This window comes from Globicephala melas, chromosome 17 (assembly GCF_963455315.2).
Source record: "Globicephala melas chromosome 17, mGloMel1.2, whole genome shotgun sequence".
Taxonomy (NCBI): Eukaryota; Metazoa; Chordata; class Mammalia; order Artiodactyla; family Delphinidae; genus Globicephala; species Globicephala melas.
In genome coordinates this window covers 18,119,016-18,191,104 of record NC_083330.1, presented here as the reverse complement: position 1 = coordinate 18,191,104, position 72,089 = coordinate 18,119,016, and the positions used below count along the sequence as shown (strand labels likewise).

General features: G+C 37.6%; 1 protein-coding gene across 2 annotated transcripts; it reads right to left on the bottom strand.

Moving 5' to 3' along the window:
* Positions 1 to 41,628: 41,628 nt before the first annotated feature.
* GDAP1 (ganglioside induced differentiation associated protein 1) lies at positions 41,629 to 60,667 on the bottom strand. Of its 2 annotated transcripts, none has more exons than XM_030859534.2 (6): positions 60,421 to 60,667; positions 59,549 to 59,741; positions 50,389 to 50,562; positions 48,324 to 48,418; positions 45,964 to 46,078; positions 41,629 to 44,989 (listed from the first exon to the last, which is right to left on the bottom strand). In XM_030859534.2, the coding sequence occupies exons 1-6, from the start codon at positions 60,535 to 60,537 to the stop codon at positions 44,607 to 44,609; spliced, it is 1,077 nt and encodes a 358-aa protein (XP_030715394.1). In that variant the 5' UTR covers positions 60,538 to 60,667; the 3' UTR covers positions 41,629 to 44,606. The 2 variants fall into 2 exon arrangements, with proteins under 2 accessions (XP_030715394.1, XP_060143178.1); XM_060287195.1 differs by having other exon boundaries at positions 59,694 to 59,741; positions 60,421 to 60,510.
* Positions 60,668 to 72,089: the final 11,422 nt, after the last annotated feature.

The following is a 72,089-nucleotide window of genomic DNA, read 5'->3' as shown; positions in this document are numbered from 1 at the left end:
GTCTGTTTATTCTTGGGTTTTTAGGTGCAATTAGTCATAAAATTTCCCTTTGGTTGTTCTTTACATCTTGCATTACTTTGCTGTGAATTTCTGTGTTTCCGTTCCTTTCACAGATGTTTATTCTTACTTATTTGAGCATTTTTATAATATGTATGCTTATAATGCTTTAAAGTCTTTATCATAATTCCAACATCTTTGTTATCTCAACATACACATCTGTTGGTTATATTTTCCCTTGTGGATTAAGATTTTCCTGGTTCTTCCTCTGCCAAATAATTTGGTTTACATCCTAGACATTTTTAATATTACGTTAGGGGTCTCTGGGCCTTGTTTGAACCCTATGGGATAATATTGAAATTTTTATTGAGGCAGGTAATTGCCCAGTTGTGTTCAGTCCACCAGTTGGATTCAGACATCCGGTGGCTGAAGTGTCAGCTCAGTTTACAAAGCCTTTCCAAAGCAGTGTTACTCTGAACTCTCCTGCAGGTGCATTTGTCATCGACTAGTCTGAGATTTTGGTGGTGGTCTATCCCATGGTCCAGTTATGAAAGTCTGTGCCTGCTGTTTTAGATCCAGGCTTGCACAACCCAAGGGTGAGCCCAGGAATTCATAAACAACTTAAAGGGTCACTTTCTCAATGGCTTTCTTCTCTGCAATCTCCCCGGTACTTTCCTCTTCCCTCGTGCACTGCCCCCTACAACTTCCTCTGGCCAGAAAGCTGGGCTTTTATTTACCCTACTCTGCTGTGTACTTCCCATGACTGTACCTACTTTGGGGCCAAATGGTGGGAGAACAGGAAGAGAAAAAAGCAGCAAGTGTTCACTCCACCCTCTGGGAGCTACCACTTCTCCAATCTCTAATCGGGGAGGAAGAGTTCCCTCCTTGGACCTTTAGATTTTAACTGGGCTCTTGTTGCTTCTGCTGCCACAACCATTATAGGAATGCTTGGGGGGTGGGGTGCGAGAGAACAGAGAAGCAAAATGGGTGATTTCTACACTGTCTCTAAGCACTAGGAGATGTCTTTCCTACTCCTCCAGCCAGAACTAACACAAGAAACTGGGTGTTCCCTTGTCTCTCTCCCTCTGTCTGTCTCTGTGTCTGTCTGTCTGTCTCTCTCTCTCTGTCTTTCTCTTTCCCCTTCTCCCCAGTAGTGTCCATTTTGGGATTTGGGCTACGTTGAATCCAGGGTAGCACAATACAGGAGCCAGGAGAGGGATTGGTAAATCCACCACCAGTCCAGTGATACTTTGAATTCTTGCCTTCTTCCCAAATCTGCCTGCTACTACTCTTTACTTTTCAAAGTCCTCAAATAGCTGCTCTGTGCATCCTGTTCAGGTTTTATAGCTGCATTCAGTAGAAGAAACAGAGGGAAGTGGGAGTGGGCTTACTTCATCTCATCTGGGAAGGGAAGCCCTCTCTACTATTTTTAGTATACAGGCCTGAATTGAAAAACTCTATGGTTAATGTATATAAGAGCTTCAGAAATCTTGATATCTGATCACCTCCTCCCATCTTACATAATGTTTACCAGTGTTTATTCCATCTTGTTATTCCTTTGCTCTCAGTTTTTGTTAGTATGAAAATTTGTTTTACCTTCATTTTTAAATTCATGATTGACAGTAATGTTCTCTCAGCACTCGGAAGCTATTATTCTACTGTCATCTTCTTCTGTTTCTTTTTGACATATCTGCTATCAGTTTGACATATCTTCTGTTGACATATCTGCTATCAGTTTGACATATTTGACATATCAGTTTGACATATCTTCTGTTGACATATCTGCTATCAGTTAAATTTTATTTCCCTTATGAATGGCATGCCTTTCTCTCTTTTTGTTTTGAAAATCTTGTTCTCTCTTTTATTGGGACTTCCTGTGCTTCCTGAATCTGAGAATGTATCTTTAGTCATATCTGGAAATTCAGAGGCATTACCTTTTCCAATACTGCCTCTCCCCACTCCTCTCTAGTCCTTCTGGAACTTCAATTTGACTTTTATATGTTGAACTTCTTCACTCCATATTTCATATCTCTTTAATATTTCTCATCTCTATGTATCTTTGTGTTACTTTTACAAAATTCTTCAGATATATTTTCCAGTAATAGTTTTCCCTTTGGCCAAGTATAATCTGTTTTTCAATCTATCCAATGAGTATGACTCTGACACGTTATATTGTTATATTGTGTAACTGTGGACTGTGAACTCATGTTCAATGAGGCTTTACCTGTAGGAATACTGAATGATAAAGAAAATTCCTTAGATTTTATCTCAATTTTTTTAAATGTTTAAAAAAAAAAAAAAAGAAACTCTCCCACAGTGTTTCCAAATTCCTAACAGATATTAATGTTTCAGATTCAGGAATGAAAAATCAGAATTCTCAAAATCATAAATATCCTTAAAATACTTTTAACATTATCATGCTCTTTATTTACTGTTGTGGATATATTAAAAATGGTTTAAATTAAGAAATATTAATTTTACAAGGAACTGTAGACTATAGCAAACATTATTGAATAGTATTTTTGTAATATAACATTTGGATCTCCTAGCAGAGTTAGCAGCACTACACAGAATCATGAGTCAAAATTACCAATATGAGGGCTTATTTTGATTCCAAATTTGTAATTTCTTAGAACACCACTCATAGGAGTTTTATAAAATATTCTATGTGTAAAAACATATTAATATTTACTTATTTACAAGAATGGTTCACCATTACCAGTAGTCAGGGCCACAAGCATATGCTTATAACATGATAACAGCTAGAAGCAAGCCTAACTCACTCCTGACCCCACTAAGCTGCTTCTTCCCTACATGCCTGCTCCCGCCCAGGTTCCCACATTTGTCCACTTTAACTTTAGGCTCTTCATGTCTGTATGTTCTGCTCTTGTTTTTGACTTAACATCAGTGGATTTCTTTGAACCAGTAATGTTGTTATGTTGACTGTTAAACTTTAATTCTTGCAGTGAATTATGATACATTTTCCCCATTTCTCTACTGAGTTTTCTCAGGATTCAAAACAAAGATCATTTAACTATCCCAAGAAACTCTGGGAAGGAATTTCCAATGGGAAACGCAATGTAGAACTATAGATATCTGTTTTAAATTATATCCAGCCTAATATTTCATGGTCATAGACTCTGAAATTTTTCTCTAACTGAATCTACCTTAGTACCTAAGTCTCCATTTCTGCTGATGGTAAGAAAATCCAACATTGCTGGTTCAAGGTACTTCAATTATTTCTGGTCATAAATGCGGGAGAACTCAATCAATTCAAGATTTCCTCTTACTCCTTTCTCTCTCTTCTCCGTGGTTTTTTCAGCAGACTTTATAGTTTTCTGGCTACAGACTGAGGTCCTGGTGGATATGTTGATAACAGAATTAACATCAGAATGTCCCACTGGTGACTGCATATAACTAATTCAAGAGGCAGATGGATCTTATACCATGTGTCATATTCTTTCATTGACAATTTTCTCTTATATCTCTGTATTCTCTTCTCAGTAGCAGTGTGGATGCAAATACACAAAGCTGGGGATATCTTCAATTTAGTAGATGTACCAAATCTTAGAAGATAAAGACAAGGGACCAAAGGGAGATAGACCATTAAAAAAAACTAGCTAATCATATATGCTTCTAATTTTGGCTCCTATACAAGGTTCAGAATTCTTATTGCACATCAGAATTGCCTGTGAGACGTTTTTTAATGTATATTTCCTAAACTCCAGGGCTGGAGATTAAGTAACTCTAGGATGATGTCCAGAAATCTTCATATTTACAAGTTCCCCAAATGACTCTGATGCAGGTAGTCTGGATCCAAACATTGCTCTTGAAGCTCTACAAGGGATTCTTCTCAATTTACCTGGCAAGAGCTTCAGATAGGGATTAGGGACCAAATTTATAGCCAGTAACAAAGGGTGCACTTCCTTACTACCTGTGTTATATAATTCTCATGATCCTACTGAGGGTACCTGTGGCCACATTAGAAGGATTCAAGGATTTGGGGTCAGGTTGGCCCTCTTGTTAGAGATATCACTAACAAATGAGTCCTGAAAGCAACACAGGGCAGAGAACTAAGAGAATGATGCCACATTCTACCCTTTCACCCACCTCCACTAAGAAACATCCTGAGAGAATTAAACAGTATTCCATGGAGAGGGCAAAACAAACCACCATCAAAATGCATACCAACATTCTTCAGATGTAAGGAAGACTTTTTCTTCAAGTCCATCCTCCAAGAATAGAAAGAAACAAAGATAAGAAATAATAAGAGTTGATGAGGAAATGGAGAAAAAAGAACCCTCCTACACTGTTGGTGGGAATATAAATTGGTGCAGCCACTGTGGCAAACATTATGGAGGTTCCTCAAAAAACTAAAAATAGAACTACCATATGATCCAGAAATTCCACTCTTAGGTATACATCCAAAGCAAATGAAAAAATTCAAAAACATACATGCACCCCAATGTCCCTAGCAACATTATTTACAATAGCCAAGATATGAAAGAAACCTAATTCATCCATCAACAGATGAATCCCATTGAATTGGACGCTTTAAATGGGTGATCTGTAGGAAAGCTATTTAAAAAAGACAAAAAAAAGTTTAGTTCAAAATGGCAGAGTAGAAGGACGTGCTCTCACTCCCTCTTGCGAGAACACCAGAATCACAACTAACTGCTGAACAATCATTGACAGGAAGGCACTGGAACTCACCAAAAAAGATGCCCCACATCCAAAGACAAGAGAGAAGCCACAGTGAGATGGTAGGAGGGGCACAATCACAATAAAATCAAATCCCATAACTCCTGGGTGGGTGACTTACAAACTAGAGAACACTTATACCACAGAAGTCCACCCACTGGAGTGCAGATTCTGAGCCCCACGTCAGGCTTCCCAATCTGGGGGTACAGCAATGGGAGGAGGAATTCCTAGAGAATCAGAGTTTGAAGGCTAGCAGGATTTGATTGCAGGACTTCGACAAGACTGAGGGAAACAGACTCCACTCATGGAGGGCACACACAAAGTAGTGTGTGCATCAGGACCCAGGGGAAGGAGCAGTGACCCCATAGGAGACTGAATCAGACCTACCTGCTAGTGTTGGAGGGTCTCCTGCAGAGGCGGGGTGTGACTGTGTCTCACCGTGAGGACAAGGACACTGGCAGCAGAAGTTCTGGGAAGTAGTCCTTGGCGTGAGCCCTCCGAAAGTCTGCCATTAGCCCAACAAAAGAGCCTGGTACGCTACAGTGTTGGGTTGCCTCAGGCCAAACAACCAACAGGGAGGGAACCCAGCACCACCCATCAGCAGACAAGCAGATTATTAAAGTTGTACTGAGCTCTACCCATCAGAGCAACAGCCAGCTCTACCCACCACCAGTCCCTCTCCATCAGGAAACTTGCACAAGCCTCTTAGATAGACTCATCCACCAGAGGGAAGACAGCAGAAGCAAGAAGAACTACAATCCAGCAGCCTGTGGAACAAAAACCACATTCACAGAATGATAGACAAGATGAAAAGTCAGGGGGCTATGTACCAGATGAAGGAACAAGATAAAACCCCAGAAAAACAACTAAATAAAGTGGAGATAGGCAACTTTCCAAAAAAGAATTCAGAATAATGATAGGATGATCCAGGACTTGGAAAAAGAATGGAGGCAAAGATCAAGAATATGCAAGAAATGTTTAACAAAGATCTAGAAGAATTAAAGAACATACAAACAGAGATGGACAACACAATAACTGTAAATAAAAATACACTAGAAGGAATCAATAGCAGAATAACTGAGGCAGAAGAACAGATAAGTGACCTGGAAGACAGAATGGTGGAATTCACTGCTATGGAAAAGAATAAAGAAATAAAAATGAAAAGAAATGAAGACAGCCTAAGAGACCTCTGGGACAACATTAAATGCAACAACATATGCATTATAGGGGTCCCAGAAAGAGAAGAGAGAGAGAAAGGACCCGAGAAAATATTTGAAGAGATTATAGTCGAAAACTTCCCTAACAGGGGAAAGGAAATAGTCACCCAAGTCCAGGAAGCACAGAGAGTCCATACAGGATAAACCCAAGGAGAAACATACCGAGACACATAGTAATCAAACTGGCAAAAATTAAACACAAAGAAAAATTATTGAAAGCAGCAAGGGAAAAATGGCAAATAACATACAAGGGAACTCCCACAAGGTTAACAGCTGATTTCTCAGCAGAAACTCTACAGGCCAGAAGGTAGTGGAATGATATACTTAAAGTGATGAAAGGGAAGAACCTACAACCAAGATTATTCTACCTGGCAAGGATCTCATTCAGATTCGATGTAGAAATCAAAAGCTTTACAGACAAACAAAAGCTAAGAGAATTCAGCACCACCAAACCAACTCTACAGCAAATGCTAAAGGAACTTCTCTAAGTGGGAAACACAGAGAAGAAAAGGACCTACAAAAATAACCCAAAACAATTTAGAAAATGGTAATAGGAACATACATATCTATAATTGCCTTAAACATGAATGGATTCAATGCTCAAACCAAAAGACACAGGCTCACTGAATGGATACAAAAACAAGACCCATATATATGCTGTCTACAAGTGACCCACTGCAAACCTAGGGAGACATTCAGACTGAAAGTGAGGGGATAGAAAAAGGTATTCCATGCAAATGGAAATCAAAAGAAAGCTAGAGTAGCAATACTCATATCAGATAAAATAGACTTTAAAATAAAGAATGTTACAAGAGACAAGGAATAACACTACATAATGATCAAGGTATCAATCCAAGAAGAAGATATAACAATTATAAATATATATGCACCCAACATAGGAGCACCTCAATACATAAGGCAACTGCTAACAGCTATAAAAGAGGAAATCGACAGTAACACAATAATAGTGGGGGACTTTAACACCTCACTTACACCAATGGACAGATCATCCAAGCAGAAAATTAAAAAGGAAACACAAGCTTTAAATGACACAATAGACCAGTTAGATTTAATTGATATTTATAGGACATTCCATCCAAAACCAGCAGATTACACTTTCTTCTCAAGTGTGCACAGAACATTCTCCAGGGTAGATCACATCTTGGGTCACAAATCAAGCCTCAGGAAATTTAAGAAAATTGAAATCATGTCAAGCATCTTTTCTGACCACAGCACTATGAGATTAGAAATCAGTTACAGGGAAAAAAATGTAAAGAACACAAACACATGGAGGCTAAACAATACGTTACTGAATAACCAAGAGATCACTGAAGAAATCAAAGAGGAAATCAAAAAATACCTAGAGACAAATGATATTGAAAACACAACAATCCAAAACCTATGGGATGAAGCAAAAACAGTTCTAAGAGGGAAGTTTATAGCTATAAAAGCCTACCTCAAGAAACAAGAAAAGTCTCAAATAAACAATCTCACATTACACCTAAAGGAACCAGAGAAAGAAGAACCAATAAAACCCAAAGTTAGCAGAAGGAAAGAAATCATAAAGATCAGAGCAGAAATAAATGAAATATAAACAAAGAAAACAGTAGCAAAGATCAATAAAAGCAAAAGCTGGTTCTTTGAGAAGATAAACAAAATTGATAAACCATTAGCCAGACTCATCAAGAAAAAGAGGGAGAGGACTCAAATCAATAAAATTAGAAATGAAAAAGGAGAAGTTACAACAGACACCACAGAAATACAAAGCATCCTAAGAACCTACTACAACCAACTCTATGCCAATAAAATGGACAACTTGGAAGAAATGGAAAAATTCTTAGAAGGTATAACCTTCCAAGACTGAACCAGGAAGAAATAGAAAATATGAACAGACCAATCACAAGTAATGAAATTGAAACTGTGATTAAAAATCTTCCAACAAGCAAAAGCCCAGGACCAGATGGCTTCACAGGTGAATTCTATCAAACATTTAGAGAAGAGCTAACACCCATCCTTCTCAAACTCTTCCAAAAAATTGCAGAGGAAGGAACACTCCCAAATTCATTCTGTGAGGCCACCATCACCCTGATACCAAAAACAGACAAAGGGACTACAAAAAAAGAAAATTACAGACCAATATCACAGATGAACATAGATGCAAAAGTACTCAACAAAATACTAGCAAACAGAATACAAAACACATTAAAAGGATTGTACACCATGATCAAGTGCGATTTATCCCAGGGATGCAAGGATTCTTCAATATATGCAAATCAATCAATGTGATGCACCATGTCAACAAATTGAAGGAGAAAAACCATATGATCGTCTCAATAGATGCAGAAAAAGCTTTTGACAAAATTCAACACCCATTTATGATGAAAACTCTCTAGAAAGTGGGCATAGAGGGAACCTACCTCAACATAATAAAGGCCATATATGACAAACCCACAGCAAACATCATTCTCAATGGTGAAAAACTGAAAGCATTTCCTCTAAGATCAGGAGCGAGACAAGGAGGTCCAACTCTCGCCACTATTATTCAACATAGTTTTGAAAGTCTTATCCATGGCAATCAGAGAAGAAAAAGAAATAAAAGGAATATAAATTGGAAAAGAAGAAGTAAAACTGTCACTGTTTGCAGATGACATGATACTATACATGGATAATCCTAAAGATGCCACCAGAAAACTACTAGAGCTAATAAATGAATTTGGTAAAGTTGCAGGATACAAAATTAATGCACAGAAATCTCTTGTATTCCTATACACTAATGATGAAAAATCTGAAAGAGAAATTAAGGAAACACTCCCATTTACCATTGCAACAAAAAGAATAAAATACCTAGGAATAAACCTACCCAGGGGGCTTCTCTGGTGGCGCAGTGGTTGAGAGTCCGCCTGCCGATGCAGGAGACACAGGTTCGTGCCCCGGTCCGGGAAGATCCCACATGCCACGGAGCAGCTGGGCCCATGAACCATGGCCGCTAAGCCTGCGCGCCCGGAGCCTGTGCTCTACAACAGTGAGAGGCCCGCAAAAAAAAAAAAAAAAAAAACCAAAAAAAACCTACCCAGGGAGACAAAAGACCTGTATGCAGAAAACTATAAGACACTGATGAAAGAAACGAAAGATGATACCAACACATGGAGAGATATACCATGTTCTTGGATTGTAAGAGTCAATATTGTGAAAATGACTATACTACCCAAAGAAATCTACAGATTCCATGCAATCCTTATCAAATTACCAATGGCATTTTTTACAGAACTAGAACAAAAACTCTTAAAAATTTTTATGGAGACACAAAAGACCCCAAATAGCCAAAGCAGTCTTGAGGGAAAAAAATGGAGCTGGAGGAATCAGACTCCCTGTCTTCAGACTATACTACAAAGCTACAGTAATCAAGACAATATGGTACTGACACAAAAACAGAAATATAGATCAGTAGAACAGGATAGAAAGCCCAGAGATAAACCCAGGCACCTATGATCTACTAGTCTATGACAAAGGAGGCAAGGATATACAATGGAGAAAAGACAGTCTCTTCAATAGGTGGTGCTGGGAAAACTGGACAGCTACATGTAAAAGAATGAAATGAGAACACTCCCTAACACCATACACAAAAATAAACTCCAAAATGATTAGAGACCTAAATGTAAGATTGGACACTATAAAATTCTTAACGGAAAACATAGGAAGAACACTCTTTGACATAAATCACAGCAAGATATTTTTTGATCCACCTCCTAGAGTAATGGAAATAAAAACAAAAATAAACAAATGAGACTTAATGAAACTTGAAAGCTTTTGAAAAGCAAAGGAAACTACAAACAAGACGAAAAGACAACCCTCAGAATGGGAGAAAATATTTGCAAACGAATCAACGGACAAAGGATTAATCTCCAAAATATATAAACAGCTCATGCAGCTCAATATTAAAAAAACAAACAACCCAATCAAAAAATGGGCAGAAGACCTAAATAGACATTTCTCCAAAGAGGACATACAGATGGCCAAGAAGCACATGAAAAGCTGCTCAGCATCACTAATTATTAGAGAAATGCAAATCAAAACTACAGTGAGGTGTCACCTCACACCAGTTAGAATGGGCATCAGCAGGAAACCTACAAACAACAAATGCTGGAGAGGGTGTGCAGAAAAGGGAACCCTCTTGCACTGTTGGTGGGAATGTAAATTGATACAGCCACTTTGGAGAACAGTATGGAGGTTCCTTAAAGAATTACCATACGACCCAGCAATCCCACCACTGGGCATATACCCTGAGAAAACCATAATTCAAAAAGAGTCATGTAACACAATGTTCATTGCAGCTCTATTTACAGTAGCCAGGACATGGAAGCAACCTAAGTGTCCATCAACAGTTGAATGGATAAAGAAGCTGTGGTACATATATACAATGGAATATTACTCAGCCCTTAAAAGAACGAAATTGCGTCATTTGTAGAGACGTGGATGAATCTGGAGACTGTCATACAGAGTGAAGTAAGTCAGAAAGAGAAAAACAAATATTGTATATTAACCCATATATATGGAACCTAGAAAAATGGTACAGATAAACTGGTTTGCAGGGCAGAAATAGAGACACAGATGTAGAGAACAAACGTGTGGACACCAAGGGGGGAAAGTAGCAGGATGGTGGGGTGGTGGTGGGATGAATTGTGAGATTGGGATTGACATGTATACACCGATGTGTATAAAATGGATGACTAATAAGAACCTGCTGTATAAAAAAATAAATAAAATTCAAAAATTAAAAGATGAATGGATAAAAATGTGATATATATGTATATACATAGTGTATATATATATATAGTGTGTATATATATATATATATAGTATCTGTATGGACTATTACACTGCCATATGGAATATTACTCACCCATTAAAAAGAATGAAATTTTGCCATTTGCAACCATATGGATGGACCTGGAGGGTATTATGGTTAGTGAAATAGGCCAGATAAAGACAAATACTGTATGTTTTCACTTATATGTGAAATCTAAAGAATAAAACACACAAATGTATATAATAAAATAGAAACAGACTCACAGATACAGAGAACAAAATAATGGTTACCAGTGGGGAGAGGGAAGGGGTGAGGGGCAAGATAGGGGTATGGGATTAAGAGATACAAACTCCTAGGTATTAGATAAATAAGATACAAGGATGTAATGTAGAGCACAGGGAATATAGCCAATATTTTATAATTACTTTATATGGAGCATAATCGGTAAAAATGTCAAATCTCTCTGTTGTACACCTGAAACTGATATAATATTGTAAGTTAACTATACTTCAATTTTAAAAAAAAGAGAAAGAAGCAGATATAGCTCCCTGTCCTCCCCTCTTCTCTTATTTTGAAGCATTGCAGGGCTGGAGTGTTAGTGATTTGAGTTGCTCAGAACTGTAGAAGGATTCAAAATATGAAGTATACTTAGTAGGTTGTGTCTGAATGGAGGTGTAATTTGTACTGTAGGTAGTTTAGTTTGGGAAAGTCCATTTGATTCTGGAAAGCTGAGAAAGTTGATAAGGCTCAAGTCCAGAGGAGAAATAGAAGCTTTTAGGCTTGCAATCAGGTCTGATTTTAAGAAGAGAGGTAAAGAGATAAGTACTTTTCTTATTGCCTAGACCAATTTGCCAACAGAATAAAGGAACAGGGAATGAGGACAGGAGTTGTTCCTAGGGATAAAGCCTGCATTGGTCGAGGTGTCACCAGTGCCGTTGTTCTAGAATGATATTTCTAAGTCACAATTTCTCTCTGATTAATCAAACATATACACTTTTCTTTGGTATTTTGTATTGATCAAAGCCTAAAAATGTCATGACGCAAGAGGAATTGATACAGAATTTTTTTTCAATTATGACAACTGCAACTAAGCATTACATCAGCAGACAAAATTATATTATTATGACTCCAAGAATAAGCAGCTAAGATACCTGGCGGGCCTGACCAACCGTCATTATTCTAAGTAAACCTTCCCTTATGAGTTAACTGCACACAGTTACCAATTGGTACTTTATGAAAGCCCTACTATAGCTTTGAAACATGAATTATCTCACAGTGAGTTAACTTCTTGACTTTGCTAGTAGCCATTTGAACAATTATTAGTCAAAAGTCACAGTTCACTATGGGAATCAATGGTAGAGCTAAAGGATGAAAATCAAAATATTGAATTATCATGCAAAGTTCTCTACCATTTATAAGCTTCACCAAGCAGAAAAATAATTAGGAGACAGACAACACATGCTATATCCCATCTGAGATATAGTTGTAGAATTTATTAAGCGACCTTAAAGGTGTACCTAGTATAGAAGCTCTTTAAGTGAGGCTGCTGCTCTTAAGTATGATTTTCCATGGTTTCTTGTAATAAGAAATGAAGGGAGCTGTTCATTTAAGGCAGAGCTGATGTTTCAGACCAGATTTTCTTGGTATCACAGACTATTACGTTAATGCCAGTCCTGTTAGTAGTGCATGTGTGTTTATAGGGCCCGCTCCAAAGTCAAGTCTCAAGCATAGAAAATAAACAGTGTTAGTGAGTCACTGTTTATTTATCATTACTAACCTAGAGTCCATTAAATGGCACTGACTGACCTGAACTTTAACTTGAGCCACAGATATTCTCAGCGTAGTGCCATGTTGCTGAAAAGACATGTACTCCACACATTTTTACCTCATCTGCTTTCCAGCATCTAAGAATTGCAGCTCAGCGGTGATTAAAACCAGGATTTAAACCAAGACGAGTTCAGGTGCGTGTCTTAGATGATCCCAGGGCGTGTGGATCTGGCTGAGCAGTCAGCTTTTGTTTAGGTCAAGGGCTTTATATTCCTACTTTAAAATGGTTTTAAAACCTATGCAAGCAACTGACACTTACGGATTCCAATATATTTTTGGCTCCTTGGAAAATGTCCCGTGTGGAAACTTTCACAATCCGGAATGTCTCCTCAGACATATTCTTTGCCAGAACACACCATCTTATACCCCAACGACTCCCTTTAATGTTCTCATTGTCATATTCATGACTGGCCTCCAGTGCTGAAATATTAAAATTCTACTCTTTTTTTTTTTAACATCTTTATTGGGGTATAATTGCTTTACAATGGTGTGTTAGTTTCTGCTTTATTTCGTACAGAGTGAAGTAAGTCAGAAAGAGAAAGACAAATACCGTATGCTAACACATATATATGGAATTTAAGAAAAAAAATGTCATGAAGAACCTAGGGGTAAGACAGGAATAAAATTCTACTCCTTTTGATAGGTTTTGCCCTTAAGAAGCTCACTCATGCTTTAGTCCCTTAACCTCTCCCCTGCTCAATGTCAGGATTTACTAAAATGCTTCACCTCTGCTATATCATGACTGGTGTAGCAATTTTGAATATAAGGTGACTATTTACTTAAAAGGAATATTATTTGTAAATTTTTTCAAAAATGAAGTCCACATACCACAATAGCAAATGGTAAATGCAAATAAAGACATGAAGAGGATACTAGCAAAGCATAAAAAGGGCCCCTAGGCCAGCATGGGAAATAGTAAACTCTTTTTTAATAAAAATTCAATATTTTTATTCATTTTTTAATTTTATTGGAGTATAGTTGATTTACAATGTGTTAATTTCAGGTGTACAGCAAAGTGATTCAGTTATACATACACATATATTCATTCTTTTTCAGATTCTTTTCTCATATAGGTTATGGCAGAATGTTGAGTAGAGTTCCCTGTGACCTACAGTAAATAATAAACTTTATTTTGGTTCAGTTCAACAAGTCCTTCCTCTGCATCCTCAGTGTCTTGAGAATATCCTCAAAGGATGAGGGAAGATGACGAAGAGGAGAGATAAGTCCGATATAGGTTCAAAAGTCATTGAGGAAAGAAAAAGTTCTCCCTGGAGGTTAGACTACATCTCAGTATGTTCACTCGTAAAAATGAGAATGACAATAATACATTATACCTTGAAGAGTTTTTTATGATTGAATATGTTAATTCACATAAACTACCTGGCACATAGTAATCATCTAGAAAATGATGGTTACTAGATGGAAACAACCTAAGTGCCCATCATCGGATGAATGGATAAAGAAGATGTGGCACATATATACAATGGAATATTACTCAGCCATAAAAAGAAATGAAATTGAGCTATTTGTAATGAGGTGGATAGACCTAGAGTCTGTCATACAGAGTGAAGTAAGTCAGAAAGAGAAAGACAAATACCGTATGCTAACACATATATATGGAATTTAAGAAAAAAAAATGTCATGAAGAACCTAGGGGTAAGACAGGAATAAAGACACAGACCTACTGGAGAATGGACTTGAGGATATGGGGAGGGGGAAGGGTGAGCTGTGACAAAGCGAGAGAGAGGCATGGACATATATACACTACCAAACATAAGGTAGATAGCTAGTGGGAAGCAGCTGCATAGCACAAGGATATCAGCTCGGTGCTTTGTGACCGCCTGGAGGGGTGGGATAGGGAGAGTGGGAAGGAGGGAGACGCAAGAGGGAAGAGATATGGGAACATATGTATATGTATAACTGATTCACTTTGTTATAAAGCAGAAACTAACACACCATTGTAAAGCAATTATACCCCAATAAAGATGTAAAAAAAAAAAAAGAAAAGAAAATGATGGCTACTGCTACTGTTACTAGAGTGATGCTACCAATAAGAGAAAATGTGTTTTTTGGTTAATGCACAACGTAAATAATTCTCCGTTAACAATCAAATGAGAGTAGGTACATATCACTAAATGTATTTCCTAGTGCATTGTAAGCGCTCAAGAAATGGCCATTATCATTTGCAGCAACATGGATGGACCTGGAGAATATCATACAAGTGAAGTAAGCCAGACAGAGAGAGACAAATACCATATGACATCACTTATTTGTGGAATCTAAAAAGAGATACAAATGAATCTTATACAAAACAGAAATAGACTCAGAGACATCGAAAACAAACTTGGAAAAAGGGAAGAAGGGGATAAATTAGGAGTATGGGATTTACAAATACAAACTACCATACATAAAATAGATAAGCAACAAGGATTTACAGTATAGCACAAGGAACTATATTCAATATCTTGTAATAACCTATAATATAAAATAATCTGAATATATACATATATATGAAACTGAATCACTTTGCAGTATACCTGAAACTAACACAATATTGTAAATCAACTGTACTTCAATTTAAAAAAAGAAATGACCATTATCATACGTTTATTAATCACAACCTAATGTCTCACAATCTCCTTATCATCATAGAGACTTTCTACATTCTGAGTAATTTGTACTGTATAAAGTCAAAACACTCAATACTTTTTTTTTTTAAGTTGGAAAACAGTTTAATGATCACTCACCAAAATTCATAGAAGACTCTTAAATGTTTACAGGGACAGACTATTCCACTACTCCTGCTGTCACCATGTCCTTCACGGTAGAGTATCACAAGTCAAAAGTTTCTGGTCGTTTTGTTTACTTAAAACCAAATGTAAGAAACAACCTAAGTCATTGCAGCTTCAGGCTTCAATGTGAAACCATCAAACCGCCTCGGAAAGGTTTTCTTTCTGAAAGCAGCATTCTTGTCCAGAAGATGCTTAAGGCTCATCAACCTTTCTTCTTCCAACTAACCTGTAATAGTTAAATGCCTCAAAATGTCCTCAGAGGTCCCAATATTTAGTCAAGGCAAGTATGAAACAGGCTGCATGCCTTCAAGGTGTAATGAATATCAGAGTTTTGAAAAAGACATTAAAGCATCATGGAATCCTTCAAAGACTGAGATACTAAAGCACTAAATAGGATTATTTTTTTCTTTTTTAAACTGGTTCATATTTAAAGATTGGTCATTGTAAAATTTTAATAAAGAGACTAAATACCAAAGTTTTCCAGATACCATGGGCCTTAAAACCTTATACATAGCACCAAATTAGTTAAGGAGTTGAGTTTTTAAATCTCAATTGGGGCTTCCCTGGTGGCGCAGTGGTTGAGAGTCCGCCTGCCTGTGCAGGGGACACGGTTCGTGCCCCGGGTCTGGGAAGATCCCACATGCCGCGAAGCGGCTAGGCCCGTGAGCCACGGCCGCTGAGCCTGCGCGTCCGAAGCCTGTGCTCCGCAACGGGAGAGACCACAACAGTGAGAGGCCCACGTACCGCAAAAAAAAAAAAAAAAGAAAAGAAATCTCAATTGAATTAAATTGAAAAGCAGCTCCATCGAGGTTCAAGGAGGTTAAACATAAACAGCACCGGTTGGATGATTTTAGTTCATCCTGACTGTTCTATCAAGTGGTCTCTAAAAGTTACTGAAGCCTACACAACAGAGAGCTGCAAAGAAACTTGCCCAAATGTCTTACCCAAATACTGCTGACCATAATCCGTATACTTTTACTGGAAGTTCTGGTGGCAAAAGCTAAAATGTAAAATCATGTAAAACTTATAAATATTTGGCAGCCTTGTTTAGAACGAGAATTCCATAATCTGGGTTCATTAGCAATTCTAGCCCTCTCCCATGTAGAATGGTAGACCAAGAGAGCCACCCAAGTAAAACATGTAAACATACCCTGTGCTTTTCTCTGACTGGATGGGGAAAAATTAAGAATTAAACTTTTAAATCTATTTGTAGCGCCTTTTTCTTGTATGTCTTCCATTTAAATTTTATTCAAATGAAACAATAAAATGTAGTCACTACTATCACAAAAAATTGGCAGGATGAAGAATCCAATACTAATAAAATATAAGCCGTTAGGCTGAATCATCAATATCATTAAAAAATAACTGAGTGTAATCAAACTTAAAATATTCAAATGTTTTGTTTTAATTTTTATTGGAGTATAGTTGATTTACAATGTTGTCAAATGTTTTTGATAAACAAAACATAACCAGTAAATGACTATTTCTCCCATGATTTCAAGGTATAAAATTCACTTCTATTTCAATATATTCTTTGGCCATTATGGTCATATATGTATTTGTAAGAAAATGTCTATTACTATATTACAGAGATTTTTCTATTCATGTTCATGTCTACATATCTATTAACCCTTTTTCCATTAACTTCTGAAGAGCGTATACATTGAGACCAAAAGTCTCTTTACTTAAACCAAGCTCAACAACAAAAGAATAAGGAAAGAATAGTATATCTGTTCAGATAGATAATTTTATGGAATATTAATTTCTATTAAATTTAAGTTTTAAAGATTAACTTCAAGAATTTTCACATGTGCAGAAGTCATTTGCTTGCATTTTTGAGGAAAAATTATTTTTGCTTTTAGTGCAAAAATTTTTAATCTTTTTTTAATTTCTATGAGATATGTTACATTAGAATTGTGAAAACTAATAATTGCATGGACTTTTTTTGAATTTGTCTGACATTTAAAAATACCTTTCTTAGGAATTTCACAACTAAAAATCTGCATGGGGAGAGGGTCTCTAGTGCCCCAAAGATTATCATGTAAATTCCAGTGTTTCTATAGCAGAACTCCTTAAGCAGTGGCTCTTAAATTCTTTTGATTATGATACACAGTAAGGAATCTCTTTTACATCATGACCCAGTACACACATGCATACATATGGAAAATAATGTTCCAGAAAACAACACTCCTTATTACATGGGAGGTATCTATTTATTCTTCTGTTTTTTTCTTTCTTTTTTAATGCCAATCATAATCGACTGAATTCATTTCACTATTCATTACTAAGTTGTTACCACTAGCTTGAAAATGCTGCTTTACACCTAAACTATGTCTTTCACTTCTTTTAACCTGTTTCTCTATCACTGTAAAATCTAAAACAGTGTGGTACTTGTATAGATGCTAAATAAATGTGGGTGTGGGTGTGCGCACATGCCCGTGTGCATGTGTAGTTTTTTAAACAAACTTTCATGAAGGCTAAGACCAAATGACTAGAGTTACAGGTACTGACATGGTAAAAATTTGCTTTATTTAGGTTTGACTGAAGATGCAGTTAAATCCACTGCCATTGTTAAATCATTATAGTCCTATGCCCACGTGCAATAGGGCATCAGGAAATTACCGAAGGCAATGTGCCAGTATCATTCATTTGAAAGCAGGATTATGTGACCCTAAATTTCATCCACACTCTCAATAACATGGTCTTGGGACTGCTATACAGTGAAACTGTCTTGTGCACAAAAAAGATCCTTTCTCCTCATCCATGTCACTCATTGTTCTGCAAAAGAAGAGAGGACATGAAATTAAGATTCCTGTCTTCTGTGCATTTAACCTACCTCTGACTTTGGATTCTTCACCGAGACATACTGGGGCCTTTACATATAAATTAGATACAGTACTTATAAGGCATAGCCAGGTTCCTGGACTTAAAAGTAAGATTGGTAGACACTGAGTTGCTTTATGTTCTAACTAAAGTATTATTGAAGCAGCGTCCATACTCACTGACATGCTTAAAAGCTTTGACCTACCTCTAGGTTGATCATCTCTAAATTAAGCACTGTGAACAGAAGATGCAACAGAAGTTCACAGGCTAAAAAAGAAGACAGATATGGTCAAAGGACACCCCACGGGGATGAAACAAGAAGCAAATCCCAGCTAAAGCAATATCTGGGCCCCACGCATGTGTTCTTTGCAGTTGATGCAACTTCAGGGATTCTTCCACTTTGGGTTTCATGATTTTACTTCCTGACCTGACCCTCTTACCATGACAGCTCCCTCCAGTTTTGAGCATCCTTTGAATTCCCATTTCCAGATGGAATTGGGCTCTTCACCTGCAATACCACTCCTGGTTCCCAGCTCAGTTTAACTCCACCGACCTCTCGGTGCCCTCTCTGAGTCAACACCTCATTACCCTTTTGTACTCAACCCTCTGGTCAATATCAATGCATATGTGTAAGTGTGTGGATAACAGAGTTAAGAATCAAATGCTTTAGAAAGAGAGGGAGGAATAATTAGCTCTGCCTGGGGAAGTCAAAGAGTGCACTTAACCTGAACATTGAGGCTGAGAAGAAAAGGACCTATAAGAAGACGTACTGGAGGGACAACTACTAGAAGATTCTATCCAAAGTTGTTGATTACCTCACATCACTCAAGGCAAACATTCACATGAGGATTATACCAGAATTTGCTATGGAAAGAACAGAGTCGTAGAAGAATGAGGGAGAAGACGGAATATACAAGAAGGAGAAAAAAATAGGCTTCAAAAAATATCCAACAGTGTGACCACCATTTGATGGTTCTACTTTCTTCAGGTACATCTCTCAGTAGGTAAAGAGTTATTTCACACTTAAAAGTATTCACAAATATATATGTCTTGTTGAATGACATTTGCCCCCATTTAACTGCACTTAAGTGTTAATGAGAGGTTTATAATAATTTTTAAATTATCAGCTATGGTAATATTTAGTGATCTGCTTTTTGTTGATAGGAGTTTACTTTTTAATCAAACATACAATGTATTTTTTTATTTCCTAGATCAACATGAGGCACTTGAACAGTCAAATACATGGAAATTTGTTTTTAATTTCTGCCCCATATTTTTTCTTTCCTTGGTACCAATAAAAAAGACCTTAAAATAGTCCTTATCATCTTTCTTGGCTGTTCAGGGCATTTTGATCCAGGATACTTTGCGTAGTTTATACACATGAAACAAAAATTGGGGGCCAAGCTTTTTCATCTAAAATTCCCTGAGTCCTTTTATTCATCCCTTATGCCCATCATCCCTTGTCCCAAACTTAGCTCACACAGCAAAAAAAGAGGGAAACAACGTGGCAAGATTTTAAAGCCAGTAGTGAAGGAAGTGGAGAGTGGGGATTAAAAGTAGAGTTTTTTCTCACTTTTTGTCTAAGCCAGAAAGTTGCAGGTTTTCTTTTGTGATTTTGTCAGTCTCTTTACTATAAAGGAACCATTACTTAAATTATTTAAATTATTTAGCCCCAACTAGAAAATCTAAAGATGGTCTACGTCAGGACTTCCCTGGTGGTCCAGTGATTGAGAGTCCCCCTTCCAGTGCAGGGGACGCAGGTTCTATCCCTGGTCGGGAACTAAGATCCCACATGCTGCAGGGCAACTAAGCCCGCATGCCACAACTAGATAGCCCGTGTTCCACAACTGCAGCACCCACGGGCTCTGGAGGCCCCGCATACCACAACTAGAGAGAAGCCCGTGTGCCGCAGGTGGGACCCAATGCAGCCAAAAATAAATAAATAAATATATATATATATATTTATTTATTTATTTATTTATTTATTTTAAATAAAGATGGTCTATGTGCTGTAATGTAATTCTCATGGTTGTTAAAAATACTACCTTAGATGATGCAATTCTAAGACACTGCTGATTGTATTAAATTTTCTCCCTATAAATTTAAAGTTCGTTTTAATACCATAATATTTTTGGTATGATAAAATAACACACATAGAGATTGAGTGTAAAATACCTTCTGTATTAGTAAGAATAATGCTAACATCTGCAACAACAACAACAGAAAACCACCCAAAGGTTCATGTCTTAACCCTGTAGATTTTTCTTGCTAATATAAGTTCAGTGTGGGTGTCCTGATCAGCAGCAAATTTCCTCTGGCCTATGTAGATCCTTCTGTCTTTTGACTCTGCCATTCTCTGAGTTTGACATCTGTGTCTGTTCCAATGGGAGGAGAAAGTATGTGGGAAGGATCAGGGAAGATTTGTAAGGGCCAAGTCTCTTTATGGCATAAATGACTTGGATTTGGTAATACCTAATTTCTACCTGCAGAAGAAGTACCATGGTAAAAAAAAAAAAAAAAAAATCCCTAAATCCCTTTTACTTCTATAATTCTAGGTCTTTTGGAAGTTGATAGATTAATATTTAGCTAATTAGCATCCATATCATTTGTCTTGTTAATCTTGTCATTTGAGTATGGTTTAGAATAGATCCTTATCCATAGAATATTGTTCTTTATTTAGTACACTGTTTTGTGTAATTTCACAATGTAAAGTCAATATTTGAATTTTATCTACAAATAAAATGTGCATAGTTGCATTTACTGCAAAACACTGAGTGGACTTCATTCAAGACTTAAAGACATAAATTAGTACCAGTATGCAATGATACATAAGCATGACATTTTGCTGGAAACAGATCACTCCATCCGGTATTGCTTAGTGCTTTTTTAATAAGGTTATATTAAATTTTTGTAGTGAAACTTGAAACCAAATGAATCTTTCTTCTTGGGGTTTATTTCTAGAGGTTTGGGTTTGTCTATAAACTCCAAATCCATGTGTGGTTCATAGAAAATGTTGGTAAGACTCAATCAACTTTTAGAAAACCTGGGTAGAATTTCAAGCAATTAGGAACAAGAAGATGAATGTGCTTTGTTTACTTTAGACCAAATTCTGTGGCTTTGAATTTAGAATTGAACAATTGGAGTTCAAGTTCCATTCACAGGGAAAACATGACTTCCTAGTGGAAAGACCTGGGGAAAACAACTTTTACTTTGGAAAAATATAAAAATTGTTCATGCATGGGCTCTGGAACAAAACATCGTGGTTGAAAAGAGGTCGCCTGAGAAGAATTTAAAGAAACTGTGTAATACAGTATGTTACTGCTGGTTGTTATTCTCACTACTGAAGTGAACTCCCAGAAGCCATAAGAGGTGTCAACACATATAATCTTCTTGGGCAAGAAAATGTTAACATAAGTCATATATTAATGAACAAAATTCAACCAGTTGCTTTTAAAATAAACAACAGAATGTTTTTAAAAGCAAACAGTTAGTTATCAGTGCATTGTCTGAATTCAGCTGATTGTATTCCAAATAATAATTCCTGGGAGGTAAATAAATGAAATCATTATCCTCATCATTTCAGAGGCAGGAAATCTGCTACTTGGTGTTAAGGGTTGAATTCGTGTGTGCTATGTGATAATGTGAGCCTTACAACCTTACTGCTCAGACAACAACTACCACCAAGACCTGGGTTGATTCACATGGTTGAAGAAAACTCTGTTATATTTGTGTGCTTATGCTTTGCCTTTTGGCCTTTTATAGATTTTGATTGGATAGCTTCATGGAAGAAGTGAATTTTCAAGAGATATAGCTAAAAATACTGGTAAACTGGAAAACTAAGAGAAAAAATAACTTCTTCCAATTATATAGAGTGTGGAAAAGAGATACAGATCATGAATGTCAGAAGATATAGTTAAAGGGATGATTAAGCCCCAGACCTGGGGAAGATAAAGAGACAGACTTAGAAATGAGAAAACTTCTGTCATGGCTTATATACGGTGTTGGATTCTCTTTTGCTTGAAAAACACATTTTTAAATTAAGGATGGAAATACTGTAAAAATTCAAAAACAGGCTATTAAATCTAAAATTTCTGAAATCAGTTTTACTCCTCAAAATTCAGCTGGATTCTTCTCTCCCAAGAGAAAAAAAAATGAGATTTCTAGAGATAAGTTTTGGACTAACCTGGGCTGCTATTTGAGTGGGATCCATTTGGAACAAGCTTGGGTCAATTCTAAAGTCAATGCAATCTGGTTTTCAAATAAACCTCGACTGAGTTAAAGGTTGGGATGAAGGCCAACAGAAACCTGCAAACAGGTGAAATTTAACAAAACAAGCTAATTTGAATTGATTTTAAGATTTCTCCTGACCCAATTCTGGAGGGACCAGCCAAAATATTGAATGGTTATTCTGGATTTGGATTTGTTTAAATAAGTTTGTATGCAAATACCCAGGGAAACAAAATGTCATGTTTTGTGAAACTTTGCTTAATTTGAAAGCCATAACCTAAAAAGACCCAGACTTAACCCAGGTTTGTAAACAGCACTGGAAAATTTTAGATTTTGCAAGCTGATTGATTTGTAAGCAAATTGAGGAAGAAGCTTATTTTTCTTGTTTTGTTTTGTTTCCTTTTGTTGTTGTTGTTTAAATGTAATTTAGATTCCATGAATTCTAAGTTTTTAATTCAATAACTGGGGGTGAAAACCTTAGAACTGCTGGAAAGAAGAGATTCCATATAGAGAGTAATTCAAATAAAAGGTAGACAGAATTAATAATCCAAAATTCTCCACTTGGATAATTCAAATTCCCAAGCAGATATGTACACAGAAGAAAAAAAAATAGAATTCTAAACAGAAAATATTTGTTACAATTTCATGTAGATTACTGATGACAACAAAACTCCAGCCTGCCATTTTCTCCTCATTAATTATTTTTCTAAATAAGGTCCCAATCATTAGTATAATCATCTGAACCCAGCACTGATGAAGAGAACTCAAAAGCAGTATTCACCTGTAGAAAAAAGGATGATAGACTCTGGATTAATTCAAAGCATGTTACTCAAAAAAAAAAAAAAAAGGCATGTTACTCAACATTTTTTTAATTCTTAGGCAAAATCAGTAAACTCCAATTAAACTGTAAACTTACAGAGGACCAGTGACAGTATTTTCTATATCCTTTTTAAAGTACTCAAGATATCTAACAAGGTGTTAGCTAGAGAATAGGTCCTATTAGGACTTCATGCTTTTAGAACATACCAACTTCTATCCACTGAAAGGATCTAGAAAAAAATATATCATCTCAATAATAATAACCAACCCTCACATCAATTTCCCATTAACAGGGATCAAGACTCTTTGAAAAAAGAGCTGATTCCAAGTCTGGGGCAGGAAATGTAAAACATGTGCTTGAAGCATTTTATCATACCATAAAGCAAAGGAGCTATCAAATTATATTATGCACATAATAACTCAGAAACCAACTTGAATAGACTTATAGTGGCCAAAGATAGAACAATATGAACATTAGTAAGATAATAAACGCAGTGAATTGAAACATATGTAATACGTTTAAATGCCTGCAAAATATTACCAAAAATCCCTTATTGTTCATCTTTGGAGAATACTAGGAAACCAATCCACTATTTTGAAAACTGGAAAATAATAGAAAAGGACCAAGTCGTTAATGTACACTTCAGCATGGTAGCCAATATTAGGACATGAAGGAAAAAGCAGAAGATAGAGATCTCAAAGATATGCAAGCTATATTGATTTAAACACAGAAGGTAAAGTAAAAAGTTCAATTCCTCTCCCTCACATACCCCTTCACAATTCCAATTCCCTCTCCAGATTCAACCACTATTAAGAGCTTTAGTGTTAAATTTTTTCATATGTGCTTACATATTTCTGTACATAAATGGAATCACACATAGTAATACACATATACTAATCTTCAGTTTACTCTTGACAATCTTTCTACTCTTTTAATTGCTACATATTATTATGGATGTGAAATAATTTGTTTATTAATTCTCTTATTGATAAGATGGTTTCCACTTTTTATGTTTCGCCTCTGCTACCATGCACATCCTTATTCATATGTCTCTATATTCATATGCAATTGTTCTAATAAAATGGAGTCTTAAAGGTCAATTAATTGGGTCAGATGATAACATGCAATTATAACAGCCTTATTTGGGTACAATTAATATAAATAAATATACAGTTTAATAATTTTTGACATATGAATACACTTACGAATTCATCACCACCCATAAACACAGGCAAAAACTATCCATCACCCCCATGTTTTCTCATGCCCCTTGGTAATACCTCTCTCTCACACCTTCCCCAATCCCCAAGCCATCACTATCTGCTTTCTTTCATTCGTCAAAGGAAATTGCACTGGACTGAGTTAAACAAGCTAGGAAGACTTTATTCAAAACTATTGCGATAGAGGCAGGGGAGGATCTTCAAGACGGCAGAGGAGTAAGACATGGAAATCACCTTCCTCCCCACAAATACATCAAAAGTACATCTACATGTGGAACAGCTCCTACAGAACACCTACTGAACGCTGGCAGAAGAACTCAAACTTCCCAAAAGGCAAGAAATTCCCCCACGTACTTGGTTGTGTGGCTGACAGGGTCTTGGTGTTCTGGCTGGGTGTCAGGCATGAGCCTCTGAGGTTGGAGAGTCGAGTTCAGGACATTGGTCCACCAGAGACCTCCCAGCCCCACATAATATCAATCATCGAGAGCTCTCCAAGAGATCTCTCTCTCAATGCTAAGACCCAGCTCCACTCAACGAACAGCAAGCTCCAGTGCTGGACACGCAATGGCAAAAAAACTAGCAAGACAGGAACACAAACCCACCCATTAGCAGAGAGGCTGCCTAAAATCATAATAAGTTCACACACACCCAAAAACACACCACAGGACGTGGTCCTGCCCACAAGAAAGACGAGATCAGCCTCATCCACCAGAACACAGGCACCAGTTCCCTCCACCAGGAAGCCTCCACAACCCACTGAACCAACCTTACCCACTGGAGGCAGACACCAAAAAGAACGGGAACTAGGAAACTGCAGCCTGCAAAATGGAGAACCCAACCATAGTAAGTTAAGCAAAATGAGAAGACAGAGATACACAGCAGATGAAGGAGCAAGGTAAAAACCCACCAGACCAAACAAATGAAGAGGAAATATGTAGTCTACCTGAAAAAGAATTCAGAGTAATGATGGTAAAGATGATCCAAAATCTTGGAACTAGAATGGAGAAAATACAAGAAACGTTTAACAAGGACCTAGAAGAACTAAAGAGAAAACAAACAATGATGAACAACAAAATAAATGAAATTAAAAACTCTCTAGAAGGAATCAATAGACGAATAACTGAGGCAGAGAATAGATAAGTGACCTGGAAGATAAAATAGTGGAAATAACTACAACAGAGCAGAATAAAGAAAAAAGAATGAAAAGAATTGAGGAGAGTCTCAGAGACCTCTGGGATAACATTAAGTGCACCAACATTCGAATTATAGGAGTCCCAGAAGAAGAAGAGAAAAACAAAGGGACTGAGAAAATATTTGAAGAGATTATAGTTGAAAACTTCCCTAATATGGGAAAGGAAACAGTTAATCAAGTCCAGGAAGCACAGAGAGTCCCATACAGGATAAATCCAAGGAGAAACATGCCAAGACACATTTTAATCAAACTATCAAAAATTAAATACAAAGAAAAAGTATTAAAAGCAGCAAAGGAAAAGCAACAAACAACATAGAAGGGAATCCCCATAAGGTTAACAGCTGATCTTTCAGCAGAAACTCTGCAAGCCAGAAGGAAGTGGCAAGACATATTAAAGTGATGAAAGAGAAAAACCTACAACAAAGATTACTCTACCAGCAAGGATCTCATTCAGTTTCAACAGAGAAATTAAAACCTTTACAAACAAGCAAAAGGTAAGAGAATTCAGCACCACCAAACCAGCTTTACAACAAATGCTAAAGGTACTTCTCTAGGCAGGAAACACAAGAAAAGGAAAATAAGTACGATAACAAACCCAAAACAATTAAGAAAATGGTAATAGGAACATACATATCAATAATTACCTTAAATGTAAATGGATTAAATGCTCCAACCAAAAGACATAGACTGGCTGAATGGATACAAAAACAAGACCTATATATATGCTGTCTACAAGTGACCCACTTCAGACCTAGGGACACATACAGACTGAAAGTGAGGGGATGGAAAAAGATATTAAATGCAAATGGAAATCAAAGAAAGCTGGAGTAGCAATTCTCAAATCAGAAAAAAATAGACTTTAAAATAAAGACTATTATAAGAGACAGAGAAGAACACTACATAATGATCAAGGGATCAAACCAAGATGAAGATATAACAATAGTAAATGTTTATGCACCAACATAGGAGCACCTCAGTAAATAAGGCAAATGTTAACAGCCATAAAAGGGGAAATCGACAGTAACACAATCCTAGTAGAGGACTTTTAACACCCCACTTTCACCAATGGACAGATCATCCAAAATGAAAATAAATAAGGAAACACCAGCTTTAAATGACACATAAAGAAAGATAGACTTCATTGATATTTATGGGATATTCCATCCAGAAACAACAGAATACACTTTCTTCTCAAGTGCTCATGGAACATTCTCCAGGATAGATCATATCTTGTGTCACAAATCAAGTCTTGGTATATTTAAGAAAATTGAAATTGTATCAAGGTTCTTTTCTGACCACAATGCTATGAGTCTAGATCTCAATTACAAGAAAAAATCTGGAAAAAATACACACATGGAGGCTAAACAATGCACTACTTAATTACCAAGAGATCACTAAAGAAATCAAAGAGGAAATCAAAAAATACCTAGGAACAAATGACAACGAAAACACGATAACCCAAAACCTATGGGATGCAGCAAAAGCAGTTCTAAGAGGGAAGTTTGTAGCAATACAGTTCTGCCTCAAGAAACAAGAAACATCTCAAATAAACTACCTAACCTTACACTTAAAGTAATTAGAGAAAGAAGAACAAAAAAAAAAAAACCCCAAAGTTAGCAGAAGGAAAGAATCATGAAGATCAGATCAGAAATAAATGAAAAAGAAATGAAGGAAACAGTTGCAAAGATCAATAAAACTAAAAGCTGGTTCTTTGACAAGATAAATAAAATTGATAAACCATTAGCCAGACTCCTCATCAAGAAAGAAAGAGAGAAGACTCAAATCAATAGAATTAGAAATGAAAAAGGAGAAGTAACAACTGACACTGCAGAAATACAAAGGATCATGAGAGATTACTACAAGCAACTATATGCCAATAAAATGGACAACCTGGAAGAAATGTACGCATTCTTAGAAAACCACAATCTTCTGAGACTGAACCAGGAAGAAATAGAAAATATAAGCAGACCAATCACAAGCACTGAAATTGAGACTGTGATTAAAAATCTTCCAACAAACAAAAGCCCAGGACCAGATGGCTTCACAGGCGAATTCTATCAAACATTTAGAGAAGAACTAACACCTATCCTTCTCAAACTCTTTCAAAATATAGCAGGAGGAACACTACCAAACTCATTCTACAAGGCCACCATCACCCTGATACCAAAACCAGACAAAGACGTCACAAAGAAAGAAAACTACAGGCCAATATCACTGATGAACATAGATGCAAAAATCCTCAACAAAATGCTAGCAAACAGAATCCAACAGCACATTTAAAGGATCATACACCATGGTCAAGTGGGGTTTATCCCAGGAACACAAGGATTCCTCAGTATACACAAATCAATCAATGTGAAAACCATATTAACAAATTGAAGGAGAAAAACCGTATGATCATTTCAATAGATGCACAAAAGTCTTTTGACAAAATTCAACACCCATTTATGATAAAAACCCTCCAGGAAGTAGGCGTAGAGGGAACTTACCTCAACGTAATAAAGGCCATATATGACAAACCCACAGCCAACATCGTCCTCAATGGTGAAAAACTGAAACCATTACCACTAAGATCAGGAACAAGACAAGGTTGCCCACTCTCACCAGTATTATTCAACATAGATTTGGAAGCATTAGCCACAGCAATCAGAGAAGACAAAGAAATAAAAGGAATCCAAATCGGAAAAGAAGTAAAGCTGTCACTGTTTGCAGATGACATGATACTATACATAGAGAATCCTAAAGATGCTACCAGAAAACTACTACAACTAATCAATGAATTTGGTAAAGTAGCAGGATACCAAATTAATGCAAAGAAATCTCTTTCATTCCTATACACTAATGATGACAACTCTGAAAGAGAAATTAAGGAAACACTCCCATTTACCATTGCAACAAAAAAGAATAAAACACCTAGGAATAAACCTACCTAAGGAGACAAAAGACCTGTATGCAGAAAATTATAAGACACTGATGAAAGAAATTAAAGATGATACAAACAGATGGAGAGATATACCATGTTTTTGGATTGGAAGAATCAACATTGTGAAAATGACTATACTACCCAAAGCAATCTACAGATTCAATGCAATCCGTATCAAACTACCAATGGCATTTTTCACAGAACTAGAACAAAAATTTCACAATTTGTATGGAAATACAAAAGACCCCTAATAGTGAAAGCAATCTTGAGAAAGAAAAACATCTGGAGGATTCAGGCTCCCCAACTTCAGACTATACTACAAAGCTACAATAATCAAGACAATATGGTACTTGCACAAAGACAGAAATATAGATCAATGCAAGAGGATAGAAATCCCAGAGATAAACCCTCACACATATGGTCATCTTATCTTTGATAAAGGAGGCAAGAATATACAGTGGAGAAAAGACAGCCTCTTCAATAAGTGGTTCTGGGAAAACTGGACAGCTACATGTAAAAGAATTAAATTAGAACATTCCCTAACACCATACCCAAAAATAAACTCAAAATGGATTCAAGACCTAAATGTAAGGCCAGACACTCTCAAACTCTTAGAGGAAAACATAGGCAGAACACTCTATGACATAAATCACAGCAAGATCCTTTTAGACCCACCTCCTAGAGAAACGGAAATAAAAACAAAAATAAACAAATGGGACCTAATGAAACTTAAAAGCTTTTGCACAGCAAAGGAAACCATAAACAAGATGGAAAGACAACCCTCAGAATGGGAGAAAATATTTGCAAATGAAGGAACTGACAAAGGATTAATCTCCAAAATTTACAAGCAGCTCATGCAGCTCAATATCAAAAAACAAGCAACCCAATCCAAAAATGGGCAGAAGACCTAAATAGACATTTCCCCAAAGAAGATATTCATGTGTTTCATGTGCCAACAAACACATGAAAAGATGCTCAGCATCACTAATCATTAGAGAAATGCAAATCAAAACTACAATGAGCTATCACCTCACACCAGTCAGAATGGCCGTCATCAAAAAATCTACAAAGAGTAAATGCTAGAAAGGGTGTGGAGAAAAGGGAACCCTCTTGCACTGTTGGTGGGAATGTAAATTGATACAGCCACTATGGAGAACCGTATGGAGGTTTCTTAAAAAACTAAAAATAGAACTACTATACGACCCAGCAATCCCACTACCAGGCATATACCCTGAGAAAACCATAATTCAAAGAGTCATGTACCAAAATGTTCATTGCAGCTCTATTTACAATAGCCAAGACATGGAAGCAACTTAAGTGTCCATTAACAGATGAATGGATAAAGATGTGGCACATATATACAATGGAATATTACTCAGCCATAACATGAAATGAAATTGAGTTATTCGTGGTGAGGTCTGTCATACAGGGTGAAGTAAATCAGAAAGAGAAAAAAAATACCGTATACTAACACATATATATGGAATCTAAAAAAAAATGGTCATCAAGAACCTAGGGGCAAGACGGGAATAAAGACACAGACCTTCTAGAGAATGGACTTGAGGACACAGGGAGGGGGAAGGGTAAGCTGGAACAAAGTGAGAGAGTGGCATGGACATATATACACTACCAAATGTAAAATAGATAGCTAGTGGGAAGCAGCCGCATAGCACAGGGAGATCAGCTCAGTGCCTTGTGACCACCTATGGGGGTGGGATAGGGAGGGTGGGAGGGAGAGAAACGCCAAAGGGAAGAGATATGGGGACATATGTATATGTATAACTGATTCACTTTGTTATAAAGCAGAAACTAACACATCACTGTAAAGCAATTATACTCCAATAAAGATGTTTAAAAAAAAAAAAAAAGGAAGAGCTTAGGGGGAAAGAAGACTTTAAAAATGAATTGAAAACAAACTCAAAGGCACTGGACGTTCATTACAAGTTCCTCCTGCCAGGCAAGAGGCTGTTAAAATGAAATAAAGAATTCAAACGACAACAACAACAAAAAAGAAAGTGTGTTCACATTACTCTATCATCATGTTGAATTAATTTCAAGATAGACTTGTCCTGAGTAAATTCAAATTAATTAATTTTAAATGTTAATCTTTTATGATTATAAAATTAATACATGCTCATTCTAGAAAATTTGGAAAGAAGAAAAAATAAACAGAAGGAAAAACTTGAAAAAAATAATTCTGTATACTTTCTGATTAACAATTCCATCTTTAAGTCATTTCTCTCTTCTCTAATTTTACTGTAAGCCGTCAACAGAAGCCAAGCCACGTCTTCAACACCGGACCTAGAAATTTCCTCAGCCAAATATTCAATTTCATTGCTCACAAGTTCTAGCTTCTACAAAATGTGTGAACACAAACATAATCTAGCCAAGATCTTTGCCACTTTAGAACAAGGATGGCCTTCCCTCCATTGTCCAATAACATGACCCTCATTTCCACCTGGACCTCATCACATTGGCCTTCACTGTCCATATGCCTATCAAAAATCTGTTAAGATTACCAAGGTATTCTCTAAGATTCTCTATAGCCTTCCTCTTTTATTTCTGGGCTCTCACCAGAATCACCCTTTACAGTCTGCTCACAACAAAGGAGGCTTTTTCTACCATGTACCTCAGAACTCGTCCAGCCTCTACTCATTACCCAGGTTTAAAGCCACGTCCACATTTTTAGGTATCCGTTACATCAGCACCTCCACTTCTCAGTACCAATTTCTATCTTAACCTATTCGGGCTGATATAACAAAATACTGTAGAGTGGGTAGCTTATAAACAACAGAAATTTATTTTACAATTCTGGAGGCTGGGAAGTCCAAGATCAAGACAGCAGCATATTCAGTGTCTAACGAGGTTCCATTTCCCTCTTGATGGCTATCTTCTCATTGTAACCTCATATGGCAGAAGCGACAAGGGAGCTCTCTCAGGCCTCTTTTATAAGGGTACTAATCCCACTGGTAGGACTCTGCCCTTATGACCCAACCACCTCCTATAGGCCCTACCTACTAATACCACCACATTGGGTTAGGATTTCAACATATGAATTTGGGAAGAGTTACACACAATTAGTCTATAGCACCTGTTAAAGGAAAACCTTAAGCAAGAAAAAGACATTCAAATTAAGGAAACAATTACAATGCTTAGAATAGAAAATTTATGGTATGTATTTTGATTACATGAAATTATAAGTCAGGACTTAATATTTTAATTGCAATATTTTCAGTCTCACAGACTTAAGTTGAAAATATTTAAAGAAAAATCATTCTTATTTTATCTTTTGAAAAATTTCCAATGACTTTAGACTTTACCAGAAAAAGAGAAGTAAATTAAATTGAAATACTTCAACATTGTCTTTAAAAGGATGGGCTGTGAGCCAACAGCTACCATGTGTATACTTGCCCTATAACATTTTTTGTATACATTTCTATACTTTCTTGTAATGAAAGAGGTGGGCCTGGCCACAGGTCCCTTGGTGAAACATTTGTCAAAGAAATATTTGTGGCAAAGAAATATTTGTCATGCACTCTTGTGGTGAAATTGCAAGTTTGTTTCTCAAAGGGACATAGTATCGCCTTCAGACAACAAACTCGGGGTCTGAGAATTTCTTTAGATCTGGAAGCTGAGTGAAGGATCATGATTTTCCATAACAATAACTGTTATACTTCTCACCCACACTCAATTTTTTCTGGTTATACAAGCCAAGTAACCCCCTAGTGGGTTTTGCCCATATAGTGTTCCTCTGACAACAGATGGTCTATTAGCTGCCCAACAGGTCCCTGTGGGTCAAGGACTATGACTCCAGTTGCTCCTCATTTTGGTAATTATGTGTACCTTTTACTCTGTTGATTAAATGCTACCAACTAGCTTCTGTCAGTTCCGAATCCTTTGGAACTGATACCAGTTTGATGACACTGATAGTTTGATAGTAGTATCTTCCACTGTAAAGCCTGGTCAATCAAGACAGCCACTCCTGAACTTCTCAAACATCTCACTTATCAGTATTGCCCTTAAACTCAAGCAAGCAGTCTAGGTACCTCCAGCGTACACCCCAAGGTACCTCCCGGGATTGCCTGCACTTTAGAGGGATATGTTTACATTTTTCTAAATTCTCCTCAGGTGCCTGGGACTGGCCATGACCAGCAATTCCATGCAAGTGGAGAACTTCAAACTTGGACCTGGACTCACATCCCTCTTTCTCCCATTTGGGACATTCTCCAACTACCTAGCCTACATGTAGGGTCACCAGAGGCCCTGAGGAACCCCATAATCCGCAACTATGGGACTCTCTGGATCAGAACCCAGTTCTAGGAGAGCGGCCTACTAGGCAAATCATTCCTACTGACCAGTGCAGTTTTTCTTTCACAGGATCACATGCGGTTGGTTCACCAGAATAGTGTTGACACACTGATTTGAGGTGACTGTCACTCACGTCAGACGCAGGACAAGTTCAGGGCTCTTGGCTAGTGATGTTCACTCTTGGGTTTAAGTCACGTGTGTGAGCCCATGCCTTATTTCACATAATGTGATTTTGAGATTCATCTATATTAGTGTATATATCATTAGTTCATTCTTTTTATTGACGAATAGTATTCCATTGTGCAAATATAGCACAGTTTATCCATCTATGATGTACATTTCAATGGTTTCCAATAATTGGCTAGTATTATTAAAGCTGCTATAAACATTTGTGCATAGGCCTTGTACATAAATGTGGATATTGGTTGTCAGTCCATTGGGATAAATACCTAAGAGTGGAATTGTTAGATATGTTAAGTACCTGTTTAATGTATAAGATACTGCAAAACTGTTTTCCAAAGTGGATGTAAAATTTACCTCTCACTGAAAATTTATAAAAGTTCCAGTTACTCCATATCCTTGTCAAGAATCAGTATCAGCAGTCTTTTTAATTTTTGCCCTTCTAGTGGATGCAAAGTAGTACCTCATTGTGGTTTTAATTTGGATTTGGATTAGACTGTATAATGTTAATAGCTCCTGTATTGGCATAATGATTGGTTTATTTTATTTCCAGCTGAATCCAACTATCTCATTGGATTTGATGAATAATGCTGTTGAGCATTTTTCATATGCTTGCTGACCATTTATGTATCTTCTTTTATGAAGTCTCTATTCAATTCTTTTCAAATTGAACTATTTGTTTGTTATTATTGCATTGTAAGAATACTTCATATATTCTGGCTTTAAGTCTTTTGTTAGATACAAATATTGTGAATACTTTCTTCCATTTTGTAATTTGCCTTTTTATTTTCTTCATGGTGTCTTTTAGAAAGCAGGCAGTTATAATGTTGATGAAGTCAAATTTATCATTTATTATGATGAGTACTCTTCTGTGTCCTCTCTCTCTAAGGAGTCTTTGCTCATCACAAAGTAGCAAAAGTTTTCTCTTGTATCTTCCTCTAGAAGTTTCATAGTTGTAGCTTGTATATTTAAGTCTGTGATATATTTTAAAGTAATTTTTGTTTACTGTTTGAGATTAGTGTTGAGGTATATATATTTTTATATAGATATCTATTTGTTCCAGCATCATTTTTGAAGAGACTGTAAAAAGATAATGTAAGTCCTGCCTCCAGCTCTGTCCTGTCTCAAAATTGTTTTCATTCTTCTAGGTCCTTTGTATTTTCATATAAATTTTAGAATAAGATTGTCAATTCCTTTTTAAAAGGGGAGAAGGGTCACTGGATGTCAGCTAGCACTTCACTGAATGTATAGATAAATTTAGGGAGAATGGACTTCTTAACAATATTGAGTCAGATCTTCACTAACTTCTCTTATCAAATATTTGAGGTTTTCAGTGTAACTGTCTTGCACATCCTCTCTTAAACCTAAGTATTTTATCTTTTTGATGTATTGTAAAAGGAATTTTTTATTCCATTTTTCAAATGTATATTGCTGGTACATATCAATACATTGAGTTCTTCATATTGATCTTGCATTCTGTGACCTTGATGACTTCACTTAATATTTTTAAGTTTTTTAGAAGATTCCTTAGGGTTTTCTATATAGACAGTCATATCAATTGCAAACAGAAACAGGTTTTTTTCTTCCTTCCTGATTTTATATCTTTTATTTCTTTTAGAAGTTGCCTTATTGTACTATTTATTCCAGTAGGATAATGAATAGAAGTGATGACAGTGACATCTTTACCTTATTCTTGATCTAAGAGGGAAAACATCACTCTTTCACCATTAAATGATATTAACTTGGGGTTTTTGTAGATGCCTTTATCAGGCTGAGAAAGTTTCCTTCTCTTCCTACTATGCTGAATGGTTTTATCTTGAATGTGTGTTGAATTTTACCAAAATCTTGCTCTGTATGTGCTGAGTTGATCATATAATGTTTCATCCTTGTTCGGTTAACGTAGTTAATTATGTTGTGTGCTTTTCAAACATTAAAATAAGCTTGCATTCCGTAAACAAACTCTACTTGGCCATAATGGAGTTGTAAATCTTTTGTGTATATTTGTGAGTTCATTTGCCTGTACTTTGTTGAGGATTTTTGAATCTGTGTTTGTGAGGGATACTTGCCTCTCTCTTATTCAATTCAGGCTTCTATAACAGACCATAGACCAGTGGCTTCTATACAACAGAAATTTATTTCTCACAGTTCTGGAGGCTGGAAGTTCAAGATCAAGATACCAGATGACTGAGTTCTGGCAAGAGTCCTCTTCCAAGTTGTAGACGGCCAACTTCTCATTGTATCCTCACATGGTGCAAAGCAGACATTAAGCAAACCCTGACCCCTTTCCTGACCTCATCTATTCCTAATTACCTCCCCACCTCCTAGTACCATCACATCAGGAGTGTAAGATTTCAATATACGAATCTGAGCAGGGGATGGAGGAGGACACATTCAGTCCATAACGGTCTCTGATCTCTTCTCTTATAAATCTTTGTCAGATTTTGGTATCAGGCTTATACTGATCACATGAAATGACTTGGGAAACATTCCTCTCTCTACTTTCTGAAGGAGAGTTTATATATGATTGGTATTATTTCTTACTTTGTGCATGATAGAATTTACCAGTGAAACTGTCTGGGCCTTGAGTTTTCTTTGTGAAAAGTTTTTGATTATTATTACAAATTCAATGTATTTAACAGTTATATAGCTATTCTAATTGTCCACTTCTTCTTGAGTCACTTTTGGAAAGTTGTATTTTTCAAAAAACTTACCCATTTCATCTAATTGCCAAATTTATTGGCACAATTTGTTCCTAATACTGTTTTACTTTCCTATTAAAATCGGTAAGATATATAATAGTATTTCTTCTTTTATTTGTAATATTTGTAATTTATATTTATTCATTTCTTGGTTTGTCCTGTGGGGCTTATTGATTTTATTACTCTTTCAAAGAATGAATTTTGAGCTTTGTTAATTTTTCTGTTTCTAAATCATAGACTTCTGTGCTGACTTTATTATTTTTTCCTATGATTTTTTCCTTCTACTTATTATTTTTCCTTCTACTTATTTTAGGTTTAATTTACCCTTTTTCTTTACCTCTTAAAGTGCAAACATGTCAAATTTTTTAAACCTTCCTTCTCTTCTATTATAGACTTTTAAAGCTATAAATTTCCCTCTGAGCACTACCTTTCCTGTATCCCACAAATTTTGATATGTTGTATTTTTACTATCATTCAACTCAAAATATTTTATTATTTTCTTGTGATTTCATCTTTGAGACATGGGTTATTTAGACATGTGTTATTTAATGTCCAAATGTTTTGACATTTTCTAAATAATTTAGTTATTGATTTCTGATACAACTCTATTGTGGTCATAGAATACAATCTGTAATTTACAAATCTTTGGAAACATATTGAGATTACTTTTATGATCTAACATATGTCTACTTTGATGAGCTTTCCATATGCAGTTGAAAAGAATGTTTATTCCATGGTTATTGGGTACAGTGTTTTGTAAATGTCAATTAGCTCAAGTTGGTTGAGAATGTGCTCAGATCTTCTATATCTAAACTAATTTTTGTCTACTTGTTTATTAATCACTGAGAAAGTGGTACTCAACACTTCCATTATTCTTTTCCATATGTTCTGTCAATTTTTTCTTCATGAATTTTGAAGCTTTGTAATTAGATATATATACATTTATTATTATGTCTTCCTAATGAATTGGTCCTCTTTTGACTTATAAATGTCCCTTTTATCTCTTGTAAAATGCTTTGTCTTAAAGTCTACTCTTTCTAAAATTAACATACACCAGCTTTCTTGTGCCATTTGGTTGGTATATTACTTTCTGTCTTTTTTGTTCAATTTATGCATATATTTAAATTTAAAGTGCATCCTTAATAGATGCATATACTTGTGTCTTCCATTCTTATCTAATCTGACAATCTCTGACCTTCAGTGGGAACATTTTACATTTAATATAATTTATATTACATTTACATTTAATATAATTATTGCTATAGTGTGTTTAAGTCTACCACCTTGCTATTTGTTTTCCATTTGTCTCTTCTGTTTTGTTATTCTGTTGTTCATTTCATTGATATTTTATTTCTATTACTTCTATTGGTTTCTTAGCTCTTCTTTAGAATTTTTAGTGTTCTTTCAGGGCTAACAATGCATTCGTAATTTATTAGAGTCTGGGTAGAGTCAAAATTGTACAGTTTCACACATTACACTTGACAACACTTCCTTCTTCACACTTTTCACTTGTTACTTGACACTTGACACACCCCTCTTCACATTTCATACATATACTCCACAAATCTAACAGCCTTACAATATTATAATTCCATTTATCCAACGCCCCCAACTTCTGTGCTTTTTTTGGTCATATATTTACTTCTATATATATTATAAAATCCACCTTATAATGTTATCATTTTTGTTTTAAACAGTCAGGTGCCTTTTAAGGAAATTATGAAGTGATAAAAATAATCTTTTATACCATCCACATGTTGCCACTTCTGGCAAACTTCTTTTCTCCTTTGTGTAGATTTGGGTTTTCATCTGGTGTCATTCCCTCATCAGTCTCAAGAATGCCTTTAGAATTTTTTTGTTTTGCAGGCCTGCAAGATCCAATTCCCTCAGCTTCCATTATCTGAAAATGTCTTTATTTCACTCCGTTTTTAAGAGATATTTTCTCTGGAGATAGAATTCTGAGGATTTATTTTCCTGTCAGCACTTTCAGGACATTTCTACTCTCTTCTGACATCCACTGTTTCTGATAAAAACTAGGCAAACTTTCTTATTGTTGTTCACTGGTATGTTATATGTCCTTTTTCCCCCTCTGGCTGCTTTCAAGATTTTATTTTTATGCTTAGTTTTCAGCAGTCCACTATGATGTGCCTAGGTGTAGCTTTCTTGGTATTTATCTTTCATTGAGTTCAATTTTCTTAGATTTGTAAGTCAATGGTTTCCATCAAATTTGAGGAAATTTGGCATTATTTAATTATATATTTTTCCTGCCTCATTCTTACTTTCTTCTCTTTCTAAGACTCCTATAACACATATATTAGACCAGCTGATATTATCCATGTGTCCCTGAAGTTCTGTTCCTTTGTCTTTCCTTTACCATCTCCTATCTGCTGTGAAGCCTATCCAATGAATTTTTCACTTCAGTTACAGTGCTTTTCTATTTTAGAATTTCCATTTAGTCCTTTTTATGGTTTTTATTTCTCTGCTATGAATCCTTACCTATTGACTCAATCAGACTGTATTTTCTTTTAATTCTATTAAAAGAATTAAAAGATCTATTGGTTTTTATTTTTTCGAGCCTTCTGTTCTTAAAAAAAAAAAAAGAAACTTTCTGCCAAGAATATTTATCCATGCATTAACTTTGGAAATTATTGATTTGTGAGATGTACATGAACAACAGTGGAAAGTGTGGAAGTTGTGAGAATGGGTTGGCTTGTCTGGGGCACAGGCTTGACTATCAGATCTAGATGCAGATCCTGTATCCTGGCTTTCACACTTAATAGATGTATTAGCTTGCATCAGGTACCACATCTCACTGAGCCTTGGTTTTCTCATCTGTAAATTGCAGATGACAACAAAGTTCTCTTGAGAATAAGAGATACTATGTGTTAAGGGCCTAGCATTGCTCCTGACATATAATAGGCTCAGTAAATAGTAGATCTATTGGTCTTTAGTTGCTTTAAAATCTTTACTAAATCCAACATTTGAGTCATACCACATTGTTTCTATTTACTATTACTTTTTGGTTTTGCATATCTGGTAATGTTTTTATACTGTGCACTGGACATTGTTAGTGATACATTACAGGCTCTGGATCCTGTTATCTTTCCTCTAAAGGACGTTGACTTGTTCTAGTAGGCAGTTCATTTACTGGCTAATACCCTTCATATCGTGTAGGTTCGGTTTTATGCCTTGTTACAGAGGATATGTGGAAATCCAAGACATTCCCCAAGCACCTCTAACTTGGCAGGACCCAACCTCCAAAATCTGTCTCCCCTGCAGATCTTGTCAGGGCTTGGTTTTAGGCCTTGTTAGGGTGGGTGTAGAGCAGTGGTCTTTGAAAGGAGGTGATTTTCTCCCCAGGTGACATTTGTCAAATCTGAAGACATTTTTTTGTTGTCACAACAGGGGAGCAAAGGGGAGCTACTGGCGTTTAGTGGGTAGAGACCAGGGATGCCGCTAAACATCCCACAGCATATGAAACCCCTCCACATAAGAATCATCTGTCGTGTAATATCAATAGCGCCAAGATTGAAAAGCCCAGGTCTAACTTAGGGCTTTCATTAGGGCATGGTTCTGCCTGGGGGGTTAACGAGGTGCTCAGGAGGCCCTCCACTCTGCCTGGAATGGACTTCCAGTGACTTTCTTCACTACATGATGTCTAATATCTCTGGTAGGTTACTCTCTGGTAAGCCTAATATATCATACTCTGCAGATGCTATTTCTTGAAGGTAAGATTGCAAGGAAATGAGTGGAGAAATTAGAAGAATTTGTGGCTATTTTTACAACATAGCCACCTCTGCTTTTAGTGCTAGTAATTTTTAGCTCATCTAAGTTTCTTAATGCAAACCTTTACTTTCTTTTGAGCACTGAACTTAATAAATATAGAATCTCTGAAATTATATCATTATATTTTTGATATAATGCATAGTTGATGATATGTATGTGTGACTATTGAATATCAGAACCTTACATTCAAAAGATAGCTTAATCTGATAAAACAAAAAGTTATACATGCTGGCCATATGCCTCAAAAATTACCTGACACTTTGAATTACATTTCATTAGCATCTCTACATTTTCACCCATATTATTGGCTTTTCCTAGTAAGGGAGTTCAATGACAGCACATTGTAATTAAGTAGCCAATATATAAATAATGAATAAAGGTTTAAGACAAAAAAAAATTCTATCCTTCCCAAAGGAGTTTTTTTTTTTAACATCTTTATTGGAATATAATTGCTTTACAATGGTGTGTTAGTTTCTGCAGTTTCTGCTGTATAACAAAGTGAATCAGCTATACGTCTACATATATCCCCATATCCCCTCCCTCTTGCGTCTCCCTTCCACACTCCCTATCCCACCCCTCTAGGTGGTCACAAAGCACCGAGCTGATCTCCCTGTGCTGTGGCTGCTTCCCATTAGCTATCTATTTTACATTTGGTAGTAAATATAAGTCCATGCTACTCTCTCACTTCGTCCCAGCATACCCTTCCCTCTCCCCATGTCCTCAAGTCCATTCTCTATGTCTGCGTCTTTATTCCTGTCCTGCCCCTAGTTCTTCAGAACCATTTTTTTTTAGATTCCATATATATGTGTTAGCATACGGTATTTGTTTTTCTCTGACTTAACTTCATTCTGTATGACAGTCTCTCGATCCATCCGCCTCACTACAAATAACTCAATTTCATTTATTTTTATTCCCCAAAGGAGTTTTATGACAAGGTACTATGGATGAGATATGCACCCTACTTGAATCAGAGTATATTAAGGCCCATAATAAGCATGAGTTGTCTCCAACTCCACATGGTGGTGTCGCCTTGCACCTCACAGCCTGCTCTACCCCACTGCCTCATGACACACATGTCAATCTTCTTCCTAGGACAAAATCCAGGGCTCAACTCAGGCACAAGTAATAAAGTATATTGTTTTCATCAATGTACTGCATTTCTAACCCATAACGTGAGTTCGCCTTCTCTTTTCCTCTCTTCATTTTCATAATGTAATACACAATTAAAACTATTATCTCCACTCTAGAAATTATACTTCTTCACTTGGCTTGGAATCTACTACCCTACTTAGTAAAACACAGGTGTTCTGGAAAATTAGAAAACCAAGACATTCTGGTATGACTAAGTAGAGAACAACAATATAAATGGGCCAAATATTTGGCATAAACAATATGAAGACTATGTCTAAATACTGTTATTCACAGTATTAATTTGACTCTTCTGTCATTACCATAGTGCTTTTTTCTTTCTGAGCAGACTATAGAGTGGTACATGCACATCACGTTCCATGGTATTCAAAATTGTTGCCTTTTGTTTGCAAACTTAGGGAAAATGAGATCAATTCGATTCTCATTTAGTTGGCTTTGTTCCATGTAAAACAGAAGTAGTACTCAATTTCTCTTTGATGATTAGAATAATGGCTAAGCTCACCAAGGCTAGAAATATGGATAGTAATTTGAATATTCATAATCCATGACTCGGTAAAAGGAAAAGAATTAGCTATATCAAAAATATACATAAATATCATAAAAAGAGTAGTATTTGAAACCCAGTGAACATGTAACAAAACTATTTTGAAAAAAAAAAAAACTCTTGTGTTGACCATTTTCATGCTATATACCCTGTTAAGTGGCTGGCTGCAAAAGGACCCCTTTAATGATCAGGATCGATATGGTATTCTTTAAGCCACCATTCAGTTTAACCATAAAATTATGTGTATTTAAATAAATCGAGAGTCAGTAACTTTTATGTTACAAGGAAAATATGACATCCTATAGCTAAATATTTTGAACACCTAACTTCTGCTTATTTTACCTTAATTACAACATTATGCTTTGACATTAAATGGAAAACATAATCTGATTTATCAAAAAAGATTACAAAATTAGTACTTTCAGGACACATATTTATTTTCCAATTAATTTCATTGATCTTACAAGCAGAATAGTATCTTGATCTATTACATTCAACAATACCAAAAAGTTTACAACTCTGGTGTCAATATCAATAATTACTAAAAATCGAGCAAGCAATTTACAACTATCTGCAGTTAAGGAAATTAGATCCAAAAGGCATGTAACAGCAATAACAATAAAATAGTATTTGTGTTTAGACATAAATAGCCAACATAAATTTAGTACCTCAGGCATTTTTCTAATTTATACAAATTTTGGAAATTGAGGAGCACATTGGCCAGTCCACGAATGATCATGAAAGAGAAAATACATAAATGTGCCTATTTTGCTAATAGTGTATGTTCAGCACTTTAGCTTGACATTGTGTGGTACAGTTATCCCTTCCAAGCATTAGACGTCAATACTACATATGCCTCAAGCTCTTTTACAGATGAATGATCTGATGAAGATGCCCTCATTTCAGAAACTAAGGTCATTAATGTTTATCTTCACTTGTAACATTTCAGAAGACTTGCTGAACCTAAAGAAAGCCCAGTCTCAGAGTGCTGGATGAACAGCGACACCTAGTGGTCATTTTGCCCCTAAACAAATATCTTAAAAGTATAAACTCAAGGGTATCCATGAAACAAGTGAAATTGCCACAAATGCATCACCTTTAATAGCGACACAAGCCTATTTCCAATGAAACTGTATCTGAAAATCATAAATACTTTTAGCAGATTTTCTCTTGATCAGTAATAATACAAATTTAATGAAAAGCCAGCATTGGACTTTGAATCTTTATTTTTAATCAACAACCCTTATATAGGTAAATATCCTCCTTTGTAGATTTTTGTAAAAATCCAATTTCAATTTCTTCATGTCTGAGTTCTTGTTCATAAAAGGATGACATAAAGAACTCTGAAACACTCTGACCTACTGAATAATCAGTGTTGTGGCTCTTTTATGAGTACATGGTTTGGAATGTCCCAGAAACAAATTCAGACACTCTATACAACAATGCACTGAGGTTCAAAATCAAGACATTATAAAAGCTGCCACTCTGTTCATTATTATTGGATTGAGTTTACACTGGAGATGTTATTAATTTTTTGGAAACAGAGAGTATCCAGTTCAACAATATTTTCTAACACAACTGATTCATGAATTATAGAATCATTTTACCATCAAAAAGTCATTGTTTAGTAGTCATGACTGTTTCCTGTTAATGAAAAAGTTGGTAGGTACATTCTTTGGCCATCTGCACAGCCCATCTGAGGCAGTCCAAGCAAGCTTCTGCTGTTCGCTGGAACCTTAGCTCACCATTCCCCATACGTGCTTCCTGTCACACCTAACACTGCTCCCCACACCTTTCTGGCCAACTCCAGAGAAACTCCACCTTCCTGTCACCAGGAAAGATTCTTCCTGAGCACAAACTGTATCTTGCAGTTCCATTATTGTTCATGGGACACACAGGGTTTTTCCCTTCCAGATGGACTGAGGCACCCCCTAAAGTGCCCATGAAGGAATGAATGAAGTGAATATAGGTGGAAATGAAGGAATATAGGTGGAATCACTATGAAGTGAATATAGGTGGAAATGAATATAGGTGGAAATGAAGGAATATAGGTGGAATCACTATGAAGTGAATATAGGTGGAAGTGAATATAGGTGGAAATGAAGGAATATAGGTGGAATCACTATCTATCGACTTATTTCATCTCCCCTAAATTAATTGCCAAGGATCAAGACGAGATTTTCTCCTTCCCTGTAACCTTTTAAGGCTTTGTTGATGACAATAAATAGATGCAAGGTTTAGACAACAGTTTTTGCATTAACACACCAGCCTCCCTAAATGCAGAATGAGACTATTTAACACTCCCAGATCAACGAAATACCCACTTCCCAGCCACATGCCATGCTAGCAGTTACCTGGGACATTCACCTAAATGCCACCTGTGGGCACAAAAGGGCTGGAGAGACAAAGACTCCCAGTGACTGTTCACAACAGTCTACAGGAGTGATATCTCACAGGCACCTTTGAATTGGGGAACCATGAGGAAATTTCAGAGTTTCATGTAAATGCTAGTCAGACATGTTCCAGTAGGCATCTCATGCCCAAGTAGGTAATCAGTTAATTTTAATAAATTAGTGACTGTGATTTATGTGCATTTAAAATTAACACTAAGGTCAGATTAGGTGCTATAAGTGTAAAGCCCAGGGTTTTCTCCAGCCAACTCTCTGCAGTAACTCCCCAGTCCTCTTTTTCCAAGGTCCTCAGTTACAGGAGGATGCATGGGCTGTAGCCACAAGTAGTCAAATATAATGTTTACTAAGGGGACAGGCAGCCATGAGTGGCATCGGAGGCACCTGGAAGTTGCATTCTATTGTCATCATTATATAGACTTCATTCTCCCTTTTCCCCCTTCTTTGTCCCTTTGCCTCCCTTATTTCTGCCTAAAGCTAACAGTGAGAGTAGGAAGCACTGCTGTGCCCTGCTGCTATCTGAACTCCTGTGTTGAGTAACAAAGATGATTTCTGAATTCCAGGAGAAAATACTGCTAACTATTCAACACTCAACACACCCAGATAGTCTCAGATGAAGAGTTATGGGCAATCATAGGTTATTATTACTGTCTTCTCATAATAATAAACTTCTCCCCCAAAATCACCCAGAACTTGAACTGACATTTTGAGCGAAAGGTCTATTCTCTACCTGTCAGCATTCACATATCTTGACTTTGCACATGTTTTAAGGAGGAATTAGTTCAGGGTTGCAAATAAGTCCTCTCAAAGTTACCAGCCCACAAAACCATCTTCATTGCCTCCTCTCCCTGCATAAACAAGCCAAAGAGTAAAGGAAATTATGCGTTTTACTAGCTGCCCAGGGTCATTCTTCACTGGGCCTGGAAGAGTGGAGAAGGGTCTAGTTGAATGGCTAGATGAGTTGCCGCCACCAGATCCCCAAAAGCCTAGAAATAATTTCGTCTGGGTCTGAGCACTAATATCATGCTGCCAAGTCTCTTTCTGAAAAGCATAAAAGCAAAATATCCCATTCCTGCAAGAAAACCAACCACAAGGATGGTGCCAAGAACTTTTGGGGCCCTTTTCTTGGCCACCCGGAATGCGGTTGGCAACACCGCAGAGATTAATATATTGTTGACATGTCCTAAAACCTTGTTAAATGTTTTTCTCTTCAAGACACGCTCGTAATAGGTTTCCAAGTTCGGTCGCTTTCCATTTCCCCAGTTTCTCCTTGCAAACCCCAGGAACTTCAGTCGATGCAGTGTAACAGCAAGCGAGATGTCAGCCAAGGTGAAGGATTCCCCGCAGAGCCATGGCTGGCGGCCCTCTTCTAATTAGAGAAAGGGACATGGAGGATAAGGGGCAAGCACGGCACAAATAGACTTTGGTTGGCATCTTTGGTCTTAGTCTTGACAGCAAGGGTGAGGGTAGCAAAAGATGAAGGCCATGGTACATTTTCTTGACAACACTCAGCAAGTAATTCTATGCTTTAAAAAAAAAAAAAGTCCATGCAAATGTATCCCAAGCTAAGGGAGACTTGTTTGCCATCTGTCAGGCACCTGGGTCCCTAGGTGCCACTAGAGCCACTTGAGCTCAAAGCCTGTCTATCATTTTGAGGAGTGGAGAGCCTCCAAGCCAAAGGAGTTAACAGATATTTCCTTCTGGGTTAAGAAAATGACAGGTGTACTTTAGGAAAATCCATGTGTCACTCAGTAGTTGCCGCTTTTAGTGACTTATTTAGATAGTCCCTATTGTGAAGCAAGTTTCAGGTAAAATGGTCTTTAACTTTGTTGTCAATCAGAATAGTGCAAATGGTCCATATGTCTGCACCTGGGCTTCGTCGTGAAGCCAGGTTCACAGGTGCAGCCGGTGGACGCTCACCAGCCAGCCTGCACATGTGCACAGGCTGCTTCCATGTTATACTTTACTTCAATTTGCAGTTTTTCTCCCTGCCTGAGGAAAACACTAGAGGGAGCGTTCAAGCAGGTACTCAGGTTATTCAACCAAACTAACTCCTTTAATTAAAATTTGTGAAACAGGCCAGGTAGGAATCTACGAAGCATCACTTAAATTGTGCAGAAGAATTCTTCACCAGTCATATTTCACATAGATGCAGAGTTACAATTAGACACCTGGGTTTTGCTGAATTTGACACCTAGTATTGTTGCTATCATAATTTAAACTGCCCATGAGTACTAACAATTAAAAACAGATTACAGAATGTTTTTGGTGAAACCTAAGAATGTTCCCATAAATACTCCTGATGTCTAGAAAAAGAGAAAAAGGACACAAATGAGAACCTACCTGGGGTTTCTTCATTTCTTCTTTGCAACTCAGTTTCAACCTGATCCAAGACTTTCTCCAATTCATCAAGAATTTTCTTCAAATATTTGACATTGTCGTGGTCAAGGAGCTTCGACTAATTAACAAAAATAACTTATAGGTTATTTATGCCTGTAAAAGTAATCAGCGTAGAGCAGAGCAGATACAAACTCTTACAGAGTTGAAGCCTGTTTATTCTCGACAATGAGAAGAAATAGAATAACTGTGTTAAAGCAAAAGCAAACCTGACAGAAAATGCCCTGGCTGTGAAAATATCCCAGGGGTCAGACCCACTGTTCACTGGCAACTCCTGTGGAACCAAATGATCAGAGAGGGCAAAGAATGTGAGGGGCACAAAGAGACTCCTCTCGTGCCCAACTCCAGAATGGAACGTCGGCAGCCTTCAACAAATGAATAACTGAGGGCTCAGAGATGCGAGAGGAATCTGAATGCAGTGAGTTAAAGAGCAGGTAGAGGGCTTCCCTGGTGGTGCAGTGGTTGAGAGTCCGCCTGCCGATGCAGGGGACACGGGTTTGTACCCCGGTCTGGGAAGATCCCACATGCCGCGGAGCGGCTGGGCCCGTGAGCCCGCGTACCGCAGAAAAAAAAAAAAAAAGGGCAGGTAGAGAGTAAGGAGTGTTGTATGTGCAGGCGTTTCTCTTGAGAAGCTCACTTATTTAGCTCATGTAGGATAAAGGAGGCTGGGAAGTAGAGGCAGGATTGGGAGTGCTGACGTTTGCTAGATTTTCAACATGGGAGAAGCTTTACACAGTTTGTTGGAGGAAAGAATCAGCAGAAAGAGAAAGGCTGACTCTAAATGATGAAGCAAAGACCTGTTCCTCAGGAGGCAGACACATCAAAATGGATTAACTCAAAATGGATTTAAGACTTGAAAGTAAGACCCGAAACCATAAAACTCCTAGAAGAAAACACAGGCGGTAAGCTCACTGACTTGGTCTTGGCAATGATTTTTTTAAATCTGACACCAGAAGCAAAAGCAACAAAGGCAAAAATAAACAAGTGTGACTACAATAAACTAAAAAGCTTCTTTCTGCACAGTAAAGGAACCCATCGACAAAACGGAAAGGCAACCTACTAAGTGGGAGCAAATACTTAAAAATCATATATCTGGGCTAATATTCAAAATCTATAAAGAGCTCATATAACTCAATAGCAAACAAACAAACAATCCAATTTAAAAATGGGCAGAAGATCTGGATAGACATTTTTCCAAAGAAGACATACAGTGGCCAATAGATACATGAAAAGATGCTCAACATTGTAAATCATCAGGGAAAACAAATCACAACCACAGTAAGATATCACCTCACCCCTGTTAGAATGGCTATTATCAAAAAGTCAAGAAATCACAAGTGTTGACAAGGACGTGGAGAATGGGGAACACTTGTGTTCTGCTGGTGGGAATGTAAATTGGTGCAGCCACCGTGGAAAATAGTATGGAGGTTCCTCAAAAAACTAAAAATAGAACTAACATATAATCCAGCAATTCTACTTCTGGGTATTTAGCCAAAGAAAAACAAAAACACTAACTCAAAAGATATCTGCACTCCTGTGTTCACTGCAATATTGTTTACAATAGCCAAAACATGGAAACAACCTAAGTGTTCATCAATAGATGAAGGGATTAAAAAATTGTGATTGGTGTATATAGAATGGAATATTTTTCAGCTATTAAAAGACTGAAATTTTGCCATTTGCAACAATGTGGATGGACCTTGAGGGCATTATGCTAAGTGAAATAAGTCAAGGAGAGAAAGACAAATCCCATATGATCTCTCTTATTGGTGGAATCTAAAAACAAACAAACAAATAACCAAGCTCATAGATGCAGAGAACAGACTGGTGGTTGCCAGAGGCAGTGGGGTGAGGAGTTGGAGAAATGGGTGAAGGGGATCAAAAGGTACAAAGGAAAAAAACTGAAAGGCATGTGGGGTATATATATTAAAAAAACAAATAAACTCGCCTGTAACTTTATTGGTATAAAAAAGTCATAGATAGAGGTCTATCTGCCTCAAAGTGGAAAAATACCTGAAATGACAGATTCCTACAATATTTTATTAACTTGCTTTTACATTTTATAAGTTTCCTTGGCAACCAGCATGAGCAATGACTGCTTTTTAAGCAATTGTCGTTAGGTCTGAATATCAAATCTAATAAAGAAAAATTCTTTCTAAAAGCAGAGCCTAAGCCGAAGGTAACATGTGTTCTGGTGACTTGCGATAGTTCATAGACTATGTTCTAAAAAATAGTGATACTGTACAAGAAGTAGAACATTTAATACAAACAGCGGATGTCAGTTGAGGACAGCCCGGTTTACTTACCTGAAGTCGCTTCTGTTTTGCAATGTACGCCTCTTGTAAATCTGGGTTTTCTTCGGCAAGTTTTTTCAGTTCAGACTCTGTATTACCAATTTGGCCTGATAACAAAATCATTTTTGAGACAGAAAATTATTTCCTCCCTTCCATAAAAGAAACAAAGAAAAGCAGGGAAACTCAATGGTAAGAGCATAAGCCCTGGGGTCATGCCCTTCCTCTGACTCAGACTCTGTGTGCCTCAGTTTCCTCACTTTTAAAATGGAGCTATCCGGTGCTTTGTGACCACCTAGAGGGGTAGGATAGGAAGGGTGGGAGGGAGACGCAAGGAGGAGATATGGGGATATATGTATATGTATAGCTGATTCACGTTGTTATATAGCGGAAACTAACACACCATTGTAAAGCAATTATACTCCAATAAAGCTGTTAAAAAAAAAAAAACACTACAGACAAAGTCTACATAAATAAATACTGCACTCTGTTAAAAAAAAAAAGTTCAATGCATGAGACCCCCTATGCACACACGTTGTCTCTCTCTCTCTCTCTCTCTCTCTCTCTCTCTCTCTCTCTCTCTCTCTCTCTCACACACACACACACACACACACACACACACACACTGGAGCAACCAGTTGTTCTTTTCTTCCTAGTGACCCTCTACTCTTTTTCTTAAGATCCTCTCTCACTTGTAACATTCTGACTTTCCTGAACTATAAGGGTGACCTTTCAGCTATTATATTACTAAGAAGAATGAATCAGGAAAAGAAGAAAACTAAACACCCATCTTGATCCTTTCATTATCCTCTTAAAAGGGGGTTTCTACCTCTACATTGTCCCTCTGCATCAAAGGACCCTGCCGCTTATCTCAGTAGGTGGGAGCTGCTAAAGTGAAAGACCGGTAGAACCTTGTCATGGCAAAGCCCATTAACAATTCCCAGGAAATAAAAATAGAATCTGGGTAAATAAATAAATAATAAAATAAAATGGAGCTCTCAGAGTATCTGCCGCACAGGCTGAGAATGAAACGGGAGGCACCGTGGAAAGGCGTTGAATGCAAAGCCCAGCACATCGTAAGTGCTTGAGCAGGGCAGTTCTACCTTTCAGTACCTTCCAAGTTTTCTGTAATAAATTTCTATGGAAAGGGAAGGGAAAAGCCTTATTTAGAGAAATATTTACTCTAGGGAAATATAATCAGAATACTTGTTTCAAATCATATAATGAGTATTTCTGAGGAGAAGGAGGAGGAACAAGAGGAAGGTGAGAAGTTGGAAGAGGGAGGAGAAAAATGCAGGGAGGGAGAGCAGGGCAGGGAAGGTAAGAGGAGAGGAGTAAGGAGGAGGGGGTTGAAAAGAAAGTGAAGTAGCGTCAGTAAGAGAACTGTAAAGGCGAGGTGTGATGCAACAGAAAGAACGCGCTTTCTGGAATTGAAGCTCTGGGCGTGAGTGTTCCTGGTCAAAACCCCCAGTTTGATCACAGCCCCTTCCCTTTCCAATCCCCTGGGCCATGGAGCACACCTCCTCACCTTAATTAATTGTTTGTATCTTTGTATCCCAGGCACTGACCCTTCCCTATCCTCAGGGCAGGAGGAAGGAGAGAGCTGGAGGTCACAGCTCAACCTCAGTGAATCTCCGATCACTAAACTCAGAGGAAGAGTAATGGCTACACAGCCTGTAGCCCAGCTCTTCACATAATGAAACAAAAATTAAAGACCAGAAATGTGAACTCAGTCACCCATAACTCCCAGCAGATCCCAGCTTTCCTTATTTCCTAGTCCATTTGTCCATGAGAACATGTTACGTTCTCTACTTTTCCACAGGCCACTCTTCTGAGTTTTATTTAAGCTTGGCCCTCAAGGCCAAGAGCTGGAAAATCAGGTCCTGTAGACAATAAATGTCCAGCTGAACAGCTGAAGCACAGATTCATCTGACTGGTGCGTGGATCAATATATAACATGCACATCCATGAAGCAGACTCAACAACCCTGCCCCCAAGTCTTCCTGAGGTGTGCTAGGTCTCAGAAATGAATTAAAAGAAACTTGAGACAGAATTCTAGGTCTTTAAGCTCTTTACATACTGCGAATCCTTGTTGTTGCATAAGCTGGGATCATGGAGTCCACAGTTAGCTCAGGATGTAAAATGCAGCCGTGTGTATAGGCATCCATGGGCAGGGAGTCAAGCAGTTCTCGATAATGTTGCACCCGTGGGTAATACATGCTTCCTTTATCAGGCATTAACCTGGGTGTTTTTTCTAAAATACACACACAAACACAAACATTGAAGGAAAAGTTACAAACAAGATGTTACATCCAAAAGCAAGAAACAAAAAACTCCAGCCCCTCTACATTAACATTTTCAGTATTATATGAAGGGATTTAAAAGATGATATCTCTCCAGCCCAGACATTCAAAATTTGAATCGGACTGAGGTACCAGACCAGATTCCCAAACCACGATCACACTTCTCCACCTTGCAAATCACTACTCTCAAGGTCTAGTTTTTTATGCCAACTCCCCTGCCGAAATTTCGCCAAACTTCCACAACTACCAACATCTGACTAAGTCAAGTGTGCCTTCCTCTGTGCATGCAAAATACTCTGTACATACTCCATTATAGCCCTTATCACCTTAATTAGTTGTTTGTATCTTTTTGCCCCATAAACCCCTTCAGGGCAAGGAACGTATGATCCGGAGTGTAGCATAGTGTCTCATACATTTTAGGCCCTTGGTAAATGTTGGTTAAGTGAATGAAGGCTCATTATGGAAAGATGATCAGGGACCACACCTTCCCAGGTTCCAGTTAATACCAAGAGTGATCCCATTGACGCTATGTGAATGGGAATTGACAATCTTCGTGGAATTCACCAGCAATTTCTCATATTTTATCTCTGGAAAGTGGGCTCTACATAAATCTTCATTTGCTGGTTAAACTCTAAACTATAGACTCCTTAAGGGCAGGGGCCATGTATTGTTCCTTGTTGAATCCCAGTGCCCAATATAATGTTTGGCTCATAGTAGGTGTTGAATAAATTTCAATTAGTGAATTAATATATTCCCAAATTGCTAGTTATTATAGAATATTTGAGCTGCAGAAGCTCTGTAGCAATTAATGAGGACACTGAGATATATAGGCTGAGACATTCTCCCAAGATCCCACAGCTAATTAGAGGCAGACCAAGAACCAAAGTCATTAACTTCTAATGCAGTGCTCTGTTTTATTACATCATTGTAACATCTTCAAAGGGTTTACTTCTCAGAGACTATTCAAGAAGAATAAAAATGAACCATGTGATCCAAAGGTCAGGGCTAAGTCCCTACAGAATCTATTCCCACTTCTGACTCTCAAACTTCCCCTAAAAAAAAATGCCAACAAGCTTATTAATCTAACAGGTGAAAAGAATGACCTCAACTCTATTCATTTATTTTTTGCTTATTCACTTATTCATTTAGTTTGAGTTATTTATTTAATTTGGAATCCTTTTGAGCATCGCACACTCATTCATAAGCATTGACAATTCAGAGTTGGTTGGAGAGTAAGATTTCAGGCAAGATCTCATAATGCCAGACCAAGTAGTACAAGATTTTAAGCCAACAGGCTATTTCTGACTCTCTAAGAAAAACGAACATGGATTACTCCTCAAACCAGTGGGCAAATGTCTAATTCCCTGCTGGGAGTCCAGTTCTGAAGCCTGCATTAGAATGACCAAGAACGAAGGGTCAGCTACATTCTGCTCGTCAACCGTGAACTTGCCCAACTAGAGCACACTTCCTTGCTGACTTTTCAGCCCAACTAGAGCACACTTCCTTGCTGCCCAACCAATGCATGGTAAACGTTCCCATGAGGATAACAGACTGGAGGGCTTCTAAGGTCCTTGAAATTCTAAAGAGTTCTCAACCTTTTGTGTGCCACTGACCTCTTCTCAAAATAATGTTCTTAAATGCACAAAATACAAGACATAGGATTGCAAAGGAAATTGATATTAAAATAAACTATCAAAGTAATTTTAAATTATAAAATACTAATATGGGTGTCTTTTTATTAATACACTAACAAAAGCTAGCAGCAGTTCTAATAACTACCATAATTTCAAAGTAGTGATGGGCATAAGTGATATTTTAAGATATCTGCAATAACTTGATATGCCATGAACACATCACAGTCACATGAACATACGAACAAAGTCACAGGCACTCCTGATATTGCTTTGGATTATGCCTACATTGGAAATGAAAGGAAATGATAAATTTCTGTTTGAAATTAGTGAAAAATAAAGATGTAATTTTTTCCCGTCTAAGATATCAAATGTCCTGAATTCTATTCACAGACCACTAGCGGTAAAAGTTCTCAAAGTATGGTCTAAAAACCCCTGGGCTTCCTGAAGACACTCTCAGGGGGTCTACAAGTCAAAGCTATTTTTATAGTAATACTAAGATGTTAATTGCTTTTTCACTCTTATTCTCTCTTGAGTGTATGACGGTATTTTCCAGAGCCTATACAACATGTGATAACTCCATCACTGTGGCATTAATGGAATGTGGGGTTGTATAGTCTTGTATTTTAAACTATTCTCAATTTTAATTTCTAGTTTGATAGATATTGATAGATAGAACACATAAACAAAAGCTCTCAAATGTCTTTCTTAACTTTTAAGACAAAGGGGCCTTGAAACCCAAATGTTTAAGAACCACTGTTCTGGGGGGTCCAAGAACCACAGCTTAATAACCATAAATGATATGACATTTTAAAATGCCTCTCAAGTGGGTAAATCTATAGTTACTGGCTCTGGCTGCTTTCTTGTGCCAGGCCGGGGGTTTGTCTTCAGAAGAGCATACGACTTCCTTCCTGGGAAAGCTAATAAAAGCAGGAAAAACAACATCTAGTTGCTTTCTGGCCAAGGTCCATCTGGCCAAGTCTGAATCCAAAGATTTGAATGCACGAAAGTAATCTTCTACTCAGTGCTCCATTACTATATAACTATCTCCTAAAACACTTTGTCAGGCAGAGCATCAGATACCCACTGAACCCATGTTCTTTTCCAAGCTCACTTTCTCTCTTCAAGGACACCCTGTCCAGTATCACACATCCAATGTGCCACCAGCGCACAAAAGTGTCCAGTGCCTCTGGAAAGAGAGTTTTTCAAAAGACAACGGGGAATTTCCTTTGAATTATACAGAAAATCTTCCCTCTCATTCTCATTTTATTTTCCAGTCCTTCCATAAAGCATTTTTGTTACGATACTAAAAAGAGAAAATCTTTTCTTGGTATTCTACCTCAATCAGGAGTGAGAAAGCAATAGAAGGGTTACAGGGTTTGAGAAACAGGCAATAAGAATAATTCTGGGAACTCTTCATTGGGGTGGAAGGTTGCAGTAGTGGAAGCCAGGATCAGTGACTAAGCTGGAAGAATAAATAAGTACATTGGCATAAGACCTGACGTTGTAGAACTGAGTAGGGACAAAGGTAGGTCTTGTACTGCACCTAAATTTAGGCAGCAAATTAGAAACAGGCAGATGGACATAAAGCAGAAAGATGTGATAAACAACAAAGAGAGGAAATAAAAGAACAAAATTCTAAATCAGAAAGAAACAATAAAAGCATTCTGTAACCATTTAATGGGGACCAACAGCTCCATATATTCTCAAGTCCCTGTACTGTTGGGTAGAATAACAATGGCCCTGAGCCATTAAAAAAATTACATTCAGTTTCCCCAAGAGCAAAAACTAAAAAGAATCTAGGGGCTTAAAGGCATACATTTTAATTATTTTCCTAAATTGGCTGCTTTGATTTCCTACACTCCCCAGTGAGGGCAGATAAAGGAGGCATTATTATGACTGTTTTCTAGAAAGATACCCCCTAGGTCTATTTGAATAATTGTCAGGTCTTCCTTCAATGAGAATAGATTAGACTTCATTTCTATCTCTATCCCTTTGCCGATTTTTTATTTTACTTAGATCACTTAGTGATGACATTGGTACGTAAGATAATATGCAGCATGTAGCTGAACAAAATTGTACCCTTCAACTAGTCATACACCAGGCTATTAAAAAGATAATAATGGTAAACAATTAAATTATGACCTGAAGCAAAAGATATGGTTACAAACTGACTACAATTCAAGGCTGCCATAACTTCAGAGCTAGGAAGATCAAATCTAAACACAGATGAGAAAAAACACGAAGTCAAATTACACAAGTTCATTACACACATCCAGAATTTTCTGAGACACAGCCAAATTTGTAGCAAGATAGTCAATACATTTTATACCTTAAATGTTTAACTACTTTTTAATTGGTAGTATATTTAAAACTTTTATAGGAACATTCATAATTGGGGGGCAAAATTCCTTGATCAGATAGTTTGTTCCAATTATTGTATACACATAATATAGAACCAGGACCTCTGTAATTTTAACACCCCATCCCGTTCACTAAAATTGAACAAATCAGAGAAAGTTTTTTTAATTACTTTTTAAAATCACTTTTATTGGCATAATCATGAGTTTTAAAGACTCATTTTCTTTTCCTTACCATATACCATATTTTCTCTGCACTCAGTTACAATCCTTTGTGCTAACCTGCAATTTCAGTAGATGTGCGAAAAAGTGTATAATGTTATTCAACTATATATGAGACCCTTTTAGTAATAGATATAAAATTATTTATTCTATGACCTTAACAATAATTGAAAATTCCTTACATAAATAACTATATTTTTAATATAACAGTAATTTCAGAATGAATATTATCTTTAAAATCTGAGTTGATTTTCAATATATATTGATAAAACTATATTTATAAAATAAATTTATATTTCCTAATCAGACGTAGTATGTGAGACTTTAATATATACCAGAATACTTGGATTATTTCCAAACCAAATTCTTTTCCTAAGAATACTTAAAATGATATATCTAGACATAAGACATGGGGCATAGTCTTCAGAGAACTGTTATAAAACATATTAAATTACCAAAATTCAATATTCACCATATGACATCCTTGATTCCAGGTTACCAGTGATTGGCAGTAATAAACAGTATATATTCTAGTATTTTGTAGTTATTTCATGCTCTCTCTTGTTTTTTTTTACTTCTAAAAATCTGAATTTAATTGGGATGCCAGATTCCTAGCAATTTACATTTTTAATTTTCCAGATAATTTGGAGATTACATGCTCACTTTTTTTTATTATTTGGTGGCCAAGTTACAGTTCACTAAAAGAGATTATGATATACCAAAAGGATGTAAATATGTAAATACTGATTATACAGAAAGGTTGAGAAAGGTGTACAGGTCAGCAAGCCATCATTTTTAGTACAATCCCCAGTTGATAGACTAATAAAGGATAGCAAATAAGAGCAAAGGAGATGCCAGTTGACTACACTCTGTTCTTTAGATGAATGGATACACTTAATTAAAGTCTCTTATATAACCATGGGCAGCTATACACCTCATGAAATCCATTCACTCATTATCATTCTAATTTGTCACCTTTCCTCAAAGTTCCATCCATAATTGGTCAAAATGCTGCATGTTCCAACCAGTTCAAATATAGCAGGTCACAATTTGCCATGTTCTAGACAGAATCTATACTTCTGAAACAACTTGAAATCACACTAGTCTTTTATTTCATTGTTGGCTTTTGTTGGTAACTTATTAGCAGGCCAGGTCTCTCGTCCTTCATTAATGCAGCTGATTTTTTTTTTTTTTTTTTCAGTATGCGGGCCTCTCACTGCTGTGGCCTCTCCCGCTGCGGAGCACAGGCTCAGTGGCCATGGCTCACGGGCCCAGCCGCTCCGTGGCATGTGGGATCCTCCCGGACGGGGGCAAGAATCTGCGTCCCCTGCATCGGCAGGCGGACTCTCAACCACTGCGCCACCAGGGAAGCCCTGCAGCTGATTTTTTAAAACAAAATTCATATACTACTTTTAGCCTTGTTAAACTTTATCTTAGTTATTGTTCCATTTTATTGTCCATGAGAAGCATTTCATAAGCTAGTCATCATTTTAACTATCACAGCTCACACATCTGCAAGTATAATAGTGTTTCTTTGATGTCTTTATTCAAATCATTTAAGGAATTGTTAGACTCAGTCAGAGAATAGAAGCCTAAAAGAACACCAGGAGAGAGCCCTGTCCAGGCTGACATCTGTTTTCAATAACTCATTCATTTTAATCATTCAAAAGTATTTATTAGCTCCCATTAAAGAACAGTCACCATACCAGGCACTGGGAATACAGTTGTTAATGAAACAGGCACTGTCTCTGACCTTGCGGAGCTTACAGTGGTCTACAAGTAATTGAAATAATTAAAGTGTGATAAAATTATCATAGGATAAGTGAAATGAGAGAATACAGCTAAACAAGCAACATGGTATAAGAAATTCATAAATGAATATTCTTCATTATGGTGGTTTATTCATCAGAAAATGTGCATTACTTTCATCTAGCCGTATATGCTCCTTCATTCCACAGGGGTATCATATGACTTAACCTCAAATGCTCTGCTTAAATCAAGATACCCTGTATGTAGAACTATGCCCAGCACCTAATAGATTCACTTTTTAAAGTGTTAAAGACATTCTCCAGTAATGTAAAACTTAAGCTGTTTCCTTTTCATCGAGATACTCAAAAAATATATACTTTACAATTTTTTGACAACACATTCTAGAACTCTGCCACACTTGAAGACAGTAATTTATAGCACTGCTTAAAGCTTAAGCAATTATTTAATGCACAGTAATTTGTAGTAGTACTTCTCAAACTTTTATGTATATATGAATCACTTGGGAATCTTGTTAAAATGCAGATTCTGATTCAAGAGACTTGCAGTAGAGTCTAGAATTCTGCATTTCTAACGAGCTCCAAGGTGATACCAGTGCTGCTGGCCCATGGAATACGTGTTAAGTAGCAGGAATTAGAATTCAGCCTCCCCTCTGGTTAACAATTGGGATAACATTTGTCTCTCTCTTGTCTGGCCCTTTTCCTAATCTCCATGAGTTCTTAATGATAAATACAAATTATCTAAATGATCATTGTGATAATGCTTACGTGTTTGTTTCTTATTTTAACACTTTGACACAAACTTCATCTGGAGACTAGACGCCTGCATTTATATAACTGTTTTCTTACTGTCTTCATAGCTACCATGGGTTTTAGTTCCCTGAATCTTAATCTTCCTTTACTCTTTCCAGTTGAATGACTACTCTCCTTGGGAAATGGGAAAGAGTGAAATAAGAGTTGATTGGACTTGCTTTATCTCTGCAACTGATAAAATTATATCACCTAATCCAAGAGGACAAACAGAAACGTCAAGTCACCAAGGATATGCAACCAGTTTGCGATAGCTTCAGATTAAGAGCTAGAATTCTCGATTGTCTACTTATTCTATTGGTACAACCAGAATTAAAGTCCTTAGTTTCCATATTTTCCTCTTAATGTTTAGCCCACAGTACCTTCTCCTCTGATTCAATAAATAGTAGTAAGAAAAGGTCAGTATTCACCTTGAGTAGGACTCCGAATGCATTTCAGTTTTGCTATTATATAGTCAAAGAAAAAGAAAAAGCCTAAAAAAAATTTGATGAAGCCTAATAATCATTAACATTACTATACTGTAAAGTAATACTGTATATTACTGAATATCTTACAGGAGAGATAATGTCACAAAGAGGAGGAGAATGGTAGTAATCGTAGTTCAAGGGATGCTAACAAAAGATTTAAACATTTTCATTTGCTATATCCTTTGAAAGTTTTTGATGATTTAAAGTAGAATTCTTATGCAATTATTTTGTCTTATTCACATTATTATAATCACTTCTCCCAAGAAATACAAATTATTATTCAACAGACTTGTCCATTTCCAAAAAGCTCAAGATTGAGAAAAATTGTCTTAAATCAATTAGCCCCCATTTCCTGTTCAGTCCCCAGCATTTAGACTTATAAGGAATAGCAAGTAATGATGGATGGAAAAGCAGTTTAGATCAGTGGCCACCTCCAATCAAAATCTTAGGGAACTAAACACTTGGGTTAAGAATAAGGGAAGCCCACTGCTAATTTAATTCCCTGGGGTAAACTCCCCCCAGCCCCCATTTAGGTCCTAAACCTATCTTTCTTCTAAGTACCTCAGACTTCTTGGGGCCTTATAATTTCCTTTCTCAGCTTCCAATAATTTGGCGTTATATTCTGGTTTTATCTTGCCCAATTAACATCAACATAACTGGTGGCAGGTGAAGAGTAACTGGATCTCGTCGTGCAACTTCTTTTTCAGAAGAGTACTTAGCTGATAGCTAAGAGCCCTCTGTTCTGCTCTCAGTTCTGTCGGTGATCAGCTGTGTAATCCTGGGCAAATATTGAAGCTACAGTTTACCTCAAAGGCTTGTTGTTAGGAAGAAGCAAGACAATGTGTAAGTGGCAATGACTATGAGAGATGGTCCATGTAATAGGAAGGTTTGGATTTGAAAGGCTTGCGTTCCAGCCCTAACCTACCATAAAATAGCTATGTTACCTTAGGCAACCACTCTGTTTCTCCTTCCTCATGTACAAAAGGGGAATAATTAGTCTACCATGCCTATCTCAGGTTGCTTTTTTTTGAAGACTGACTAGAACAGAAATTATAAAATGTCTGACACAAAACAGGCTGTCAATAAATGATTATTACTTTAAATCACTGTACAAACTTAAGCCCTATAATTCCTCACAAAAGATATAAAAATTCAAACCATACAGATGTAACAAGAGCAAAGATCTCCAAGTATACCAACATTCTAATCTCCCTTGCCTAAGATTTATTCCTCTTTTTCCCTCTTATTATTCTTAAGGTAGAACCATTTAGTAGACTAAATGAAACTGATTTTCATACTGTTCATTTAAAATCAATATTATGAATTTGACTTCAAGGCTAATAAATCACCACCACAAACCATACACCTGCAGGGTTTTTTGCAAGTGAATTTAAAAGGGAAGTTCCGACATTAAAATTGGTAGTTTACGTGAAATCTTTTCAATGGAGTTACAATGGCTTATACAAAATTTATTTTATTGACCCATTTTATATTTGTGTGCTTATGGAAATGGAAAAGGTTGTTGGCACTAAACCACCATCATGAAACCAAAAAGAGGGGAGGAAGGGAGGAAATAGGAAGGAGGGAAGGAAGGAAGGGGGAAAGGAAGGGAGGGAAGGAAGAAAGACATATATTTGTGTTGAAAGTAAATCCAAGAAATCACAAATAGCCTTAACATTACCATCCAGGAAAGTCTGTTCAAGATAATCAATGATCTGAGTGGCCTCACAAATAATGTTTTCCCCGTGGATAAGGACGGGCACTTCTCCAGTTGAGTTCAAACGCATAAACCAGGGCTCATTGTGCTCACTCAGGGGCAGACTTACATCATGTTCCTCGCACTTCAATGCCTTTTCAGCAATTACCAAGCGCACCTGGAAGAGTTCACACTGGTTACCACAACGCGTGGAGGCTTTTAATTAAATGACATCCCTGGATACCATCAAGCAGTTCTTTTGTGCTTCCCTGAGTTATTAATATTTTCAAGATTCTTTTCAACTATTCCTGTTCCTGGAATTAACAAGTGAGATATATTCTAGCGTCTTCCTCTTATAAGTGAGAAAAGATAATTAAGTAATGAAAAGGATTCTGGCTATATTCAGTCCACAGTCACCCTCTTCATCACTACTACTTTCTCGGTGTCCTAAACCTTACGATGTGTCCTCCCCATAATAAGGACCTGAAACAGATAGGCTAGGCCTGTTGAAGAGAGTGAATGCGACCAAGAGTAAACGAAGGAACCCTAGACGATGTGGTTGCAGGAAGGCGCTTCCCTCTGCCTCGCTCTCCACGGCCCCGGAGACAAGGCCTCCCGCCCAAATACCGAAAGCGATGCTTTTTTGTTGCATTTCACGACTGGTAGTGCCTTTGCACCTCAGACTGATGCTCCCTGCTCCCCTACAAGGCGCACCCCCGCCCCTCAGGGAGCGCCCGCCGGGGTTAGGGCGTCGGAGGCCTGTTTCTAAGTGGGCCGGCCTACCCGGGCAACACCCAGAGGGAGCTGTCCCGGTGCTGAAACCCGATCCGCACCGCCCGCCCGGCGGAGGCCTTTACCTTTTGAGAGCTGAAAGAATGCGTCCAGTGGTACAGAATGAGCTTAACCTCCGCGTCCGACTTGCCTTCAGCCATCAAGGGCGCTCCCCCTCTCTGCTCGTCCTGCCTCCGGGCCATTTCGGGGACGCGCGAGCGCGGGAGGGCCTCGCCTGTCCGCCCTTTACTTCTCCCAGCCACAGCGCCCTGCAAATCGCCCTTAGCTTTGCCAGGATGCCACCCGATGCTCCGGGAAAGAAGAGTTCGCGCAGATGAACGAACAGACCGCTGGGAAGTGTAGTTTCGTGGGCGAGAAAGCTGCGGGGGAGAGTCTGCGCACAGAAGTCACCTGGGAGGTGCAATTGGACGTTTTTTAGGGAAAACGATCTCAAATATGAGTCCCTGATCATTTAAGATGAGTAATGGAAAATGTTGATTGCAAATTATTCATCGGTTTTGTAGATGGAGTAGAGGTTGCTCAGGCATAAAAGCATCAATTTCCCAAGATACTTAGGGGTCCTCTTGGAGAGTCTGTGCCTTTGGTGGAAGGGAAGTTCCCGGTTTACAGACAAAACAACAGGATAAAGATTTATGAGTTCTCATTAGAAGATGCTATTATGCGGTCATGTAATAACAACAATAAAAATAATAATAAATCTCATAAACAATGGCGAATTAAAATAGCCTAGTTAAACACAGAAAATATTTTGCCCATTTAAAAATTTTTTTAAACTTATTTTATTGCAATATAATAAAATATTATAAATATTTAAACAAGTATAGTTGATTTACAATGTTGTGTTAGTTTCAGGTGTACAGCAAAGTGATTCAGTTATACATATATATATGTATATATATATACATATATATATGTATTCTTTTTCATATTCTTTTCCATTATGGTTTATTACAGGATACTAAATATAGTTCCCTGTGCTATACAGTAGGACCTTGCTGTTTATCCATTCTATATATAATAGTTTGCATCTGCTAATTAAACACAGAATTTTTAGAGCAGAACGACTTGGGTTCATTTCCTAGTTTTTCAATTTTCACAATTTTTGAAGTAGAGATAATTCTATTTCCCCCCATAAGGTTTTTGTGAGAAATAAATAACTAAATACAATGTTAAGCACTCAAAACAGCCTAGCATGTTGTAGACACTCCATATTATGTACAAGTTCAGTTGCCTTATAAACATTCTCTTTATAATCATGGCCAAAATCATAATTTTATGCTAATCTAGTTGTTACTATTCACCTCTCAAAATTTAACGTAATAGTAAATTAGCAAAATTTCTCTTTCAGTCAATATGTATTAATATGACCATGAAATGAATGCTTGTATAATTCATCCAGCAAATGCTTATTGAGTACCTACTGTGTTCCAAGCATTGTACTGGGCCATGGTAATACAAAGTTGTATAAGACCTGATACCTGGCACCCAAGATATGTCTGGTGGCAGAGACAACAAAATAAACAGACAACCACAGTGGAGATGAGAACTCTCAGTCTTAGAGTAAACACAGGTACTAAGAGAAAAGAGAGGTAGGCATCCAACTCAGGTCAAAAAAGGCCCCCTAGAAGAGACAAAATTCTCACGAGGTCCTTCCTGCCTTTTACAACACTTTATTTGTTGCTCTCTCTAATTCTTGTATAATTTTGAAAGATTTTTTATAGCGTCTCTTTATACCCTTAAGTTAATTCAAATGCTACAGCAGAAGTGATCCTTACCAAATTTGTTTTCTATCAGTTCACTCTTCCGAATAGAAGAGGAAAAAGCAAAATTGTGACATCAATCAGAGTGGGGTTTAAATTCTAGCTCCACCCTTAACCTGACCTCTCCTGAGCCTTCACTTCATCATGTGCAACATATAGGCATATAAAAATATATGATTGACATGGGCATTCGGTGAGGGACTGTGTATAAAGCGCTTAGCACATTGCCTGAAAAACAGCAGTTGATGAAAGTACATGTGGAAAAGCCCCTCCGTGACTTTAACAGGGCATCATATCACACTTGCTGCTCTCTCTTTAGGCCTCAGAATGTTTACAACTACTGTATAATCCTCCTCTCCCATTCCTCTTCACAAGAACTTCATTTTTAATTCTCTAACTTCAGATTCCAATGTATACTATCCATTCCCTTTCCTTAATGTGATCGATCACCTCAATATCTGAATAAATCCAATATTCTTGTTAGGTCCTCTGTCACTTGCAGCTGAAAGAGTCCTGACAATAAAGCCCGGGTCTATCAAACAGTGAGCACTTTCTCCATCACATATTCCCAGCAGCCAAGCCATATAGGAATCAATGAATTGACTGATTACTGAATTGGTGTTTAACATTAAGTATTCATATATGTCCTTGGAAGTACAAATGCATACAGAGCTTCTGAAAGGAAAATTATCAATATGCATCAATAACCTTGAAAGTGGGCACAACTTCTATTAACTCCTTTCTTTGCAATTTAACTAAGGAAATAACTGCAGCAAATTCTGGTCCTAAATATCTATTTTCCCCTTCTTCAGTGGTGATAGAAATTCTAGCCAAGCACATGGCTGCTGAGAAGAAAAGCTGCATTTCCCAGGCTCCGTTGTAGATAAATGTGGCATGTGACTATTTTCTAACAAATGGGATGTAATGGACATGCCAAAGGGCAAATCCTGGGAATCTTCCTGAAGGAGGAGGCAGTTGGCCTTGTGCCTCTTCTTCATCCCATCCTCCATCCTGCTACCAGGAGGCTGGATGCTGACTTGCATTTTGACGAATGGGGCCACACCCCAGGGATGGCGAGCCCTGAGCTGTCCTTGGGACATTGGGAAGCAGAACCACCACATGAACCTCAGTCTGCAAACCTGCAAACTTTACCTGAAAAAGAGATAAAGCATCTTGTTTAAGCCACTGTTATTTGGTGCTTTTCGGGTGCTATTATCTTAACCTATCCTCCATAATACATCAACCTTGTAAAATATAGGTGGCCTTTATTTCTTTGTGCTTCTGTATTCTGTAATTTTTCTAGAATGAATATGTGCCACTTTTACTTCTTAAATATTTGAACATTAGAATGTTATTAAATAGATGGGATAAGGAAACACGTTGGTGTTTTGTTTTGTTTTGAAATCACGATAGGGATAAAAATAGAACTGCTATATCTACTTCGATTGATCCGTAATCTCTGTTATTTTCCACCCTCATAAAAGCCACTCTTATGTGATATAAAAGCCTTATTATTCATTCACATGTTTATTCAGAGCTTCTACTAAATTTTGTGTGTATTCTGTAGTGATGTGTCTTTGTACATCAATCACATTAGATTGCAGGCTCCGGGACAACAGGAACCAGAGCCAGGTCAATTTATTTCTTCAGTATGCTTTTGTTGAGCTCTACCTGTCCCAGGAACAGTCCTAGCTGAAGAACATAGGGAGTTAAAAGTCACAGTCACTGGGAACTCAAGTGTGGAGGTAGAAAAATGAGATTTCAACACAGTGTGGTAATTGCTTTGATATGTAAGAGATTATGACGGGATTATAGAGAAAGGCACCTAACATAGATAGGCTTCCCAGAAGAGGTGATGATCGTAACCCTAACTGGTACCGTACTAGAGCAATTACCAATCTACCCACTGCTGCCACTGGCTCACACTGCCTCGAGAGTGCTGATGGTTAAATTTGCAGAAATTTTGCAAGCTGGATATTCAACACAGCCATTATTAAAAATTAAATAAAATTAAATTGCATTTAAGAAGTTATTTTTAAAATAAAGCTAGCAAATACTCAAAACATCACTTTCAAATTATTTTGCTATGTTTACCATTATCTATACTCTTGAGTTTATTTATGTCTATTACATTTGTAGGATGGAAATCATATATAGGGGTGGGTGCATCTCTTCCTATCTCCCTGTTCAGTGATATCATGTTAGTAGCTTAAAATTGGCTGTGGCAGGAGTGTTTACACTATGGAAATTGACCAGTGCTACCGTGTGTTTTGGGTTTTTTCTGGAGAGTTGGTTGTTAAATATTTACCAGCACACCATTGAATGTATGTATGTTATTTAGTATTCAAAAAATTGTCTTGACGGTGACGATGATCAGGAGAACTGGGGGTAAATTCGTGCTTAAGTTTGTATGTTCATCTCCTTTTGGTACCTTTTCCTGTCCCAACCAGCTTCAGTTCTCTTTCCTTCCCCATTTCTCAGACCCCACTATCCTTATTTCCTTTTCAGTCTCTTCACTCTTTTTAGGAAGAAAAGAAATGTGCACCTGCCCACTGTTAAACACTGAGCATTTTCTCTAGCACATCCTCCCAGCAGCAGAACCATGAGCCAGTAAACACTGAATGAATCGATTATTGCATTAGTGTTTAATATTAATAGTACCGTATAAGCAAAAGGCATAATGTAGAATTTCCACATCTAAAACTCAGTGACGACTTTCTTACGGTCTCATCTGATCCTCATGATAGCCTGTGAGGTAACTACCGTCCATCATGACTGAGTGACTGGTCCAAAATCCTAGAGCTAGTAAGTGAAAGAGCTACATTCAAACATGACTTTTTTTTTTTTTTCCTGCGGTATGCGGGCCTCTCACTGTTGTGGCCTCTCTCCAGTTGCGGAGCACAGGCTCCGGACGCGCAGGCTCAGCAGCCATGGCTCACGGGCCCAGCCGCTCCGCGGCATGTGGGATCTTCCCGGACCGGGGTGCGAACCCGTGTCCCCTTCATCGGCAGGCGGACTCCCAACCACTGCGCCACCAGGAAAGCCCCAAATATGACTTTTCTGACTACTAGTCAAGTATTACTTTCTACAACACTGCTAGCTTTACACCAAAGAGACAAAGTTGTGGACTTTCAAGCTTTACACAGCCTAGGGAAAATATAGCCACTTTCTTAAAAAGTAGTCCACATAGATACTTCTATTGGAACACAAACTACCATATCAAACTACTGCTTATATGTCTTTCTTGTGTATTAGACTCTGAGCCTCTTGAGGTCAAAGACCCCATATTATTCATTTTAGTATCCCCAAGAATCCAAAACAGTGCTTGGCAAAGTGAGAGAGAGGCATGGACATATATACACTACCAAACGTAAAACAGATAGCTAGTGGGAAGCAGCCGCATAGCGCAGGGAGATCAGCTCGGTGCTCTGTGACCACCTAGAGGGGTGGGATAGGGAGGGTGGGAGGGAGGGAGACGCAAGTGGGAAGAGATATGGGAACATATGTATATATATAACTGATTCATTTTGTTATAAAGCGGAAACTAACACACCATTGTAAAGCACTTATACTCCAATAAAGATGTTAAAAAAAAAAGTGCTTGGTACATAAAAGATGTTCCAAAACTGCTTATTAATTGAGAAAAAGAGTAGATAAACACCACCAACAACAAGAGCAACAGCAAACAATGACAACAACAACAATAGTAATAATAAATTATAGCCTATTTAGCCCACTGCTCTAGAAATTCTATGTGTAAAGGTAATTTTATTTGACAAAATGTGATACTTACAAACCTGGACTGTGGATCATGGCTCATTAAATTGACTGTTTTTTATGTTCATTTTTATTGAAATTCTTTATTCATTTAAGTGTTTCTGAGTGAATGAAGTTAAAATGGATTTGATTGATATTGTGAAATAACAGATCACATACGCTCTCTGAGCCTGAGTCAGATATGGTGGATACACAGATAGAGCTAGTTTGGGAAAATTCTCCAAGCTAAACAATTATGATTTGTGCACTTTCCTTTATGTCTTATGCTTCTGTCAACTTTTAATTTATCATATAGATCTGTTATAGCTGAATGATGTATATGTTTATGAGTTATCATTACATAAAGTCCTATTACTTATATTATCTATTTTGACAGGTATTTGGTAATTCATATTTTTTTGTATTTTTTTAATGCATGTCAGCTAAGCCAGAGATCTTGAAACCTTTTGACAAATTGAAATACTCTAGGTTTCTGGGTTTTTTAAGTACTTTTATGAATGACCACAAGAGGTCTCTATCTTTTTAAGAATAATCAATCCCCTGCCTTTTTTTTTTTCCCTTGACAAATTAGAAAATAGAAATGGTGATAGTCTCCAGAGAATATATTTAACTAATTAAGCTATCTAGTTCAAAACCAAATTTTTGAAAATTAGGGAAAAACATCTTATACATATGTAAAACAAAACAAAACGACACAGAATATCTCCACTTCTCCTGATAACAGCAACATTAACACCAAGCACCCAGAAGCTATTTGACCTGCTCTGCCCGACGCAGGCCGGTTATCTGACCCACGTGAATTGCATAAGATTTGTAACTGGTATATACATAAGAAAAAAGGGGAGAGGTCCTTATTTAGAAATTACTTTTGAGAATTTTTACCTCCAATGTGAACAATTCCTGTTATCTGATATTCTCAAGCATCTACAAAACTAATTATCCAATTGAATAAGACAAAACATAGCTCCTCAAATATCAATACACTGATTTGTTTAAAACAATTGCGATGGTTTCAACTAGTTTACCAGGGCTCTAATCAACTTGCCTTCTATACTTATCACTGTGCTTCTCAAAGTGTGGTCCCCTGACAAGCAGATCAATATCACCTGGGAACTTGTTAGAAATGCACATTCTACTCTGAAGGTGGAGCCCAGCCGTGGTGTTTTTAAAAGCCCTCCAGGTCTTTCTGTCGCACGTTAAGTCTGAGAACTATCAATTTAGTGTATAACTGATGAACCATCTCAACTCTCAGTCCCTAGTTTGCCACATTTGTAAAATTGGTAGAGCAGAATAGTGCATGAAAGCCAAAGGCTGACTTATGGTATCTGGAAGAAAAGGTTAAATAATTTGGAACCACTTCCACAAAATAGCCGGGTAAAACCCCCTGGTGCCAAGCCACCAGTTAGAGTTTACAGGCGCAAGATGCTAAGACTCCTTGGCTTTCCCCTCAGAAAATGTAGCTTACTCTCTGCAGGCTTCTAGGCAAAAGCCTCAATAACCTTAGAATGGCCCAGACTTGCTTCTGAAACTCCAAAATGCATCCCAGAGCAAAGAGTCATATTTAATACCAAGTGCAACTTACTAATTCAGGAGGCTCTCACTGTGAGGTTACTGTAAACTTATAGTAATTTTATTAATGTCCTAGTTTCTCGAAGAATCACTACTAATGTTGACGGTGCACTAAACTCTTTATTTTTTAGTAGAGAATTCACTTTGAGCCGTATTTCTGGTGGAAAGGATTTGACGTATCTGTCCACCCACTCTTACCCATCTCGACTGGTGTACATTTCAGAATAAATACATGAATGGTGGACATTTCAGAATAAATTCATGAATATGGACCAGTATACAGTTAAAACAAGGACGCATTTGCACTACATGGTTGCTAATATTTTTTGAAGCATTTACTGTGTACCAGGAACTATTTTGAAGACTTGATATGTGGATTCTGTTTTAACACTTGCAAAATCCCTTAAGGCAGGGAGATATATCATCCCTGTCTTATAGATGAGATATTGAGGCACAGAGAGGTCAGGAAATTTCCCAAACTCACACTAATAAGTAAGTGTCAAAACGGGGGCTTAGCCCCACATGTTCACTTCTGGACTTCAGGCTGTGCTCACTGGAGTACATCACTAAAAGAATACTTTGGTGATTGCATTAATATTATGCGAATATCACTTATGGGGACAAAAGAAATTAAGGAGGAAAAAAAGGAGTCGCTTCTCAGTATGCTCTACTGGTATATGAATAATAGCCTAACATTTCTTTCATTCATGTTACAATAATAAAGAGATCTATTCATAAATGTTTGATGAAAGCCTCTAGGATATTTAGATGTGAAAAAAGTGTATTCCACAGAGAATACTTATTGCTTATGTCTGAAACTGCAGCTTTTGATTAGTTATGTCTCCTAAAGTTAATGTTTTCCTACTAATTTACAGTATGCTTATGTACCAATCACCCTTTCATCATAACCACAGAATTGCCATTCTCTCGGTGGAGGATACCTTTTTCTTCCTGTTTCCCAATAAATGATCCAAGTAGTTTTCCAGGACACCTTCTTTTATCACTTTCTTTTTATGTTTAAAGGAATCTTTCCAGGGATTTAAGATCATTTGGCATTTAGTCTGGTAATTCAAATTAGAATATTTAATAATGCATTGGAATTTCTTCTTCCAATGTCCTTGCTTTTGTGTTCTTTTAGTCACTAAATAATAAGCAGAGAAGTTAATTTATGCCTGCATTGTCCCTGGCCACATGAGAAAAATGGCATTAAAATTCAGAATCATAAGCTTTAAAGAAAGAAAATGCTAATGTTTCAAGGATTGTTCTAAGTCAGATTTTGCTTTGTGAATGTATAAATAGGACAAGATAAGGTTCTGGGCAGCAGCAGATACCAGGCACCAAACAGTCATCTCTGTTCCTTTGGCACCAACTTCAACACTCTGGCATGATTTTTCTTCTTAACCACCCAACGCCACCAGGGATGTCGAGAGAACAAACATGAGAGCTAGTGCTATAAAAACTACTTCATTTATCGTGTTGGTCTTAATAAGATCCTAAAGAAGCATAATAGTGACAATAAAACACAGTGCTGAAGTTTATATTCAGATACGAAAGTCCAAAGCAACATTTCCTTTCATTTTTTATGTGCTGTATTTTCCGAATGAAAGCAATACTGTGATCCATGGAGAAAAGATTCATTTAAATCCTAAGCATGTAACTGAAAGCGTGGAATCGAATCTGTGCCTGTTAAAGCTACATGAGGAAGACAGGTGACACGTGGCCACAGTGAACCTGTTTCCAGTGACCCCCTGTGTGACATTGGGAACTGGCTGGAGAGACCAAGTGAACCACAGAGATCTAGAGAGAAGGAGCTGGGCTTTATAAGAAATTATATCCTTTTAGAGCAGGGAACTTTAGCAGAAAAAGGAAAACCGGTCAAATTCAGGTGATGCTTTGGTTTTCGAAACACGGAAAAAAATCAGGTACACATATATGAGCTTAAACTGATTTCAGCCTAAAAGACGACTGCTGTATGCAAGGTATGAAAATGTAAAAGCCCAATTTGGCCAATTCCACGTGGCAAAAGAATGTAAAGATGGTAAATCCACAACCACCCAGAGACATGGCCATAAATTATATGAAATTGAAATGTGTCTGAAAAGGGACACAGGAAGATGAAGCACTCGGAATCACAGAAATGGTGAGAGCCCAGGGGGGCTCGTCTGCAAAGGGAGACTTGAGGAGGTTTGAAGGGAGGGAGATGCCACTTCCTCCAAGACCTCCCGGAGCAGAGGTGCTGATTCTGTACAATGAAGGGGCTGAAATCCTATGGGCCCCGCTTTAAACTGATGACCAACGAGAGCCCTCTTTTTCACCTTCCTCCTTACGCATGTGCCTTGATGGCTGTCTGTGGCAGCTGCAGATAACAGCAAGTTCTCAGGCAGACATGCAGGGAAGTTCTGGGCTCAGCTCTGCAGAGCCCTGAGCCAGCTGTCAGGAAAGCCGATTTAGAATGGACCCCCATGTGGCCAGAAGGGTGCCTTCGCCCTGCGGTGGGATTTGTGCCCCCCTTCTTTGCGTGCTAAGTCACAGCTCCAAAATGAAGCCGCTCCGTCAGCATCAACTTTTGTGCAGGTTTCCTCCAAACCCCTGAGCCAGCCTCCCCTAGCCAGCAGGCGTTGGGTGCCGCAAATGTGATCCTGTCTGTCGTTTCGTCCTCAGCAGAAGAGCGACATGACCATATTTATTGCTGTTGCTATTCTGGGGGCTGGGTGACGTTTTTCTCCCCTTGTGGCTGAGCACTGCCCGTTCATCTTTCACCACGCCCTCCAAGTCTGCAAGGCTAAAACCAGTGATACAAATAGATTCTATCAGGAGGAAAGTTAAAACGAGAAGTTCTGCAGTATTCCCAAATCTATTCGCTTATGGCTTGAAAAGCTATACGTTCTGTGGTCCTGTATTTTAAATGTGTACTGTTAGCACCCCACTATTATCATAAACTGCTACTGGTGGTATCTTTGCTAAGGAAAGAAAACATGGACGGGCGGGGGGCAGGGCAGCGGTGACAATCTGGCTGATAAACACGGCTTGGAAATTTGGCAAATGTTGAGTTTTCCACTGTTGAGTGTTGGGAGTGTCCAAATGTTACCAGAACACTTGAAGCTTTTCTCTTGCTTCATACTCTTCCTTACTAGACACTCCTCTTTTGTGACGCGAAAGGGACTAAATGACAAGCCACAGAAACTCCTATTAAGGATACAATGGTGCAGGGCACAGGTGACACGGCTCCTAGAAAGTAACTGTATACAGACTTTCTAAATGAAGAACTTAGATACATAAATAACTAATTACCACATGCGTTACACGCTGCACCACGTGAGAGGGATTCTGACTCTACCACGGACCCCTGTGCGTTACCGAGTGGTCAGATCTTCGTCGTAGCTTGTAATCACTCCGCGTTCGCGCTCACCTGGCGGATCGTCTGCGCTTGGCAGCAGTATGTCTCTAGCTCTGCAAAAGTGACTTCAGATTCCATGAGCCCTGCTGCAATTCCACTCTGTAACGTACAAGGCAGCAGAACATTCTAGAGGAGGCAGTGGGTTGCAGAGGTGGGCGCATGGGCTCCGGAGCCCACTGCCGGTGTTTGTCCCGGCTAGCCAGCTGTGGGACTTCTATAAGCCTCCCTTTCCTCTGCAAAATTAGGACGATAACAGGAACCTCCTCCCAGGGTATTGTGAGAATTAACTGGGGAAACAATATATGTAAACACACTTAGAGAAACGAAAAGGTTGAGAACAGGAGGCTTGCTGTCATCTTCGAGCAGGGACGTTTAACCTCCCTCCAGCATGCTTCCTTTGCCTCAACTGTAGTTGGTCTTCAAACTGTTCACTCTCAAAATCACTACAGGCAATTGTGCTGCAGACTCAGAGGTTTCTGGCTGTCTGCCTGGGAAATACGTTTCCAGTATCCAGGGGGATATTTAAAGTGCACTCTCAGCTGGCAGCTCAGCTGATTTTCACCTGAAATGTCCGTAAACTATAGAAGTATTTCAGTAAAGGGCCTTACAACAAGGCCTAGTTCTTCCTGTTAAGAAAGTGATATATATAAGTACATATCACAACGATGGCTTTTTTGCCCTGGTATGGTTTTGGTCTTTCTTCCCTCTTTTCGGTTGCATATTTCTGTACCATCACACCTCAGATGTGTAACAATGGAACTGTTTTATTTCTCTAGGACCAAAATTAACAGCTCTAGAGACTCTTTTCCACTGATAGTGGAAAAAACTCTTAATTTCGTCCCTTTCAGGGTAACTCAGCCACTCTAATAGAATACAGATCTCTTTGGGGTATATATTCAGTCACTCTTCTCTTTCCCTCTGGTGGTGGTAGGGAGGGTGGGGAATGGATCTAATTTTCTGGTGGTTTACAATTCACCTGACCTCAAGAGAGGGGGTTTGAAAACAATCCCCTGGTCCTCAATAGTCTCCCCTGAGATGTCTTGTTCAGCTGGATCTTCGAAACTTGACCCCTGGCCTTTCTGCATGTGCTGAAGGTTTCAGAGCTGGCCAGTCCTTCCAGCATCAGGCATGGGCAGCATGTGGCCATCCAACCCTCCCCCGCTATGCTGACTCTGTCTTTGCTCTGACTGATCCTCTGAAATTCAACCACACCTTCCCAACCAGTCCCTGC

Bases quoted from the DNA above. Each gene is read 5' to 3' on its own strand.
- GDAP1 (XM_030859534.2), bottom strand. From the start codon at position 60,537: ATGGCCCGGAGGCAGGACGAGCAGAGAGGGGGAGCGCCCTTGATGGCT. The intron at 48,419-50,388 runs GTATGTAAAGAG...TTTTGTTATCAG, and splicing joins TGCAACAACAAGGATTCGCA to GCCAAATTGGTAATACAGAG. The intron at 44,990-45,963 runs GTAGGTTCTCAT...TTCTCTAATTAG, and splicing joins AAGAAATGAAGAAACCCCAG to AAGAGGGCCGCCAGCCATGG.